Here is a 71,500-nt window from a genome sequence, read left to right on the forward strand (position 1 = left end):
ACTGGATGGTTCTATCAATTGACATCCTCCCTTCAGTCACTGACCTGTCTTGTTGCTCACACACTGACTGTCTCCTCTTGTTCCATCAGTTCAGAGTCAGGCTGCCCGACTCCCCGTGAATGGATCCCTGGGTCAGTCAGTCTCCCTGTCCGTGGGGATCCCACATGGATCGAAGGTTGACCAGATTGAATGGAAACAATCTACATCCAGAATCAAAATAGTGAGATGGGTAAATGGGATCATTAAATATTTTAATAATGAGGAGTTCAAGAATCGGACTAAACTCCATCCAGAGGATTTCAGTCTGCAAATCAGTGATTTACAGAGAGAGGACGCTGGGGTCTATGAGGTTTCTGTTACTCTAGATTCAGGAGATGTATCTTCACGGACGGTACAACTGGACGTGTACGGTGAGTGAGATTCTATCTGACACCCCTGCCTTTTACCTGGGGTCTAGACCTTGGCCTTATTTAGGGGGTTGTGACAAAGTGAAGCAGACACTGGTTTTGGTACAAGAAAATAAACGGTGTTTATTGAAGTCACAAATGAACTTATAACATTCGGATGACACTCAGATTATACAGACTGACAAAGTGCACTTAGTTAAGAATGGGGAACACACGACAAAACGAGGGAAAATCACGCTACTAATCCCCTTCCCCTTGTCCCACCCCCAAAACCTCACTAACTGGAACTAGGAGAGGTCAGGGGTCACGCTAACCAACCAGGGTTCCTTGGCAGTTTGAAATCCAGCCAGGTAAGCCGGGTGCAGTTTTGGGGAACGCTCTTTGTGTCCTCTGGGGCCGGCCGTCCCCACGCGGTCCTGGTCTGTGGAATCTGCGAAGGGTCTTCAGTTGGGTGGAGGGCTGCGGCTGTGGGTGGTTGATCTTCGTGGAGGGTGCGGGTGTGGGTGGTCGATCTTCGTGGGGGGCATCGGCTGTGGGTGGTCGATCTTCGTGGGGGGCATCGGATGTGGGTGGTCGATCTTCGTGGGGGGCTGCGGTTGTGGGTGGTCGATCTTCGTGGGGGGCTGCGGTTGTGGGTGGTTGATCTTCGTGCAGGGCTGCGGGTGTGGGTGGTCGATCTTCGTGGAGGGTGCGGGTGTGGGTGGTCGATCTTCGTGGAGGGTGCGGGTGTGGGTGGTCGATCTTCGTGGGGGGCATCGGCTGTGGGTGGTCGATCTTCGTGGGGGGCTGCGGTTGTGGGTGGTCGATCTTCGTGGGGGGCTGCGGTTGTGGGTGGTTGATCTTCGTGGAGGGTGCGGGTGTGGGTGGTCGATCTTCGTGGAGGGTGCGGCTGTGGGTGGTCGATCTTCGTGGAGGGTGCGGGTGTGGGTGGTCGATCTTCGTGCAGGGCTGCGGTTGTGGGTGGTTGATCTTCGTGGAGGGTGCGGGTGTGGGTGGTCGATCTTCGTGGAGGGCTGCGGTTGTGGGTTGTCGATCTTCGTGGAGGCTGCAGTTGCGGCCTTGTTGTCATCGGTTGAGCCTGACACTCCGTGTCCCTCACCGTGATGTTGCCTGTGGGCCTGCAAACCTCCAGATCTCCACCCTCCACTTGGCTCAGCTTCCTGCTTAAACTCTGCTTCAGCCGTTCCAAAAACTGCTCACACCTGGGTCAGCTTCCCCTTCGTAACTGTACACAAAAAGCAGGACAAATCCAACCCGGCCAATTACCGCCCCATCAGGCTACTCTCCATCATCAGTAAAGTCATGGAAGGGGTCAGCAACAGAGCTATCAAGCAGCACTTGCTTAGCAATAACCTGCTCACTGATGCCCAGTTTGGGTTCCGCCAGGGCCACTCAGCTCCTGACCTCATTACAGCCTTGGTTCAAACATGGATAAAGAGCTGAACTCCCGAGGTGAGGTGAGAGTGACTGACCCTGGAGATCAATGCTGCATTTGACCGAGTGTGGCCCTGGGACATCACTGCAGGAGTTCCTCAGGGTTAGTGTCCTCGACCCAACCATCTTCAGCTGCTTCATCAATGACCTTCCTTCCATCATAAGGTCAGAAGTTGGGATGTTAACTGATAATTGCATAATGTTCAGCACCATTCACGACTCCTCAGATACTGAAGCAGTCCATGTTCAAATGCAGCAAGACCTGGACAATATCCAGACTTGGACTGACAAGTGGCAAGTAACATTGATGCCACACAAGTGTCAGGCAATGACCATCTCCAGCGAGAGAATCTAACCATCGCCCCTTGACGTTACCATCACTGAATCCCCCACTATTAACATTGATGAGAAACCGGGCAGCACCAGCCATATAAACACTGTGGCTGTAAACTTGCTCTGCGGTTGGGAATTCAGCAGCGAATAACTCACCTCCTGACCCCTCAAAGTCTGTCCACCAGCAACAAGGCACATGTTTATTTTATTCATTCACAGGATGTGGGTTTCACTGACTGGGTCAGCATTTATTGCCCATCACTAATTGCCCCTTGAGAAGGTGGTGGTGAGCTGCCTTCTTGAGCCCCTGCAGTCCATGTGGTGTAGGTACACCCACAGTGCTGTTAGGGAGGGAGTACCAGGATTTTGACCCAGCGACAGTGAAGGAACGGCCGATATATTTCCAAGTCAGGATGGTGAGTGACTTGGAGGGGAACTTCCAGGTGGTGATGATCCCATCTATCTGCTGCCCTTGTCCTTCTAGATGGTAGTGGTCGTGGGTTTGGAAGGTGCTGTGGAAGGAGCCTTGGTGAATTCCTGCAGTGCATCTTGTAGATGGTACACACACTGCTGCTACTGTGCGTCGGTGGTGGAGGGAGTGAATGTTTGTGGATGGGGTGCCAATCAAGCGGCTGCTTTGTCCTGGACGGTGTCGAGCTTCTTGAGTGTTGTGGGAGCTGCACTCATCCAGACAAGTGGGAAGTATTCCATCACACTCCTGACTTGTGCCTTGTAGATGGTGGACAGGTTTTGGGAAGTCAGGAGGTGAGTTACTCTCCGCAGGATTCCCAGCCTCTGACCTGCTCTTGTAGCCACAGTATTTATATGGCTGGTCCAGTTCAGTATCTGGTCAATGGTAACCCCCAGGATGTTGATAGTGGGGGATTCAGTGATGGTGATGCCATTGAACACCAAGGGGTGATGTTTGGATTCTCTCTTGTTGGAGGTGGTCATTGCCTGACACCTCCGGAAATCCACTCCTGAATGTTACTTACCACTTGTCAGCCCTGAGCCTGGATATTGTCCAGGTCTTGCTGCATTTGGACATGTTCTGCTTCAGTATCTGAGGAGTCACGAATGGTGCTGAACATTGTGCAAACATCAGCGAACATCCCCACTTCTGACCTTATGATGGAAGGAAGGTCATTGATGAAATGATGTGAGGCAACCCGCCTCCACCACCCTCCCAGGCAGCGCATTCCAGACCCTCACCACCCTCTGGGTAAAAACGTTTTTCCTCACATCCCCCCTAAACCTCCTGCCCCTCACCTTGAACTTATGTCCCCTCGTAACTGACCCATCAACCAAGGGGAACAGTTGCTCCATATCCACCCTGTCCATGCCCCTCATAATCTTGTACACCTCGATCAGGTCGCCCCTCAGTCTTCTCTGCTCCAACAAAAACAACCCAAGTCTATCCAACCTCTCTTCATCACTTAAATGTTTCATCACAGGCAACATCCTGGTGAATCTCCTCTGCACCCCCTCCAGTGCAATCACATCCTTCCTATAATGTGGCGACCAAAACTGCACACAGTACTCCAGCTGTGGCCTCACCAAGGTTCTATCCAACTCCAACATGACCTCCCTACTTTTATAATCTATGCCTCGATTGATAAAGGCAAGTGTCCCATATGCCTTTTTCACCACCCCACTAATATGCCCCACCACCTTCAGAGATCTATGGACACACACGCCAAGGTCCCTTTGTTCCTCAGAACTTCCTAGTGTCATGCTGTTCATTGAATACTTCCTTGTCAAATTACTCCTTCCAAAGTGTATCACCCCACACTTTTCAGGGTTAAATTCCATCTGCCACTTATCTGTCCATTTGACCATCCTGTCTGTATCTTCCTGTATCATTGAGGATGGGGATATTTGTGGACCCTCCTCCAGTGAGTTGTTTAATTGTCCACCAACATTCACGACTGGATGTGGCAGGTCTGCAGAGCTTAGGTCCGATCCGTTGGTTGTGGGATCGCTTAACTCTGTCTATCACTTGCTGCTTATGCTGTTTGGTACACAAGTAGTCCTGTGTTATAGCTTCACCAGGTTGACACCTCATTTTTAGGTATGCCTGGTGCTGTTCCTGGTATGTCCTCCTGCACTCTTCACTGAACCAGGGTTGATCCCCTGGCTTGATGGTAATGGTAGAGTGGGGGATATGCTGGGCCATGAGGTTACAGATTGTGTTCGAGTACAATTCTGCTGCTGCTGATGGCCCACAGCACCTCATGGATGCCCAGTCTCGAGTTGCTAGATCTGTTTGAAATCTACCCCATTTAGCACCGTGGTAGTGCCACACAACACGATAGAGGGTATCCTCAATGTGAAGGGGGGACTTTGTCTCCACAATGACTGTGCGGTGGTCACTCCTACCGATACTGTCATGGACAGATGTATCTGCGAGAGGCAGGTTGGTGAGAATGAGGTCAGATATGTTTTTCCCTCTTGTTGGTTACCTCACCACCTGCCGAGTCCTTTAGGACTCGGCCAGCTCGGTCAGTAGTGGTGTTACTGAGCCACTCTTGGTGATGGACATTGAAGTCCCCACCCAGAGTACATTCTGCACCCTCACCACCCTCAGTGCTTCCTCCAAGTGATGTTCAACATGGAGGAGGCACTGACCCATCAGCTGAGGGAGGGCGGGACGTGGTCATCAGCAGGAGGTTTCCTTGCCCATGTTTGACCTGATGTCATGAGACTTCATGGGGTCCGGAGTCGATGTTGAGGATTCCCAGGACAACTCCCTCCTGACTGTATCCCACTGTGTCACCACCTCTGCTGGGTCTGTCCTGCCGGTGGGACAGGACATACCCAGGGATGGTGATGGTGGTGTCTGGGACATTATCTGTAAGGTATGATTCCGTGAGGATGACTATGTCTGGCTGTTGCTTGACTAGTCTGTGAGACGCTCTCCCAATTTCAGCACTAGCCCCCAGATGTTAGTAAGGGGGACTTTGCAGGTTTGTCAGGGCTGAGTTTGCTGTTGTTGTTTCCGGTCTCTGGGTCGATGTCGGGTGTAGAGGTTTGTTACAATTGAGTGGCTTGCTAGGCCTCTCTCCTAGATAGGGGGTCACCTGACCTGGGGGTTGAAGGTCAGATATCACATGTTGGAATCTGTCTGGATAGAATTCAGTTAGTGCAGATATGTGTTTACATGAGGAAAATGTGTTATCGATAAAGTTAGCTCAGCAACGATATCGACAGCCTGTGTACATCATTGACACAAAAAACAAGACAACCACCACCTTCTGAAGGGTAATTAGGGATGGGCAATAAATGCTGGTCTAGTCAGCATCACCCACATCCCATGATCGAACTAAACAAAAATTCCTGGACTCACCTTCAAGTGGAATCACCCTCAGCATATCTACCCTGTCAAACACTCTGTACAGTGCTCCAAGTGTGGTCTAACCGAGGGATTCAGAGACCGGAACTGTGCACAGTGCTCCAAGTGTGGTCTAACCGAGGGATACGGAGACCAGAACTGTGCACAGTGCTCCAAGTGTGGTCTAACCGAGGGATACGGAGACCAGAACTGTGCACAGGGCTACAAGTGTGGTCTAACCGAATTCTGATAAAGGTTCAGCCTAATTTCTCTGATTATTAATTCTTTCCCCTCCACAAATAATCTCCGCTGCTGTGTTTGATGTGCTCATGGTCTTACTGACCTGCAGAGGTACATTTAGAGATGTCTCTGCCCCTATGTAAAGATCCCTTTGCTTGTCTATCCCACCTCACTTATTGTTATTGAAATTAATTTCTTAATGAGGTGTCCATTCTTCCAGTCTATTTCATTTCTCTGAATGATGGGGAATTGATACACATTTCCCACAATCAGACTCTTATTCTGAAGCAGTGCAAAAGGTACCAGTTTAAATCTATTGCTAATCGTAATCCTGGACCCTCCACACAGTTGAACTGAACACAGAACAGATAGAGCGGGTACACTCCAGACCATAAGGGACACGGGGACCACTGACCAGAGTCATCGATGACAGTCAACCAGAGAAAATTCCCAGGATACAATCCCAAAACAGGGACATTCCCTGAGAGATGTTATGTTGTTTCAATGGGATTCTGTGGGGTTTGTCAATTTCCCCAAAGACCACTGAGTTCTCACCTGCCCCTGACTTGCTGCATCCTCCCACAACAGGGAGTGACTGAGTGTTTGTGATTGGAGTGAAAGTGTGGGTCACACTCTGTGTGATGTACATCCACCCGTTATATCCACACATGGGACCTGTTTGAACTCAGTGGATGAGGAAGCTGTTAAAATGCTGGATGGAGGAATGAGCTGGGATCAAAGTTGGTTTGTGAGGGTCTGAAGCGGGTGTGCGGGTTCCGGATATTGAGGGGGTCACACAAGGGCCGACAATCCTTCCTCATGTGTCTTTTGTCTTTCGATCTGAATGTCAGAGCCTGTGACGGGAACAAACATCAGGATTGATCAGTACACGAGGAACTGCAACCTGACCCTGAGCTGCTCAGTGAACACAGGCGATGACATCAGCTTCAGATGGTGGAGGGGAGGTGAAGCATTGGGAAACGACAGCACCCATCATCTTTCCAAAACCGGAGAGGAGTTACAGCTTCATTTCACTGGGGAGCCCGAGGACAGTGTGTACAGGTGTGAGGCCAGGAACCCAGTCAGTGAGGGCACTGCACAGATCACACTGAGAGACGTCTGTAATGGAATTGATCCTGGTGAGTGTCACAGAGAGAGAAATAAACAACTGCATTCAGGGATTACACAGTCCAATGTTGTACCTGTCCTGGGAGTGTTTGATGGGGACAGTGTAGAGGGAGATTTACTCTGTATCTAACCCCGTGCTGTACCTGTCCTGGGAGTGTTTGATGGGGACAGTGTAGAGGGAGCTTTACTCTGTATCTAACCCTGTGCTGTACCTGTCCTGGGAGTGTTTGATGGGGACAGTGTAGAGGGAGCTTTACTCTGTATCTAACCCCGTGCTGTACCTGTCCTGGGAGTGTTTGATGGGGACAGTGTAGAGGGAGATTTTCTCTGTATCTAACCCCGTGCTGTACCTGTCCTGGGAGTGTTTGATGGGGACAGTGTAGAGGGAGCTTTACTCTGTATCTAACCCCGTGCTGTACCTGTCCTGGGAGTGTTTGATGGGGACAGTGTAGTGGGAGCTTTACTCTGTATCTACCCCCGTGCTGTACCTGTCCTGGGAGTGTTTGATGGGGACAGTGTAGAGGGAGCTTTACTCTGTATCTACCCCCGTGCTGTACCTGTCCTGGGAGTGTTTGATGGGGACGGTCTAGAGGGAGCTTTACTCTGTGTCTAACCCCGTGCTGTACCTGCCCTGGGAGTGTTTGATGGGGACAGTGTAGAGGGAGCTTTACTCTGTATCTAACCCCGTGCTGTGCGGAGACATTGAGAATGAAGCTATTAGACACCAATTTATGAACCAGGAAGTTTGACTGAACTCTGAATTGCCTCTATTTAAACCTTATCATTTCCCTCTCCAACCAGATTCACCATCCTGCAGCTCTCCCTGTCTTGTGAAGCTGACCATCTCTGTCATCGTTCTGACCAGTCTCCTCTCCGTCATTCTCATCGTCCATGTGATCAGTCGGACCAGCAAAGGTTGAGAATTAGCAGCTCATTCCTGAATTTTACTGAGTGTCAGTGATCAATATTCATGGACAAAGCAATAGAGAGAGAGAGACTGAGACTGAGGGAGAGAGAGACTGAGGGAGAGAGAGAGGGAGCCTGGGAGAGAGAGAGGGAGCCTGGGAGAGAGAGAGGGAGGAAGATGAAGGGAGAGGGAGATAGAGAAGTGGAGAGAGACAGAGAGCAGCAGAGAGTTTGAGTGGGAAGTAGAGAAAGAGATTGAGACAGACAATTACAGATATACAGTGGCAGAAGGAGAGGCAGAGAGCAAGAAATATTGAGATGGAGAGAGAAAGATAGACAGAGAGAGAGAGGGATTGAGAGGGAAAGAGATAGAGAGAGTGAGTAATTGAGAGAGAAAAACAGAGACAGAGAGAGAGCACAAGACAGAAACAGAGACACAGTGAGACATAGTGAGATGAAGAAATAGTGCGAGAGATAACGGTTGAGAGACAGGCTTGAGAGATAGATAGCAGAAAGGGTGAGAGTGCGGAGAGAAAGAGAAATTAAGATAATGAATGTGTGAAGGGGAGAGAGGGAGAGGGGGAGATAATGATTGAGAGATGGTGTGTGAGAGGTTCCAGGAAGTTCAAGTGAGAGACAGAGAGAGAGAGGGAGAGAGAGAGAGAGGGAGACATGACAGAGAGACAGAGATAGAGAGAGAGGGAGACGTGACAGAGAGACAGAGATAGAGAGAGAGGGAGACGTGACAGAGAGACAGAGATAGAGAGAGAGGGAGACGTGACAGAGAGAGAGAGATAGAGAGAGAGGGAGACCTGACAGAGAGACAGTGATAGAGAGAGAGGGAGACGTGACAGAGAGACAGAGATAGAGAGAGAGGGAGACGTGACAGAGAGACAGAGATAGAGAGAGAGGGAGACGTGACAGAGAGAGATGGAGATCAGGGGTCCAGTTCTGTCTCAGGACTGGGTTCACTGACCTCCCTCCTTCTCTCTTCCCTCAGGCACGGGGTTGCGGGGTAAACGAACACGGGGACAAATTCCAGAAGGTATGTGATTCCTTCACGTATCCCCCTCCCCACTTCCCTCTCACATCCCCTCCTCTTCCCCATCTCATCCCACCCCCTCTCCAGTTCCCTCCTGCATCGACCCTCCAGTCCCCATCTCCCTCCCACCTACCCTTCCAGTATTCCCCGCTTCCTCCCCTACCATCTCCACCACTCCCCTCTCTTCTCCCCATTCCCTCCTCCCCCTCCCCTTCTTCTCATCACCTTCCCCTCACCTCACCCTCACCTCTGCTCTTCCTTCCCTCAACTCTCCCCTCCTCTGCCCTCCCCTTCCCTATCTCTGTTCCCTCTTCTCCCCTTTCCATTTCACTCATTCCTTCTTAATCCCTCTCCTCACCTCCCCTCTCTTTCCTCCCCTCTCCACTCCTCTCCCTCCTCCTCTCACCTCTCCCTCCTCTCTCCCCCCCTCACTTTCTCCTCGCCCTCCCTCCGGACACTCCCTCAGCGTCACACACCCAGAAGCGAGGGTCTGGATCTCCTGATCCCAATGGTTGTGTCTCCTGTCTCCCTCACAGAGTTGCGAGGAGGTCACTCCAGCCCTGCCGGAGGAGGGACACAGGGACCTGTCTATGAGTTGGATGGATGAGGATTCGAGGAATCGGGGAGAGGAGGCGAGTGAGGAGAAGAGGGAGGGAGTGGGAGATGAGGTAGAGGAGAAGAATTTTCCAACAGCCTTGGGAACAACCTCAAAGAGTCACAGCCGCCCATGGGCTATTTCCAGAGAGACGCCCACCATCATTACATCAGGAAAATCGCAGCTCACCCAACCCTGCACAGCAAGATCCCAGCAGCAGCCAACGAGGGGGGCGTTCGCTGACAGTCTGTCCCAGTGACAAGATGGAGAATGACAGGAATATGGAGCAGAAAGTGGGATCGAGTATTCCGAGTGGGAATGGCCCATGTTCAGGATGAGAGGTCCCGGAATTTCCTGCAGGGATTCTCACCGGAATCTCCTCACAGCCTGAATTTCACGGCTCGGAGTGACGTGGGGTTTAAGAGGGGTCTGTGCCCACCTGGGCCTTTCAGTCAAATACAGGGGCTTCCCCAGTTTTTGAAGTGATTCGGCTGCAGAAACTCCAACCCGTGGTCACTGTTACTTCCAGGGTTAAACATTCTCGCTCTCTCTCAGCTGGTGTCACATCTTCCACCTTCTAGAAACTTCAGCTCATCCAAAACTCTGCTGTCCCTGTGTCCCCAACTCACACTGAGTCCCATTCACACATCACCCCCTGTGCTCCCTGACCCACATTGGCTCCTGATCCTATTTTACAGGTCACTCATCCTCCTGGGCAAATCCCCACTATGACCACATCCCCATCCCTGTAACCTCCTCCAGCACCTACAACCCTCCCTATCTCTATAACCTCCTCCAGCCCCTACAACCCTCCCTATCTCTGTAACCTCCTCCAGACCCTACAACCCTCCCTATCTCTGTAACCTCCTCCAGCCCCTACTACCCTCCCTATCTCTGTAACCTCCTCCAGACCCTGCAACCCTCCCTATCTCTGTAAACTCCTCCAGCCCCTACAACCCTCCCTATCTCTGTAACTTCCTCCAGCCCCTACAACCCTCCCTATCTCTGTAACCTCCTCCATCCCCTACACCCCTCCCTATCTCTGTAACCTCCTCCAGCCCCTACACCCCTTCCTATCTCTGTAACCTCCTCCAGCCCCTACAACCCTCCCTATCTCTGTAACCTCTGTGGACATGCCCAGGGATGGTGATGGTGGTGTCTGGGACATTATCTGTAAGGTATGATTCTGTGAGGATGACTATGTCAGGCTGTTGCTTGACTAGTCTGTGAGACAGCTCTCCCAATTTCAGCACTAGCCCCCAGATGTTAGTAAGGAGGACTTTGCAGGGTTGACAGGGCTGAGTTTGCCGTTGTCCTTTCCGGTGCTTGGGTCGATACTGGGTGGTCCGTCCGGTTTCATTCCTTTATTGACGCTTCAGAGCAGTTTGATACAACTGAGTGCCCTTGCTAGACCATTTCAGAGAGCAGGTAAGAGTCAACCACATCGCTGTGGGTCTGGAGTCACATGTAGGCCAGACCGGGTAAGGACAGCAGATTTCCTTCCTTCCCTAAATGACATCCGTGGAGCAGGTGTGTTAACCTGACAACAGACAATGGTTTTATGGTCAGCGTTAGACTCACTTTAATTCCAGATTTGTATTAATTGAATTTAAATTCACCATCTGTAGGGATGGGATTTGATCCCAAGTCCCCACAGCATTAGCCTGGGCCTCTGGATCTCTGGTCCGGTGACATTAACATTCAATGTTCTGGCTTTAAGATTCTGAAGGGTCTTGATGGGTAAAAACTGAGGTTGTTTCCCCCCGGCCGGGGAGTTTGGGACATGGTAACACCATCTCAAACGACACAATCGTCTCGGACTGAGATGAGACATGTTGTCACTCAGAGGGTTGTGAATCTTTGGAATTCTCTGTCCCAGAGGGTTGTGGATACTCCACCCCTGGTTATATTTAAGGCTGAGACAAACAGATTTTTGTTCTCTCAGGGAATGAAGGGAGATGGGGAGTGTGTGGGTAATAGATTTGAGGTTGGAATTGACCACACTGAATGGCGAAGCAAGCTTGAGGGGCCATGTGGTCTCTGCCTGTTCCTCTTTCTTATCTATGTTCTTTGATACCTATTAAAACGAAATATAAAAATACATCCACGTTCTACTGTCTTTCTGTCTTAAACAAACATTTCATTACTATATACAGAGACCTGCCTGACTTATCCCTTCAGAGTTAGAGAGACGATAATGGCGAGAGAGTCAAAGGCAAATTCTAAGAGATTATCAAACAGGTACAAAAAGAGGTCACGCCGGTGAGCTGGGCTGAATGGCATCTGTTATGGCACAGCTGATGGGAAATGCTGAGTTGTTCAAATCCCAGAGAGAAACTTCAGACAAATGCCACAACTATTTTTGCAATTTGTATGTTTTGAGATGCGGGCTTTGAATTCAGGAGTAATAAAGCCACTGAGTCTCACAGCTTTTATTACAAAACTAAATTAAACAGTTATTAATAAGAAAAATGATTTGTAAGCACATACATATGTCTATAAATCACTCCTATGATAACTTCTAAATCCCCTAAATTAATCTGACTCCCAGTCACACTTTCATTCAGGAAACAGTAAGATATACATTTTAAAATACCCAGGCAAAGAAAGATGATACTTTGAATTGGATTGTTCAGGGTGACTTTTCTTAACTTCAATCCGTTGTAGATAGCAGCTTGAGGCATAGATGCTGAAGGCTTTTCACACTTGTTAGATCTTAAAATGCCTCCCTTACACACAGCCCTCCCTCCTTTATACATATTTTCCCCTGTGAATGCAAATTCCCATTGTTTCACTATATCTTTAGACTTTACCGCCCTGATCATAAAAAATTATCACAGTACCAATTTTACCAATAATCTTTGGGAAAAGTAAACACTCTGTTCCTGAACTTCACCTGGCTAGGTGACACATTTCACCCCTCCTTTGAAAACAATCTAGTCTGATTTATTTAAAAATGCAAATGCCCTTTTACACTGTACATTCTAAACTTCCATGTTTACCTACTTAACATTTACAACCTAGCTTATCTTTTGATACATCAAAGCCTTCAGACCAGCTGCCTTTAATCCACATTAAGCCTCACACACACACACACACAGACACACATATACACACACACACAGACACACATACATATAATGTAATTTGAATTATTTCTAAAATATGTAAAAATAAATCTAAAATTCCTGACAAATCTTTTATGTTCTCAGGCTGAGACCCAATCATAGCCTCCCTTCCTGTTGACCCAGGCTGTGTTCATAGCAGACGGCAGTGATCTGAGCCTCTCCTGGTTTGAACTGGGTTAGAATTTAATCACATTTTGCATCCAGTGGTTCAGGGTTTGGGACTCCAGGGTTCCTGATCACATCATAGACTGTGGATGGTAACTCAGGGCTCTCCGTCTGCTTCGGAAGCTACAGGAAGACCAGAAAAGTCTTTTAGAAAGAAATTCACAATTTTCTTTATTCATTCACGGGGTGTGGGTTTCGCTGGCTGGGCACAGCATTTATTGCCCATCCCTAATTGCCCTTGAGAAGGTGGGGGTGAGCTGCCTTCTGGAACTGCTGCAGTCCATGTGGTGTAGGTACACCCACAGTGCTGTGAGGGAGGGAGTTTCAGGATTTGGACCCAGCGACAGTGAAGGAACGGCCGATATATTTCCAAGTCAGGATGGTGAGTGACTTGGAGGGGAACTTCCAGGTGGTGGTGTTCCCATCTATCTGCTGCCCTTGTCTTTCTAGATGGTAGTGGTCATGGGTTTGGAAGGTGCTGTGGAAGGAGCCTTGGTGAATTCCTGCAGTGCATCTTGTAGATGGTACACACACTGCTGCTACTGTGCGTCGGTGGTGGAGGGAGTGAATGTTTGTGGAAGGGGTATCAATCAAGCGGCTGCTTTGTCCTGGACGGTGTCGAGCTTCTTGAGTGTTGTGGGAGCTGCACTCATCCAGGTAAGTGGGGAATATCCCATCACACTCCTGACTTGTGCCTTGTAGATGGTGGACAGGCTTTGGGGAGTCAGGAGGTGAGTTACTCTTCACAGGATTCCCAGCCTCTGACCTGCTCTTGTAGCCACAGTATTTATATGGCTAAACCAGTTCAGTTTCTGGTCAATGGTAACCCCCAGGATGTTGATAGTGGGGGATTCAGCAATGGGAATGTCATTGAACATCCCTCAGTGCAGGTAAGGTAGGGTGTTTGACCCAGTGACAGTGAAGGATCAACACCCCGATTGGAATGGTGTGTGTGTCTGAGAGAAATTTGGGAGGGGGCTGAGAGTTTCTGGTGTTCCCACGTACCCTCTGCGCTCACCACTCGAAGTGCTGGAGGTTATTTAGACAAGTGAGGCAGCTGTTGTCCTCATTGGAGCCTTGGGATCTTGCTGTGCATGTATTTGTGGGGCTCAGTACAGCAGGTGGGGTACAGATGAGGGGAATGTCAGGACATTGAGTGGGGATCAATGATCCAGTGAATATTAAGCCTATGGGGGTGAAACGTGTGGCCCATTCCCCTTTACCATCTCATTCCCTTCAGGAGAAGGGCGACTCTCTCGCACTCTCTTCACTGGGGGCTGCACTTGAGCATAAACCGTCTGTAGATCGCCCTTCGAATCCTGTGTGTTTCTCTGCTCTTTCGAAGCTTGAAAGGGAAGAATAGACACCGGTGAGTGACATGGCTGTTCGTCAATGGAACCTCACTATATGTGGGGTCTGTTCACAGTCCCCCCCTCTCCCCGTAACCCACCCTCACTCTCCCAGGGGAGAATCTCTCTGCTCCAGTTAGATACCCCTTGATGCCCTAGCACACTTTACTCACCTCCATCTTCAGACTAGCTATTCCACTGCATGAGCCTTCACTCCCTCACCTCCTGTTCTGCATGCAGGTTGTTTCTGTATGATTGTGATCAGGAGCAGGAACCCCAGGCTGACTTCAAGCCCAATCTGCACCCAGCACCTTCCCTCTAATCCAAGAGAGGCTCCAGAGACCCATTTTAACCTTGCCAGGCCCAATGAGTGGGATCACAGATATTTCAGTGATGACCCCAGAGGGAGATGGATTGGTCACCCTGGGCCCAAGTATGTGCGTGTGTGCAAGCGTGTGTTTGTGTGTGTGTGTGAGTGAACCTATGTTTGTATGTGTGTGTGAGCGAGCATGTGTGTGTGTGAGTATGTGTGTGTGTGTGTGGTGGTGGGGGGAGGGTGTTGTGGTTGTGTTGGTGTATGAGACTGAGTTAGTGTGTGAGCGTGTGAGCGATCATGTGTGTGTGAGCGATCATGTGTGTGTGAGCATGTGTGTGTGTGTGAGCATGTGTGTGTGTGAGCATGTGTGTGTGTGTGAGCATGTGTGTGTGTGTGAGCATGTGTGTGTGTGTGAGCATGTGTGTGTGTGTGAGCATGTGTGTGTGTGTGAGCATGTGTGTGTGTGTGTGTGGTGGGGGGGGAGGGTGTTGTGGTTGTGTTTGTGTATGAGACTGAGTTAGTGTGTGAGTAAGTGTGTGCTTGTGTGTGTGAGCGCGTGTGTGTGTGAGCGTGTGTGAGAGTATGTATGTGTGTGAGCATGTATGTGTGAGCATGTGTGTGTGAGCGTCTGTGAATGTGTATGTGTGTGAACATATTTGCGTGTGCGAGCATGTGTGTTTGAGCATGTGTGTGTCTGTGTGAGTGTGTGAGCGTGTCTGTGTGTGAGCGTGTCTGTGAGCGTGTGTGTGTGTGAGCGTGTGTGTGTGTGAGCGTGTGTGTGTGTGAGCGTGTGTGTGTGTGAGCGTGTGTGTGTGTGAGCGTGTGTGTGTGAGGGCGTGTGTGTGTGCGTGAGCGTGTGTGTGTGTGCATGAGCGTGTGTGTGTGGGCATGTGTGTGTGGGCATGTGTGTGTGGGCATGTGTGTGTGGGCATGTGTGTGTGGGCATGTGTGTGTGGGCATGTGTGTGTGGGCATGTGTGTGTTTGTGTGTGAGCATGTGTGTGAGTATGTGTGTGTGAGCATGTGTGTGAGTGAGTATGTGTGTGTGAGCATGTGTGAGAGAGTATGTGTGTGGGCATGTGTGAGAGCATGTGTGTGTGTGAGAATGTGTGCGCATGAGCGTGTTTGTGTGTGTGACCATGTGTGTGTGTGTGAGCGTCTGTGAATGTGTATGTGTGTGAACATATTTGTGTGTGTGAGCACGTGTGTTTGAGCATTTGCGTGTGTCTGTGTGTGTGTGAGTGTGTGTGTGTGTGAGTGTGTCTGTGTGTGAGTATGTGTGTGTGTTTGTGTGTGTGAGACAGCACATGTGTGTGTGTGTGTGAGTATGTGCGTGTGGGCAAGTGTGTGTGTGAGTTTGTGTGTGAGCATGTGTGTGTGTGTGAGTATGTGTGTGTGTGTGTTTGTGTGTGTGTTTGTGTGTGTGTGTGTGTGAGTATGTGTGTGTGAGCAGGTGTGTGTGAGCATGTGTATCAATATGCTTCAAATTCCTATTGTTCCTCCCTAACTCACCCTCACCCCTTCCCACTCACTCCCACTTCCTCAGGGTTGACACTGACGTGTTTCCCCTTCCCCAGGATCAGGAATCCCACAGACAAAAGGATTGGGTTTCAGAATCCTACCTTTACCAAAACGAAACTCTCCATTCTTACCAGCTCGTCTCATGTAGAGATAGAGGAATACACAGGCCAATAAAAAGAATAGAAGAATGGGTATTAGAACTGGCATAATGACAGGTGAGGATTTTGACGAATCTGCAACCAGAAACAACAGAAGTTTTCAAGAAATTAAAACGTCACTGGCATAGCATCAGAAGGTCAACACACAACAAGCTCCCTCACACTGTCACTCAGTAACCCCTCTCCCCCAGCGCCCTGTGTTACTGACTATCTCTACTGATGTTAATCCAGCTCCCTCACACTGTCACTCAGTAACCCCTCTCCCCCAGCGCCCTGTGTTACTGACTATCTCTACTGATGTTAATCCAGCTCCCTCACACTGTCACTCAGTAACCCCTCTCCCCCAGCGCCCTGTGTTACTGACTGTATCTCTACTGATGTTAATCCAGCTCCCTCACACTATCACTCAGTAAACCCTCTCCCCCCAGCACCCTGTGTTACTGACTGTATCTCTATTGATGTTAATCCAGCTCCCTCACACTGTCTCTCAGTAACCGCTCACCCCCCAGCGCCCTGTGTTACTGACTGTATCTCTACTGATGTTAATCCAGCTCCCTCACACTGTCACTCAGTAACCCCTCACCCCCCAGCGCCGTGTGTTACTGACTGTATCTCTACCGATGTTAATCCTGCTCCCTCACACTGTCACTCAGTAACCCCTCTACCCACAGCACCCTGTGTTACTGACTGTATCTCTACAGATGTTAATCCAGCTACCTCACACTGACACTCAGTAACCCCTCACCCCCCAGCGTCCTGTGTTACTGACTGTATCTATAGTCATGTTAATACGGCTCCCTCACATTGTCACTCAGTAACCCCTCCTCCCGCAGGGCATTTGTGTTACTGACTGTATCTCTACTGATGTTAATCCAGCTCCCTCACACTGTCACTCAGTAACCCCTCTCCCCCAGCGCCCAGTGTTACTGACTGTATCTCTACTGATGTTAATCCAGCTCCTTCACACTGTCACTCAGTAACCCCTCTACCGCCAGCGCCCTGTTTTACTGACTGTATCTCTACTGATGTTAATCCAGCTCCCTCACACTGACACTCAGTAACCCCTCTCCCCAAGCTCCCTGTGTTACTGACTGTATCTCTACTGATGTTAAGCCAGCTCCCACACACTGTCACTCAGTAACCCCTCTCCCCCAGCGCCCTTTGTTACTGACTGTATCTCTACTGATGTTAATACAGCTCCCTCACACTGTCACTCAGTAACCCCTCTGCCCCAGCACCCTGTGTTACTGACTGTATCTCTAATGATGCTAATCCAGCTCCCTCACACTGTCACTGAGTAACCCGTCACCCCCAGCGCCCTGTGTTACTGACTGTATCTCTACTGATGTGAATCCAGCTCCCTTACACTGTCACTCAGTAACCCCTCTCCCCCAGCGCTCTGTGTTACTGACTGTATCTCAACTGATGTTAAAACAGCTCCCTCACACTGTCACTCAGTAACCCCTCTCCCCCCAGCGCCCTGTGTTACTGACTGTATCTCTACTGATGCAAATCCAGCTCCCTTACACTGTCACTCAGTAACCCCTCTCCCCCAGCGCCCTGTGTTACTGACTGTAACTCTACTGATTCCAATCCAGCTCCCTCACACTGTCACTCAGTAACCCCTCTCCCCCCAGCACCCTGTGTTACTGACTGTATCTCAACCGATGTTAATCCAGCTCCATCACACTGTCACTCAGTAACTATTCTCACCCAGCGCCTGTGTTACTGACTGTATCTCTACTGATGTTAATCCAGCTTCCACACACTGACACTCAGTAATCCCTGTACCCCAGCACACTGTGTTACTGACTGTAGCTCTACTGATGTTAATCCAGCTCCCCCACACTGTCACTCAGTAACCCCTCACCCCCCAGCACCCTGTGTTACTGACTGTATCTCGTTTTATGTTAATCCAGCTCCCTCACACTATCACTCAGTAACCCCTCTCTCCCCCCAGCACCCTGTGTTACTGTCTGTATCTCTACTGATGTTAATCCAGCTCCCTCACACCGTCACTCAGTAACCCCTCTCCCCCAGCACCCTGTGTTACTGACTGTATCTCTACTGATGTTATTCCAGCTCCCTCACACAGTCACTCAGTAACCCCTCAACCCCAGCGCCCTGTGTTACTGTCTGTATCTCAACTGATGTTAAAACAGCTCCCTCACTCCTCACACTGTCACTAGGTAACCCCTCTCCCACCCAGCACCCTGTGTTACTGACTGTTTCTCTACTGATTCTAATCCAGCTCCCTCACACTTTCACTCAGTAAACCCTCTCCCCCCAGCACCCTGTGTTACCCACTGCATCTCTGTTGATGTTAATCCACCTCCCTCACACTGTCACTCAGTAACCCCTCTCCCCCAGCACCCTGTGTTACTGACTGTATCTCTACTGATGTTAATCCAGCTCCCTCACAATTTCACTCAGTAACCCCTCTCCCCCAGGACCCTGTGTTACTGACTGTATCTCTACTGTTGCTAATACAGCTCCCGCACACTGTCACTCAGTAACCTCTCTCCCCCCAGCACCCTGTGTTACTGTCTGTATCTCTACTGATGTTAATCCAGCTCCCTCACACTGTCACTCAGTAACCCATCTCCCCCCAGCACCCTGTGTTACTGACTGTATCTCTACTGATGTTAATCCAGCTTCCACACACTGACACTCAGTAACCCCTGTACCCCAGCACACTGTGTTACTGACTGTATCTCGTTTTATGTTAATCCAGCTCCCTCACACTGTCACTCACTAACCCCTCACCCCAGTGCCCTGTGTTACTGACTGTATCTCTACCGATGTTAATCCAGCTCCATCACACTGTCACTCAGTAACTAATCTCCCCCAACGCCTGTGTTACTGACTGTATCTGTACTGATGTTAATCCAGCTCCCTCACACAGTCACTGAGTAACCCCTCTCCCCCCAGCGCCCTGTGTTACTGACTGTATCTCTATTGATGTTAATCCAGCTCCCTCACAGTGTCACTCAGTAACCCCTCTCCCCCAGCGCCCTGTGTTACTGACTGTATCTCTATTGATGTTAATCCAGCTCCCTCACACTGTCTCTCACTAACCCCTCACCCCAGTGCCCTGTGTTACTGACTGTATCTCAACTGATGTTAATCCAGCTCCTTCACACTGTCACTCAGTAACCCTCTCCCCCCAGTGCCCTGTGTTACTGACTGTATCTCTACTGATGTTAATCCAGCTCCCCCACACTGTCACTCAGTAACCCCTCTCCCCCAGGACCCTGTGTTACTGACTGTATCTCTACCGATGTTAATCCAGCACCATCACACAATCACTCAGTAACACCTCTCCCCCCAGTGCCCTGTGTAACTGAATGTAGCTCGGATGATGTTAATCCAGCTCCTTCTCACTGTCTCTCAAAAACCCCTCAACCCCCAGGACCCTGTGTTACTGACTGTATCTCTACTGATGTTAATCCAGCTCCCTTACACTGTCACTCAGTAACCCCTCTCCCCCCAGCGCCCTGTGTTACTGACTGTATCACAACTGATGTTAAAACAGCTCCCTCACGTCTCACACTGTCACTCAGTAACCCCGCTTCCCCCAGCGCCCTGTGTTACTGACTGTATCTCTGTGGATGTTAATCCAGCACCATCACACAATCACTCAGTAACCCCTCTCCCCCAGCGCCCTGTGTCACTGATTGTATCTCACCAGATGTTAACCCCGTTCCCTCACACTGTCACTCAGTAACCACTCTCCCCCAGCACCCTGTGTTACTAACTGTATCTCTACTGATGTTAATCCAACTCCCTCACCCTGTCACTCAGTAACCCCTCTCCCTCAGCGCCCTGTGTTACTGACTGTATCTCTACTGATGCTAATAGAGCTCCCTCACACTGTCACTCAGTAACCCCTCTCCTCCCCAGCACCCTGTGTTACTGACTGTATCTCTACCGATGTTAATCCTGCTCCCTCACAGTGTCACTCATTAACTAATCGCCCCCAGCGCCCTGTGTTACTGACTGTATCTCTACTGATGTTAATCCAGCTCCCTCACACTGTCACTCAGTAACCCCTCAACCCCCAGCGCCCTGTGTTACTGACTGTATCACTACTGATGTTAATCCAGCTCCCCCACACTGTCACTCAGTAACCTCTCTCCCCCAGCGCCCTGTGTTACTGACTGTATCTCTACTGATGTGCATCGAGGTCCCTCTCACTTTCACTCATTAACCCCTCTCCTCCCAGCGCCCTGTGTAACTGAATGCAGCTCTGCTGATGTTAATGCAGCTCCCTCTCACTGTCTCTCAAGAACCCCTCTCCCCCCAGCGCCCTGTGTTACTGACTGTATCTCTACTGATGTTAATCCAGCTCCCTCACACTGTCACTCAGTAACCCCTCTCACCCAGCGCCCTGTGTTATTGAATGTATCTCTACTGATGTTAACCCAGCTCCCTCACACTGTCACTCAGTAACCCCTCTCCCCCCAGCACCCTGTGTTACTGACAGCATCTCTATTGAAGTTAATCCAGCTCCCTCACACTGTCACTCAGTAACCCCTCGCCCCCCAGCGCTCTGTGTTACTGACTGTACCTCTACTGATGTTAATCCAGCTCCCTCACACTGTCACTCAGTAACCCCTCTCTCCCCCCAGCACCCTGTGTTACTGACTGTACCTCTACTGATGTTAATCCAGCTCCTTCACACTGTCACTCAGCAACCCCCCTCACCCCAGCGCCCTGAGTTACTGAATGTATCTCTACTGATGTTAATCGAGCCCCCTCACACTGTCACGCAGTAACCCCTCACCCCCAGCACCCTGTGTTACTGACTGTATCTCTACTGATGTTAATCCAGCTCCCTCACACTGTCACTCAGTAACCCCTCTCCCACAGCACCCTGTGTTACTGAATGTAGCTCTGCTGATGTTAATCCAGCTCCATCTCACTGTCTCTCAAGAACCCCTCTCCCCCAGCGCCCTGTGTTACTGACTGTATCTCTATTGATGTTAAACCAGCTCCCTCAAACTGTCACTCAGTAACCCCTCTCCACCCAGCGCCCTGTGTTACTGACTGCATCTCAAATGATGATAAAACCAGCTCCCTCACACTGTCACTCAGTAACCCCTCTCCTCCCAGCACCTTGTGTTACTGACTGTATCTCTACTGATGTTAATCCAGCTCTCTCACACTGTCACTCAGTAACCCCTCTCCCCCAGCACCGTGTGTTACTGACTGTATCTCTACTGATGTTAATCGAACTCTCTCACTCTGTCACTCAGTAACCCCTCTACCCCAGCGCCCAGTGTTACTGACTGTATCTCTACTGATGTTAATCCAGCTCCTTCACACTGTCACTCAGTAACCCTCTCCCCCCAGTGCCCTGTGTTACTGACTGAATCTCTACTGATGTTAATCCAGCTCCCTCAGACTGTCACTCAGTAAACCCTCTCCCCCAGTGCTCTGTGTCACTGACTGTATCTCTACTGATGTTATTCCAGCTCCCTCACACATTCACTCAGTAACCCCTCTCCCCCAGGACCCTGTGTTACTGACTGTATCTCGACTGATGTTAATCCAGCTCCCTCACACTGTCACTCAGTAACCCCTCTCCCCCAGCGCCCTGTGTCACTGATTGTATCTCACCAGGTGTTAACCCAGTTCCCTCACACTTTCACTCAGTAACCCCTCTCCCCCCAGCACCCTGTGTTACCGACTGCATCTCTGTTGATATTAATCCACCTCCCTCACACTGTCACTCAGTAACCCCTCTCCCCCCAGTGCCCTGTGTTACTGACTGTATCTCTACTGATGTTAATCCACCTCCCTCACACTGTCACTCAGTAACCCCTCTCCCCCCAGTGCCCTGTGTTACTGACTGTATCTCTACTGATGTTAATCCAGCTCCCTCACACTGTCACTCAGTAACCCCTCTCCCCCAGCGCCCCGTGTTACTGACTGTATCTCTACTGATGCTAATACAGCTCCCTCATACTGTCACACAGTAAGCCCTCTCCTCCCCAGCACCCTGTGTTACTGACTGTTTCTCTACCGATGTTAATCCTGCTCCCTCACAGTGAAACTCAGTAAATACTCTCCCACAGCACCCTGTGTTACTGACTGTATCTCTACTGATGCTAATCCAGCTCTCTCACACTGTCACTCAGTAACCCCTCTCCCCCAGCGCCCAGTGTTACTGACTGTATCTCTACAAATTGTAATCCAGCTCCCTCACACAGTCACTCAGTAACACCTCTACCCCAGCACCCTGTGTTACAGTCTGTATCTCAACTGATGTTAAAACAGGGCCCTCACTCCGCACACTGTCACTCAGTAACGCCTCTCATACACAGCACCCTGTGTTGCTGACTGTATCTCTACTAATGCTAATCCAGCTCCCTCACACTGTCACTAAGTAACACCTCTCCCCCCAGCACCCCGTGTTACTGACTGTACCTCTACTGATACTAATCGAGCTCCCTCACACTGTCACTCTGAAACCCCTCTCCCCCAGAGCCCTGTGCTACTGACTGTATCTCTGCTGATTCTAATCCAGCTCCCTCACACTGTCACTCAGTGAACCTTCTCGCCCAGCACCCTGTGTTACTGACTGTATCTCTATTGATGTTCATCCTGCTCCCTCACACTGTCATCAGTAAACCGTGTCCCCCAGCACCCTGTGTTACTGACTGTATCTCTACTGATGTTAATCCAGCTCCCTCACACTTTCACTCAGTAACCCCTCTCCCCCCAGCACCCTGTGTTACTGACTGTATCTCTATTGATGTTCATCCTGCTCCCTCACACTGTCACTCAGTAACCCCTCTCCCCCAGCACCCTGTGTTACTGACTGTATCTCTACTGATGTTAATCCAGCTCCCACACACTGTCACTCAGTAACCCCTCTCCCCCAGCACCCTGTGTTACTGACTGTATACCTACTGATGTGCATCCAGGTCCCTCTCACTTTCACTCCGTAACCCCTCTCCTCCCAGGACCCCGTGTTACTGACTGTATCTCTACTGATTATAAGCCAAATCCCACACACTGTCACTCAGTAACCCCTCTCCCCCAGCGCCCTGTGTTACTGACTGTATCTCTACTGATGTTAATACAGCTCCCTCACACTGTCACTCAGTAACCCCTCTCCCCCAGCACCCTGTGTTACTGACTGTATCTCTACTGATGTTAATCCAGCTGCCTCACACTGTCACTGAGTAACCCATCACCCCCAGCACCCTGTGTTATTAACTGTATCTCTACTGATGTTAATCCAGCTCTCTCACACTGTCACTCAGTAACACCTCTCCCCCCACTGCCCTGTGTAACTGAATGTAGCTCGGATGATGTTAAAACAGCTCCCTCACGCCTCACACTGTCACTCAGTAACCCCTCTCCCCCAGCGCCCTGTGTTACTGACTGTATCTCTACTGATGTTAATCCAGCTCCCTTACACTGTCACTCAGTAACCCCTCTCCCCCCAGCGCCCTGTGTTACTGACTGTATCTCAACTGATGTTAAAACAGCTCCCTCACGCCTCACACTGTCACTCAGTAACCGCTCTCCACCAGCGCCCTGTGTTACTGACTATATCTCTACTGATGCTAATCCAGCTCCCTCACACTGTCACTCAGTAACCCCTCTCCCCAGTGCCCTGTGTTACTGACTGTATCTCTACCGATGTTAATCCAGCTCCATCACACTGTCACTCAGTAACTAATCTCCCCGCAGCACCCTGTGTTACTGACTGTATCTCTACTGATGTTAATCCAGCTTCCACACAGTGACACTCAGTAACCCCTGTACCCCAGCACACTGTGTTACTGACTGTAGCTCTACTGATTTTAATCCAGCTCCCTCACACTGTCACTCAGTAACCCCTCTCCCCCCAGCACCCTGTGTTACTGACTGTATCTCGTTTTATGTTAATCCAGCTCCCTCACACTATCACTCAGTAACCCCTCTCTCCCCCCAGCACCCTGTGTTACTGTCTGTATCTCTAGTGATGTTAATCCAGCTCCCTCACACTGTCACTCAGTAACCCATCTCCCCGCAGCGCCCTGTGTTACTGACTGTATCTCTACTGATGTTAATCCAGCTCCCTCACACTGTCACTCAGTAACCCCTCTCCCACCCAGCACCCTGTCTTACTGACAGTATCTCTACTGATGTTAATCCAGCTCCCTCACACTGTCACTCAGTAATCCATCTCCCCCCAGCATCCTGTGTTACTGACTGCATCTGTATTGATGTTAATCCAGCTCCCTCACCCTGTCACTCAGTAACCCCTCTCCCCCAGCGCCCTGTGTTACTGACTGTATCTCTACTGATGCTAATCCAGCTTCCACACACTGACACTCAGTAACCCATCACCCCCTAGCACCCTGTGTTACTGACTGTATCTCTACTGATGTTAATCCAGCTTCCACACACTGACACTCAGTAACCCCTGTACCCCAGCACCCTGTGTTACTGACTGTATCTCGTTTTATGTTAATCCAGCTCCCTCACACAGTCACTCAGTAACCCCTCTCTCCCCCCAGCACCCTGTGTTACTGACTGTATCTCTACCGATGATAATCCAGCTCCCTCACACTGTCACTCAGTAACCCCTCTCCCCCCAGCTCCCTGTGTTACTGACTGTATCTCGATTGATGTTAAACCAGCTCCCTCAATCTGTCACTCAGTAACCCCTCTCCACCCAGCGCCCTGTGTTACTGACTGCATCTCAAATGATGTTAATCCCGCTCCCTCACACAGTCACTCAGTAACCCCTCAAACCCAGCACCCTGTGTTACTGTCTGTATCTCAACTGATGTTAAAACAGCTCCCTCACTCCTCACACTGTCACTCAGTAACCCCTCTCCCCCAGCGCCCCGTGTTACAGACTGTATCTCTACTGATGCTAATACAGCTCCCTCATACTGTCACTCAGTAACCCCTCTCCCCCCAGCACCCTGTGTTACTGACTGTATCTCTACTGATGTTAATCCAGCTCCCTCACACTGTCACTCAGTAAACCCTCACCCCCCAGCACACTGTGTTACTGACTGTATCTCTACTGATGTTAATCCAGCTCCCACACACTGTCACTCAGTAACCCCTCTCCCCCAACACCCTGTGTTACTGACTGTATCCCTACTGATGTGCATCCAGGTCCCTCTCACTTTCACTCCGTAACCCCTCTCCTCCCAGGACCCCGTGTTACTGACTGTATCTCTACTGATTTTAAGCCAAATCCCACACACTGTCACTCAGTAACCCCTCTCCCCCAGCGCCCTGTGTTACTGACTGTATCTCTACAGATGTTAATACAGCTCCCTCACACTGTCACTCAGTAACCCCTCTCCCCCAGCACCCTGTGTTACTGACTGTATCTCTACTGATGTTAATCCAGCACCCTCACACTGTCACTGAGTAACCCATCACCCCCAGCACCCTGTGTTATTGACTGTATCTCTACTGATGTTAATCCAGCTCCCCCACACTGTCACTCAGTAACCCCTCTCCCCCCAGCACCCTGTGTTACTGACTGTATCTCTACTGATGTTAATCCAGCTCTCTCACACTGTCACTCAGTAACACCTCTCCCCCCAGTGCCCTGTGTAACTGAATGTAGCTCGGATGATGTTAATCCAGCTCCTTCTCACTGTCTCTCAAAAACCCCTCAACCCCCAGGACCCTGTGTTACTGACTGTATCTCTACTGATGTTAATCGAGCTCCCTCACACTGTCACTCAGTAACCCCTCTCCACCCACCGCCCTGTGTTACTGACTGTATCTCAACTGATGTTAAAACAGCTCCCTCACGCCTCACACTGTCAGTCAGTAACCCCTCTCCCCAGTGCCCTGTGTTACTGACTGTATCTCTACTGATGTTAATCCAGCTCCCTCACACTGTCACTCAGTAACCCCTCTCCATGCAGCACCGTGTTACTGACTGTATCTCTACTGATGTTAATCCAACTCCCTCACACTGTCACTCAGTAACCCCTCTCCCCCAGCACCCTGTTTTACTGACTGAATCTCAACAGATGTTAATCCAGCTTCCTCACAATGTCACTTAGTAACCCCTCTCCCCCTAGCGCCCTGTGTTACTGACTGTATCTCTACTGATGCTAATCCAGCTCTCTCACACTGTCACTCAGTAACCCCTCTCCCCCAGCGCCCAGTGTTACTGACTGTATCTCTACAAATTGTAATCCAGCTCCCTCACACAGTCACTCAGTAACCCCTCTACCCCAGCACCCTGTGTTACAGTCTGTATCTCAACTGATGTTAAAACAGGGCCCTCACTCCACACACTGTCACTCAGTAACTCCTCTCATACACAGCACCCTGTGTTGCTGACTGTATCTCTACTAATGCTAATCCAGCTCCCTCACACTGTCACTAAGTAACACCTCTCCCCCCAGCACCCTGTTACTGACTGCATATCTACTGATGTTAGTCCAGTTTCCCCAAACGGTCACCTAGTAACTTCCCTGCCCCAGCACCATGTGTTACTGACTGTATCTCTACTGAAGCTAATCCAGCTCCCTCACACTGTCACTCAGTAACCCCTCTCCCCCCAGTGCCCTGTGTAAAGGAATATAGCTCTGCTGATGTTAATCCAGCTCCCTCTCACTGTCTCTCAAGAACTCCTCAAGCCCCAGGACCCTGTGTTACTGACTGTATCTCTACTGATGTTAATCCTGCTCCCTCACAGTGTAACTCAGTAACCCCTCTACACCAGCACCCTGTGCTACAGTCTGTATCTCAACTGATGTTAAAACAGCGCCCTCACTCCTCACACTGTCACTCAGTAACCCCTCTCATACCCAGCACCCTGTGTTACTGACTGTATCTCTACTGATGTTAATCCAGCTCCCTCACACTGTCATCAGTAAACCCTGTCCCCCAGCACACTGTGTTACTGACTGTATCTCTACTGAGGTTAATCCAGCTCCCTCACACTTTCACTCATTAACCCCTCTACCCCCAGCACCCTGTGTTACTGACTGTAACTCTACTGATGATGATCGAGCTCCCTCACAGTGTCACACAGAAACCCCTCTCTCCCCCAGCACCCTGTGTTACTGACTGGATCTCTACTGATGTTAATCCAGCTCCCTCACACTGTCACTCAGTAACCCCTCTCCCCCCAGCGCCCGGTGTTACTGAATGTATCGCTACTGAAGCTAATCCAGCTCCCTCACACTGTCACTAAGTAAACCCTCTCCCCCAGCAGCCTGTGTTACTGACAGTATCTCTACTGATGTGCATGCAGGTCCCTCTCACTTTCACTCAGTAACCCCTCGCCCCCCGAGCGCCCTGTGTTACTGACTGTATCTCTACTGATGTTAATCCAGCTCCCTTACACTGTCACTCAGTAATCCCTCTCCCCCCAGCACCCTGTGTTACTGACTGTATCTCTACTGATGTTAATCCAGCTCCCTCACACTGTCACTCAGTAACCCCTCTCCCCCCAGCACCCTGTGTTACTGACTGCATCTCTATTGATGTTAATCCAGCTCCCTCACACTTTGACTCAGTAACCGCTCTCCCCCCAGCGCCCTGTGTTACTGACTGTATCTCTACCGATGTTAATCCAGCTCCCTCACACTTTCACTCAGTAACCGCTCTCCTCCCAGCACCCTGTGTTACTGACTGCATCTCCATTGATGTTAATCGTGCTCCCTCACACTGTCACTCAGTAACCCCTCTCACCCCAGCACACAGTGTTACTGACTGTATCTCTACTGATGTTAATCCAGTTCCCTCACACTTTCACTCAGTAACCCCTCTCACCCCAGCACACAGTGTTACTGACTGTATCTCTACTGATGTTAATCCAGTTCCCTCACACTTTCACTCAGTAACCGCTCTCCCCCCAGCGCCCTGTGTTACTGACTGTATCTCTACTGAAGCTAATCCAGCTCCCTCACACTGTCACTGAGTAACCCCTCTCCCCCAGCAGCTTGTGTTACTGAATGTAGCTCTGCTGATGTTAATCCAGCTCCCTCTCATTGTCTCTCAAGAAACCCTCAACCCCCAGCGCCCTGTGTTACTGACTGTATCTCTACTGATGTTAATCCAGCTCCCTCACACTATCACTCAGTAACCCCTCTCCCCCCAGCGCCCTGTGTTACTGACTGTATCTCTACTGATGTTAATCCAGCTCCCAAACACTGTCATTCAGTAACCCCTCTCCCCCAGCATCCTGTGTTACAGACTGTATCTCTACTGATGTTAATCCAGCTCCCTCACACTGTCACTCAGTAACACCTTTTCCCCCCAGCGCCCTGTGTTACTGACTTTATCTGATCTGATGTTAATCTCGCTCCCTCACACGGTCACTCAGTAACCCCTCTCCCCCAGCACCCATTGTTACTGACTGTATCTCTACTGATGTTAATCCCGCTCCCTCACACTGTCACTCAGTAACCCCTCTCCCCCACCACCCTGTGTTACTGACTGTATCTCTAATGATGTTAGTCCAGCTCCCTCACACTGTCAGTCAGTAACCCCTCTCTCCCCAGCGCCCTGTGTTACTGACTGTATCTCTACTGATGTTAATCCAGACCCCTCACACTGTCACTCAGTAACCCCTCTCGCCCCAGCACCCTGTGTTACTGACTGTATCCCTACTGATATTAATCCAGCTCCCTCACACTGTCACTCAGTAACCGCTCTCCCCCAGCCACCTGCGCTACTGACTGCATCACTACTGATGTTAATGCAGCTCCCTCACACTGTCACTCAGGAACCCCTCTCCCCCCAGCGCCCTGTGTTACTGACTGTATTTCTACTGATGTTAATCCAGCTCCCTCACACTGTCACTCAGTAACCCCTCTCTCCCCAGCGCCATGTGATACTGACTGTATCTCAACCGATGTTAATCCAGCTCCCTCACACTGTCACTCGGTAACGCCTCACCCCCCAGTGCCCTGTGTTACTGACTGTATCTCTATTGATGTTAATCCAACATCCTGATACTGTCACTCAGTAACCCCTCTCCCCCAGCACCCTGTGTTACTGACTGTATCTCTACTGATGTTAATCCAGCTCCCTCACACTGTCACTCAGTAACCACTCACCCCAGCGCCCTGTGTTACTGACTGTATCTCTACTGATGTTAATGTAGCTCCCTCACACTGTCACTCAGTAACCCCTCTCCCCCAGCGCCCTGTGTTACTGACTGAATCTCTACTGATGTTAATCCATCACCCTCAGACTATCACTCAGTATCCCCTCTCCCCCCAGCACCCTGTGTTACTGACTGTATCTCTAATGATGTTAGTCCAGCTCTCTCACACTGTCACTCAGTAACACCTCTCACCCAGCGCCCTGTGTTACTGACTGTATCTCTACTGATGTTAGTCCAGCTACCTCACACAGTCATTCAGTAACCCCTCTCCACCAGCATCCTGTGTTACTGACTGTATCTCTACTGATGTTAATCTAGCTCCCGCACACTGTCACTCAGGAACCCGTCTCCACCAGCGCCCTGTGTTACTGACATTATCTAACCTGATGTTAATCCCGCTCCCTCACACTGTCACTCAGTAACCTCTCTCCCCAAGCATCCTGTGTTACTGACTGTATCTCTATTGATGTTAATCCAGCTCCCTCACACTGTCATTCAGTAACACCTCTCCCCCAGCGCCCTGTGTTACTGACTGTATCTCTATTGATGTTAATCCAGCTACCTCACATTGTCACTCAGTAACCCCTCTCCCCGAGCGCCATGCGTTACTGACTGTATTTCAACATAAATTAATCCAGCTCCCTCACACTGTCACTCCGTAACCCATCTCCCCCATCACCCTGAGTTACTGACTGTATCTCTACCGATGTTAATCCAGCTCCCTCACAGTGTCACTCAGTAACTAATCTCCCCCAACACCCTGTTTTACTGACTGTATCTCTACTGATGTTAATCCAGCTCCCTCACCCTGTGACTCAGTAACCCCTCTCCGCCCAGCACCCTGTGTTACTGACTGTATCTCTACTGATTCAAAACCAGCTCCCTCACACTGTCACTCAGTAACCCCTCTCGCCCCAGCACACAGTGTTACTGACGGTATCTCAATTGATGTTAATCCAGCTCCCTCACACTGTCATCAGCAAACCCTGTCCCCCAGCACACTGTGTTACTGACTGTATCTCTACTGATCTTAATCCAGCTCCCTCACACTTTCACTCAGTAACCCCTCTCCCCCCAGCACCCTGTGTTACTGACTGGGTCTCTACTGAAGCTAATCCAGCACCCTCACACTGTCACTCAGTAACCCCTCTCCCCCCCAGCGCCCTGTGTTACTGACTGGGTCTCTACTGATGTTAATCCAGCTCCCTCACACTGTCACTCAGTAACCCCTCTCCCCCCCAGCGCCCTGTGTTACTGACTGTATCTCTACTGATGTTAATCCAGCTCCCTCACACTGTCACTCAGTAACCCCTCTCCCCCCAGCGCCCTGTGTTACTGACAGTATCTCTACTGATCTTAATCCAGCTCCCTCACACTGTCACTCAGTAACCCCTCTCCCCCCCAGCGCCCTGTGTTACTGACTGTATCTCTACTGATGTTAATCCAGCTCCCTCACACTGTCACTCAGTAACCCCTCTCCCCCCAGCGCCCTGTGTTACTGACTGTATCTCTACTGATGCTAAACCAGCTCTCTCACACTGTCACTCAGTAACCCCTCTACCCCAGCGCCCAGTGTTACTGACTGTATCTCTACTGATTCAAATCCAGCTCCCTCACACAGTCACTCAGTAACCACTCTACCCCAGCGCCCTGTGTTACAGTCTGTACCTAAACAGATGTTAAAACAGCGCCCTCACTCCTCACACTGTCACTCAGTAACCCATCTCATACCCAGCACCCTGTGTTACTGACGGTATCTCTACTGATGTTAATCCTGCTCCCTCACACTGTCACTCAGTAACCCCTCTCCCCCAGCGCCCAGTGTAACTGAATGTAGCTCTGCTGATGTTAATCCAGCTCCCTCAACCTGTCACTCAGTAACCCCTCTACCCCAGCAGCCTGTGTTACTGACTGTATCTCTACTGATGTTAATCCAGCTCCCTCACACAGTCACTCAGAAACCCCGCTCCCTCAGCGCCCTGTGTTACTGACTGTATCTCTACTGATGTTAATGCAGCTCCCTCACACTGTCACTCAGTAACCCCTCTCCCCCAGCGCCCTGTGTTACTGACTGTATTTCTACTGATGTTAATCCAGCTCCCTCACACTGTCACTCAGTAAACCCTCTCCCCCCAGCACCCTGTGTTACTGACTGTATCTCTACTGATGTTAATCCAGCTCCCTCACACTGTCACTCAGTAACCCCTCTCCCCCCAGCACCCTGTGTTACTGACTGTATCTCTACTGATGTTAATCCAGCTCCCTCACACTGTCACTCAGTAACACCTTTTCCCCCAGCGCCCTGTGTTACTGACTTTATCTGATCTGATGTTAATCCCACTCCCTCACACTGTCACTCAGTAACCACTCTCCCCCCAGCACCCTGTGTTAATGACTGTATCTCTACTGATGTTAATCCCGCTCCTTCACACTGTCATTCAGTAACGTCTCTCCCCCACCACCCTGTGTTACTGACTGTATCTCTACTGATGTTAATCCCGCTCCTTCACACTGTCACTCAGTAACCCCTCTCCCCCACCACCCTGTGTTACTGACTGTATCTCTACTGATGTTAATGTAGCTCCCTCACACTGTCACTCAGTAACCCCTCTCCCCCAGCGCCCTGTGTTACTGACTGAATCTCTACTGATGTTAATCCATCACCCTCAGACTATCACTCAGTATCCCCTCTCCCCCCAGCACCCTGTGTTACTGACTGTATCTCTAATGATGTTAGTCCAGCTCTCTCACACTGTCACTCAGTAACACCTCTCACCCAGCGCCCTGTGTTACTGACTGTATCTCTACTGATGTTAGTCCAGCTACCTCACACAGTCATTCAGTAACTCCTCTCCCCCAACACCCCGTGTTACTGACTGTATTTCTACTGATGTTAATCCAGCTCCCTCACACAGTCACTCAGTAACCCCTCTCCACCAGCATCCTGTGTTACTGACTGTATCTCTACTGATGTTAATCTAGCTCCCGCACACTGTCACTCAGGAACCCGTCTCCACCAGCACCCTCTGTTACTGACTGAATATCTACTGATGTTAATCCAGCTCTCTCACACTGTCACTCAGTAACCCCTCTCCCCCAGCGCCCTGTGTTACTGACATTATCTGACCTGATGTTAATCCCGCTCCCTCACACTGTCACTCAGTAACCTCTCTCCCCAAGCATCCTGTGTTACTGACTGTATCTCTATTGATGTTAATCCAGCTCCCTCACACTGTCACTCAGTAACCCCTCTCCCCCAGCGCCCTGTGCTACTGACTGCATCATTACTGATGCTAATGCAGGTCCCTCACACTGTCTCTCAATAACCCTCAACCCCCAGCGCCCTTTGTTACTGACTGTATCTCTACTGATGTTAATCCAGCTCCTTCACACTTTCACTCAGTAACCCCTCTCCCCCAGCGCCCTATGTTATTGACTGTATCTGTATTGATGTTAATCCAGCTCCCTCACACTGTCACTCAGTAACCCCTCTCCCCCCAGCGCCCTGTGTTACTGACTGTATCTCTACTGATGTTAATCCAGCTGCCTCACACTATCACTCAGTAACCCCTCTCCCCGAGCACCCTGTGTTACTGAATGAATCTCTACTGATGTTAATCCAGCTCCCTCACACTGTCACTCAGTAACCCCTCTCCCCTAGCGCCCTGTGCTACTGACTGTATCTCTACTGATGTTAATCCAGCTCCCTCACACTGTCACTCAGTAACCCCTCTCCCCTAGCGCCCTGTGTTACTGACTGTATTTCTACTGATGTTAATCCAGCTCCCTCACACTTTCACTCAGTAACCCCTCTCCCCCAGCGCCCTGTGTTACTGACTTTATCTGATCTGATGTTAATCCCGCTCCCTCACACTGTCACTCAGTAACTAAACTCCCCCAGCACCCTGTGTTACTGACTGTATCTCTACTGATGTTAATCCAGCTCTCTCACACTGTCCCTCAGTAACCCCTCTCCCCCCAGCACCCTGTGTTACTGACTGTAACTCTACTGATGTTAATCCAGTTCCCTCACACTGTCATTCAGTAACCCCACTCCCCCAGATCCCTGTGTTACTGACTGTATCTCTACTGATGTTAATCCAGCTCACTCACACTGTCACTCAGTAACCCCTCTCCCCCCAGCGCCCTGGGTTACTGACTGTATCTCTACTGATGCTAATCCAGCTCCCTCACACTGTCACTCAGTAACCCCTCTCCCCCCAGCGCCCTGTGTTACTGACTGTATCTCTACTGATGTTAATCCAGCTCCCTTACACTGTCACTCAGTAACCCCTCACCCCCCAGCGCCCTGTGTTACTGACTGTATCTCTACTGATGTTAATCCAGCTCCCTCACACTGTCACTCAGTAACCCCTCACCCCCCAGCGCCCTGTGTTACTGACTGTATCTCTACTGATGTTAATCCAGCTCCAACACCCGGTCACTCATTAACCCCTCTCCCACAGCACCCCGTGTTACTGACTGTATCTCTACTGATGTTAATCCAGCTCCCTCACCCTGTCACTCAGTAACCCCTCACCCCCCAGCGCCCTGTGTTACTGACTGTATCTCTACTGATGTTAGTCCAGCTCCAAAACACTGTCATTCAGTAACCCCTCTCCCCCAGCATCCTGTGTTACTGACTGTATCTCTACTGATGTTAATCCAGCTCCCTCACACTGTCACTCAGTAACACCTTTCCCCCCAGCGCCCTGTGTTACTGACTGTATCTCTACTGATGTGAATCTAGCTCCCTCACACTGTCACTCAGTAACACCTTTCCCCCCAGCACCCTGTGTTACTGACTGTATCTCAATTGATGTTAATCCAGCTCCCTCACACTGTCATCAGCAAACCCTGTCCCCCAGCGCCCTGTGTTACTGACTGTATCTCAACTGATGTTAATCCAGCTTCCTCACACTGTCACTCAGTAACCCATCTCATACCCAGCACCCTGTGTTACTGACTGCATCTCTATTGATGTTAATCCTGCTCCCTCACCCTGTCACTCAGTAACCCCTCTCCCCCAGCGCCTTGTGTTACTGAATGTATCTCTACCGATGTTAATCCTGCTCCCTCACAGTGTAACTCAGTAACTAATCTCCCCCAACGCCCAGTGTTACTGACTGTATCTCTACTGATGTTAATCCAGCTCCCTCACACTGTCACTCAGTAACCCCTCTCCCCCAGCGCCCTGTGTTACTGACTGTATCACTACTGATGTTAATCCACCTGCCTCACACTGTCACTCAGTAACCCCTCTCCCCCAGGACCCTGTGTTACTGACTGTATCTCTACTGATGTTAATCCAGCACCCTCACATTGTCACTCAGTAAACCCTCTGCCCCCAGTGTCCTGCGTTACTGACTGTATCTCTACTGATGTGGATCCAGGTCCTTCTCAGTTTCACTCAGTAACCCCACACCCCCAGCGCCCTGTGTAACTGAATGTAGCTCTGCTGATGTTAATCCAGCTCCCTCTCACTGACTCTCAAAAACACCTCAACCCCCAAAAACCTGTGTTAGTGACTGTATCTCTACTGATGTTAATCCAGCTCCCTCACACTGTCACTCAGTAACCCCTCTCCCCCAGCGCCCTGTGTTACTGACTATATCTCCACTGATGTTAATCCAGCTCCCTCACACTCACTCAGTAACCCCACACCCCCAGCACCCTGTGTTACTGACTGTATCTCTACTGATGCTAATCCAGCTCCCTCACACTTTCACTCCGTAACCCCTCTCCCCCAGCGCCCAGTGTTACTGACTGTATCTCTACTGATTCTAATCCAGCTCCCTCACACAGTCACTCAGTAACCCCTCTCCCCCAGCGCCCTGTGTTACAGTCTGTATCTCAACTGATGTGAAAACAGCGCCATCAAACCTCACACTGTCACTCAGTAACCCCTCTCATACCCAGCACCCTGTGTTACTGACTGTATCTCTACTGATGTTAATCCAGCTCCCTCACACTGTCACTAAGTAACCCCTCGCCCCCCAGCACCCTGCGTTACTGACGGTACCTCTACTGATGCTAATCGAGCTCCCTCACAGTCACTCAGAAACCCCGCTCCGCCAGCGCACTGTGCTACTGACTGTATCTCTACTGATTCTAATCCAGCTCCCTCACACTGTCACTCAGTAACCCCTCTCGCCCCAGCACCCTGTGTTACTGACTGTATCCCTACTGATATTAATCCAGCTCCCTCACAGTGTCACTCAGTAACCGCTCTCCCTCAGCCACCTGTGCTACTGACTGCATCACTACTGATGTTAATGCAGCTCCCTCACACTGTCTCTCAATAACCCCTCAACACCCAGCGCCCTGTGTTACTGACTGTATCTCTACTGATGTTAATCCAGCTCCCTCACACTGTCACTCAGTAACCCCTCTCCCCCAGCGCCATGTGTTACTGACTGTATCTCTACTGATGTTAATCCAGCTCCCTCACCCTGTCATTCAGTAACCCCTCACCCCCCAGCGCCCTGTGTTACTGACTTTATCTGATCTGATGTTAATCCAGCTCCCTCACACTGTCACTCAGTAAACTCTCTCCCCCAGCGCCCTGTGTTACTGACTGTATCTCTACTGATGTTAATCCAGCTCTCTCACACTGTCACTCAGTAACCCCTCTCCCCCCAGCGCCCTGTGTTACTGACTGTATCTCTACTGATGTTAATCCAGCTCCCTCACCCGGTCACTCATTAACCCCTCTCCCACAGCACCCCGTGTTACTGACTGTATCTCTACTGATGTTAATCCAGCTCCCTCACACTGTCACTCAGTAACCCCTCTCCCCCAGCGCCCAATGTTACTGACTGTATATGTACTGATGTTAATTCAGCTCCCTCACACTGTCACTCAGTAACCCCTCACCCCCCAGCGCCCTGTGTTACTGACTGTATCTCTACTGAGGTTAATCCAGCTCCCTCACCCTGTCATTCAGTAACCCCTCACCCCCCAGCACCCTGTGTTACTGACTGTATCTCTATTGATGTTAATCCAGCTCCCTCACCCGGTCACTCATTAAGCCCTCTCCCCCAGCGCCCTGTGTTACTGACTGTATCTCTACTGATGTTAATCCAGCTCCCTCACACTGTCACTCAGTAACCCCTCTCCCCCCAGCACCCCGTGTCAATGACTGTATCTCTACTGATGCTAATCCAGCTCCCTCACACTGTCACTCAGTAACCCACTCTCCCCGCAGCGCCCTGTGTTACTGACAGTATCTCTACTGATGTTAGTCCAGCTACCTCACACTTTGACTCAGTAACCCCTCTCCCCCCAGCGCCCTGTGTTACTGACTGTATCTCTACTGATGTTAATCCAGCTCCCTCACACTGTCACTCAGTAACCCCTCTCCCCCCAGCGCCCTGTGTTACTGACTGTATCTCTACTGATGTTAATCCAGCCCCCTCACACTGTCACTCAGTAACCCCTCTCCCCCCAGCGCCCTGTGTTACTGACTGTATCTCTACTGATGTTAATCCAGCTCCCGCACACTGTCACTCAGTAACCCCTTTCCCCCAGCTCCCTGTGTTACTGACATTATCTGATCTGATGTTAATCCCGCTCCCTCACACTGTCACTCAGTAACCCCTCTCCCCCCAGTGCCCTGCGTTACTGACTGTATCTCTACTCATGTTAATCCAGCTCCCTCACACTGTCACTCAGTAACCCCTCTCCCCCCCAGCACCCTGTGTTACTGACTGTATCTCTACTGATGTTAATCCAGCTCCCTCACACTGCCACTCAGTAACCCCTCTCCCCCCAGCGCTCTGTGTTACTGACTGTATCTCTACTGATGTTAATCCAGCTCCCTCACACTTTCACTCAGTAACCCCTCTCCCCCCAGCACCCTGTGTTACTGACTGTATCTCTACTGATGTTAATCCAGCACCCTCACACTGTCACTCAGTAAACCCTCTCCCCCCAGCGCCCTGTGTTACTGACTGTATCTCTATTGATGTTAATCCAGCTCCCTCACACTGTCACTCAGCAAGCCCACTCTCCCCAGCACCCTGTATTACTGACTGTAGTTCTACTGATGTTAATCCAGCTCCCTCACACTGTCACTCAGTAACCCCTCTCCTCCCAGCGCCCTTTGTTACTGACTGTATCTCTACTGATGTTAATCCAGCTCCTTCACACTGTTACCCAGTCACCCCTCTCCCCCCAGCGCTCTCTGTTACTGACTAACCCTACCGTTGTTAATTCAACATGGACGCCCTGTCACCCATAACCCCTGTCCCTGCCCTAATGTACTCTCCCAGGAAACGTGCAGCACATGAGTAGATACAGAGTAAAGCTCCCTCTACACTGTCCCCAACAAACACTCCCAGGACATGTACAGCACGGGGTTAGATACAGAGTAAATCTCCCTCTACACTGTCCCCATCAAACACTCCCAGGACAGGTACAGCACGGGGTTAGATACAGAGTAAATCTCCCTCTACACTGACCCATCAAACACTCCCAGGACAGGTACAACATTGGACTGTGTAATAACTGAATGCAGTTGTTTATTTCTCTCTCTGTGACACTCACCAGGATCAATTGCATTACAGACGTCTCTCAGTGTGATCTGTGCAGTGCCCTCACTGACTGGGTTCCTGGCCTCACACCTGTACACACTGTCCTCGGGCTCCCCAGTGAAATGAAGCTGTAACTCCTCTCCGGTTTTGGAAAGATGATGGGTGCTGTCGTTTCCCAATGCTTCACCTCCCCTCCACCATCTGAAGCTGATGTCATCGCCTGTGTTCACTGAGCAGCTCAGGGTCAGGTTGCAAGTCGTCCTGTTCTGATCAATCCTGATGTTTGTTCCTGTCACAGGCTCTGACATTCAGATCGAAAGACAAAAGACACATGAGGAAGGATTGTCGGCCCTTGTGTGACCCCCTCAATATCCGGTACCCTCACGCCCGCTTCAGACCCTCACAAACCAACTTTGATCCCAGCTCATTCCTCCATCCAGCATTTTAACAGCTTCCTCATCCACTGAGTTCAAACAGGTCCCATGTGTGGATATAACGGGTGGATGTACATCACACAGAGTGTGACCCACACTTTCACTCCAATCACAAACACTCAGTCTCTCCCTGTTGTGGGAGGATGCAGCAAGTCAGGGGCAGGTGATGATAGTACAGTGGTCTTGTCGCTGGATTAATCCAGAGCCCCAGGGTAATGGACCTGGGCTAAAATCCCACCACGGCAGATGGTGAAATTTGAATTCAATAATTAAAAGTCTAATGATGACCATGAAACCATTGTCAATCGTTATAAAAACCCCTCTGGTTCCTTACCTGGTCTGGCCTACATGTGACTCCACTCCAGATCCAGGCCCACAGCAAAGTGGTTGACCTTCAGCTAGGGATATGATACCCGCATCCCATTGACGAATAAAAAAATTCAGGAAAAGACTTGGGGAGATGTGAAGATCTGCAGCACTTGCTGCTGATGAAATGATGTAACACCACATGATGGAGGGACAGAGATCTGGAGGGAGGTGAAGTTCCAACCTTGTGCAGATGTGCCAGTGTGTACATAGTAATGAGTAAATAACGAGTTAGGGTGGATGTACATCACATACTCTTTCACTACAACCACTCATTCACTCCTTGTGAGAGGACGCCTCTAATGGTCTTTGGGTAAATAGACAAGCCACAAAGAATCCCATTGCAACCCCAAACACACAACAGAACATCTCTCAGGGAATGTCCCTGTTTTGGGATTGTATCCTGGGAATTTTCTCTGGTTCACTGTCATCGATGACTCTGGTCAGTGGTCCCTGTGTCCCTTATGGTCTGGAGTGTACCCGCTCTATCTGTTCTGTGTTCAGTTCAACTGTGTGGAGGGTCCAGGATTACGATTAGCAATAGGTTTAAACTGGGACCTTTTGCACTGCTTCAGAATAAGAGTCTGATTGTGGGAAACGTGTATCAATTCCCCATCATTCAGAGAAATGAAATAGACTGGAAGAATGGACACCTCATTAAGAAATTAATTTCAATAACAATAAGTGAGGTGGGCATTAAATAGCAAACGGATCTTTACTTAGAGACAGAGACATCTCTAAATGTACCTCTGCAGGTCAGTAAGACCATGAGCACATCAAACACAGCAGTGGAGATTATTTGTGGAGGGGATTGAATTGAAAATCAGATAAGATATGCTCAACCTTTATCAGACTTCGGTTAGACCACACTTGGAGCACTGTGCACAGTTCTGGTCTCTGTATCCCTCGGTTAGACCACACTTGGAGCACTGTGCACAGTTCTGGTCTCCGTATCCCTCGGTTAGACCACACTTGGAGCACTGTGCCCAGTTCTGGTCTCCATATCCCTCGGTTAGACCACACTTGGAGCACTGTGCACAGTTCTGGTCTCCGTATCCCTAGGTTAGACCACACTTGGAGCGCTGTGCACAGTCCTGGTCTCCGTATCTCTCGGTTAGACCACATTTGGAGCGCTGTGCACAGTTCTGGTCTCCGCATCCCTCGGTTAGACCACAATTGGAGCACTGTGCACAGTTCTGGTCTCCATATCCATCGGTTAGACCACAATTAGAGCACTGCGCCCAGTTCTGGTCTCCATGTCCCCCCTATTCTTTCTCACTCTGTTTTGATCAGTCTATTTTGCATTTTACTCATCTCTGCATCTTTCTAGTTTTTTGGACAATTCTCTCTCTGGATGTTCTGAATGGTAACACAGGTGATTTTGAAGGACAAGGGGCCTTCTCCAGCTCTGTGTCACTATCACCCCTTGGATAGTTTTCAGGTCTCTCAGGCTTTGTCTGGTTATCTGTTGCTTCACTGGTACATTCTGGATTTTGATCTTCAGCTATACTTTCTGGTTCAGAGCAGGATGTGTTTCATTTACTTTCCATAAGATTTCGCGGTTTCTCCTGCACTGCTGTCTGTTTGGAGGCTGCACTATGTAAGACCTTGGTTCTCCTGTGATTCCTGTGTCTACAGCAGGATTCCAGATCCCTTCATGTTAAATCCTCACTGTCTCTCCCATGTTCAGGTCAGGCAGAGGTCGGGCCCCTCGATCAAGGTCCTGTTTGTGCTTCTGCTGTCTCAGTTTGAGTAGGTCCTGCACACTCTCGGTCACTGGCTGTGGAAATAACAGTTGGGGCCCAGTCAGAAACTTAGTTCTTAGTCTTCTCTCCATCAGGAGCTGTGCTGGAGATGATCCAATGCTCTCTAATGGATTATCCCTGAACTCCAGCAGAGCCAGTTTGGGGTCTCTTCCGTCCACCTTTACCTTCTTCAACAGGTGATTTAAGGTCTGCATGTTACGCTCCACCATTCTGTTGGGTTGTGGATATTTGGGATTTGACATAGTGTGGCAAAACTCCCAGTCCTGTCCAAATTTGCAAAACTGAGTGCCTGAGAATTGTGGACAGTTATCTGAGGTGAACACTTCAGGTATGCTGTGGTGAGAAGAAACAGATTTTAAATGATTTATTACAGTGATGGTCTTACAGCAGCACAGACTGAAAAAAACGTTGAGTAATAATCGACTGCTAGTAGGTGCTCACTGCTGTCAAATGTGAACAAGTCCAGTCCAATTTCCTGCCAGGGCCTCTCTGGAACACTGTGTGGTTGAAGTGGTTTTTTCTGTTGTGACTTACTGTACTTTTGGCACATGGCACACACATTCCCCATTTCCCCGATTTCTGCTCCCATTCCAGGCCCATACGTTACATCTCGAGCTCTCCTCCTGCATGTTTCTGTGCTGAGGTAACTTTCATGTCTGTGCTGTCGCAATTCTTTCCTCAGTGTTGCACGAATTATGAGCTTTCCTCCCTTGAAAAGTATTCCTTCTGCTCCAGGAACTTCCTGACGAAGGTTCCAGTTCTCTTGTACAGCAGAAGGGGCTCCGCTCCTGTGTGTGGACCAGGCAGTTTACACAATCTGCTGCTGTAATCCCAGGATGGCGTCGTTCTTGGTCACTTCCCTGATCTCATCCAGTTTGGTTACAGCCACAGGTAAGTTCTTTGTCAGCATGTGAACCTGTGCTTCCCTTTCTTTATCCTCTTCCTCTGTGATGGGTAGGTCTGCACGTGACTGAGTGTCTGCGATGTACATCTCCTTGCCTGGATTGTATTTAACTCTGACCTGGTACCTCTGCAGACACATTAGTAATCTTTGGATTCTTGGTGGTGCACAGTTCAGGGGCTTTTTCAGTCAGCTTCCAAAGGCTTATGATCAGACTCTACCCCCATGTCTCTGCCACAGACAAACTGATGGAAGGATTCTAGGCCAAACATAATTGCTAGCATGTCTTTCTCTATTTGGTACTTACTGCTGCTGAGTTTCAATCATTGCCTTTGAAACATTTGCCACTGGTGCCTCATTTTGCAAGAGGACAGCTCCCAGGCCAGACTTTGACGTGTCCACTGAGACCTTGACCAGCTGAGTGAGGTTGTAAAACTTTAACACTGGTGCCTGGGTCAGTGTTCACTTCAGACTGCTCAAAGCTTCCTGGGGACTTTGCTCCCAGTGCCATCCCACAGCATTTTGTACAAGTTCTGTGAGAGGTTCTGTCAAGTCTGACATGTTGAGAATGAATTTCCCAGGGTAGGTCACCATTCCCAAAAGCCTCTCCAAGTCTTTCTTACATTCTGCGGGGGGGTGGGGGCATGTCCACAATTGTTCGATTATACTCGGGTCCGGCTTCAGTCCCTCACTTGTTAGCACTTGCCCCAAGTACTGGATTTCATGGGGACCTATTTTGCTCTGTTCCTTCTTCAACTAGAGGTTCCTTTCTCTCACTCTGGCCAGCACCTGCCTCAGTCTGGGCTCGTGTTCTTATTGTGAGACTCCCCAGACCAGCACATTGTCGATATAGGTTTCCATGCCCTCTAACCCTCCAAACAGCTGCTTCACTGTTCTGTGGAACACCTCCGGAGCTGAATTAATACCAGAAGGTAAGCATAATAACCTGTATCGTCTGAAAGTACAGAGACAGAAGCTGTGTCCATCCAGTGTGACCTGCCAGAAGCCTGAACTCACATCCAAGACTGAATAGTATTTAGCATCAGCGAGTTTACACATCATCTCTTCCTCTGTGGACAGCTGGTAACGCTCTCTTTGTACTGCCTGGTTTAGGTCTCTGGGATCCAGACAGACTCGCGGGTTCCCATCGGATTTTCCTACAATTACAATGGGATTAACCCACTTTGTCCGTTCTTCAATTTTCTTGCTGATGTGAAGTTTCTCCATTCTGTCCAACTCTGCTTTCAGTCCCCCTCTCAGAGTTACCGCCATTCTCCCAGGCGGGTGTATTTTGGGGGGTCACAGTTTCGTCAATCTTGATGGTGTGTTCTCCTTTTAGGCAGCTGATCCCCGGGAACACATCTTTATACTCGCTCAGGATGTGACCAGTGGTGACAATCACTATTCCCCTGATTAGCTTCAGATTTTCACAAGCTTTGACTCCGAGAATGGGTTTGACATGAGTTTTCAGCACGATGGATGGGAGTGCTTGAGACTGTTTTATTTACTATATATTATGTGTGCACTTGTCTTCTGCTGCAATGTTTTCACCTGTATAAGGAGACAGCTTCACCGTTGTTTTAGTTCGCTGTTTTTCTGTGCTTATCTTACGGTACAGGTTTATGGGATTGACATTTGCTGGTGCACCTGGGTCAGGCTTGGAATTCCCCATCATGTTGGCAATTTTTAAATCAAACTTTCATCGTCTTCTTTAGAATTTGTTGTTACTGTAACAACGAAAAGTTCACTTCAGTGTCTGAGTCAATCGTGTACATTTTCTTCCATTTACACATCTTAGAGAAGTGATTTGGTTTATCACAGTTCATACACTGCTTCCCATAGGCTGGAAAACTGTGTGATAAATGCTTTGTTCCACATCAGTTCCATTTAAATGTTTTATTGGCAATTTTGATCATTTTATGTTCAGACTGTCTATTCTTACACTCCTGACACAGGGGAAGGGAATGGGGTAGTGATCCAGAGACCCAGATGGTGGTATTTGAATTCAATAAAAATCGAGAATTAAAAGTCTGATGGTGACCATGGAACCATTGTCGACTGTTGTAAATACCCATCTGGGTCATTAATCTCCTTTAGGGAAGGAAATCTGCCCTCCTTACCTGGTCTGGACTACATATGACTCCAGACAACGTGGATGACTCTGAAATACCTAGCAAGCTGCTCAGTTATAACAAACCGCTTCACCCGGCATCGACCCAGGCACCGGAAACAACAACAGCAAACTCAGCCCTGACAACCCTGCAAAGTCCTCCTTACTAACATCTGGGGGCTAGTGCTGAAATTGGGAGAGCGTCTCACAGACTAGTCAAGCAACAGCCTGACATAGTCATCCTCACGGAATCATACCTTACAGATAATGTCCCAGACACCACCATCACCATCCCTGGGTATGTCCTGTCCCACCGGCAGGACAGGCCCAGCAGAGGTGGTGACACAGTGGGATACAGTCAGGAGGGAGTTGTCCTGGGAATCCTCAACATCGACTCCGGACCCCATGTAGTCTCATGGCATCAGGTCAAACATGGGCAAGGAAACCTCCTGCTGATGACCACATCCCGCCCTCCCTCAGCTGATGGGTCAGTGCCTCCTCCATGTTGAACATCACTTGGAGGAAGCACTGAGGGTGGTGAGTGTGCAGAATGTACTCTGGGTGGGGACTTCAATGTCCATCACCAAGAGTGGCTCGGTAGCACCACTACTGACCGAGCTGGCCGAATCCTAAAGGACATAGCTGCTAGACTGGGTCTGTGGCTGGTGGTGAGGGAACCAACAAGAGGGGAAAAACATACTTGACCTCATCCTCACCAACCTGCCTGTCGCAGATACATCTGTCCATGACAGTATCGGTAGGAGTGACCACCGCACAGTCATTGTGGAGACAAAGTCCCACCTTCACATTAAGGATACCCTCCATCGTGTTGTGTAGCACTACCACGGTGCTAAATGGGGTAGATTTCAAACAGATCTAGCAACTCGAGACTGGGCATCCATGAGGCGCTGTGGGCCATCAGCAGCAGCAGAATTGTACTCGAACACAATCTGTAAGCTCATGGCCCAGCATATCCCCCACTCTACCATTATCATCAAGCCAGGGGATCAACCCTGGTTCAGTGAAGGGTGCAGGAGGACATGCCAGGAGCAGCACCAGGCAAACCTAAAAATGAGATGCCAACCTGGTGAAGCTATAACTCAGGACTACTTGTGTACCAAACAGCATAAGCAGCAAGTGACAGACAGAGCTAAGCGATCCCACAACCAATGGATCAGATCTAAGCTCTGCAGTCCTGCCACATCCAGTCGTGAATGGTGGTGGACAATTAAACAACTCACTGGAGGAGGAGGCTCCACAAATATCCCCATCCTCAATGATGGGGGAGCCCAGCACATCAGTGCAAAAGATAAGGCTGAAGCATTTGCTACAATCTTCAGCCAGAAGTGCCGAGTGGATGATCCATCTCAGCCTCCTCCGGAGGTCCCCAGCATCACAGATGCCAGTCTTCAGCCAATTCGATTCACTCCACGTGATATCAAGAAATGGCTGAAGGCACTGGATACTGCAAAGGCTCTGGGCCCTGACAATATTCCAGCAATAGTACTGAAGACTTGTGCTCCAGAACTTGCCGTGCCCCTAGCCAAGCTGTTCCAGTACAGCTACAACACTGGCATCTACCCGGCTATGTGGAAAATTGCCCAGGTATGTCCTGTACACAAAAAGCAGGACAAATCCAACCCAGCCAACTACCGCCCCATCAGTTTACTCTCGACCATCAGAGAGGAGTCATCGACAGTGCTATCATGCGGCACTTGCTTAGCAATTGCCTGCTCACTGATGCCCAGTTTGGGTACCACCAGGGTGAGGGGAGAGTGTCTGCCCTTGACATCAAGACAGCATTTGACCGAGTGTGGCATCAAGGAGCCCTAGCACAACTGGAGTCAATGGGAATCAGGGGGAAACTCTCCGCTCGTTGGAGTCATACCGAGCACAAAGGAAGATGGTTGTGGTTGTTGGAGGTCAGTCATCTCAGCTCCAGGACATCACTGCAGGAGTTCCTCAGGGTAGTGTCCTCGGCCCAACCATCTTCAGCTGCTTCATCAATGACCTTCCTTCCATCATAAGGTCAGAAGTGGGGATGTTCGCTGATAATTGCACAATGTTCAGCACCATTCGCGACTCTTCAGATACTGAAGCAGAACATGTCCAAATGCAGCAAGACCTGGGCAATATCCAGGCTTGGGTTGCCAAGTGGCATGTAACATTCGTGCCACACAAGTGCCAGGCAATGACCATCTTCAAGAGAGAATCCAGCTAGCGCCCGTTAGTGTTCAATGGCATTACCATCATGGAATCCCCCACTATTAACATCCTGGGGGTTACCATTGACCAGAAACTGAAGTGGACCAGCCATATAAATACTGCGGCTACAAGAGCAGGTCAGAGGCTGGGAATCCTGCGGAGAGTAACTCACCTCCTGACTCCCCAAAGCCTGTCCACCATCTACAAGGCACAAGTCAGGAGTGTGATGGGATACTCCCCACTTGCCTGGATGAGTGCAGCTCCCACAATACTCAAGAAGCTCCACACCGTCTAGGACAAAGCAGCCGCTTGATTGGCACCCCATCCACAAACATTCACTCCCTCCACCACCGACGCACAGTAGCAGCAGTGTGTATACCATCTACAAGATGCACTGCAGGAATTCACCAAGGCTCCTTAGACAGCACCTTCCAAACCCACGACCACTACCATCTGGAAGGACAAGGGCAACAGATAGATGGGAAAACCACCAGCTGGAAGTTCCCCTCCAAGTCACTCACCATCCTGACTTGGAAATATATCGGCCGTTCCTTCACTATCACTGGGTCAAAATCCTGGAACTCCCTCCCTAACAGCACTGTGGATGTACCTGCACCTGTTAGACTGCAGCAGTTCAAGAAGGCAGCTCACCACCACCTTCTCAAGGGCAACACGGGATGGGCAATAAATGCTGATCCAGCCAGCGAAACCCACATCCTGTGAATGAATAAAATAAACATGTGCCTTGTAGCTGGTGGACAGAGTTTGGGGGCTCAGGAGGTGAGTTACTCGCTGCTGAATTCCCAACCTCAGAGCAAGTTTACAGCCACAGTGTTTATATGGCTGGTGCTGCCCAGTTTCTCATCAATGTTAATAGTGGGGGATTCAGTGATGGTAACGTCAAGGGGCGATGGTTAGATTCTCTCTTGTTGGAGATGGTCATTGCCTGGCACTTGTGCGGCATGAATCTTACTTACCACTTGTCAGCCCAAGCCTGGATATTATCCAGGTCTTGCTGCATTTGGACATGTTCAGCTTCAGTATCTGAGGAGTTGCGAATGGTGCTGAACATTGTGTAATTATCAGCGAACATCCCCACTTCTGACCTTATGTTGGAAGAAAGGTCATTGATGAAGCAGCTGAAGATGGTTGGGTCGAGGACACTACCCTGAGGAACTCCTGCAGTGATGTCCCAGGGCCACACTCGGTCAAATGCAGCATTGATTTCCAGGGTCAGTAACTCTCAACTCATCTCGGTAGTTCAGCTCTTCTGTCCATGTTTGAACAAGGCTGTAATGAGGTCAGGAGCTGAGTGGCCCTGGCAGAACCCAAACTGGGCATCAGTGAGCAAGTTATTGCTAAGCAAGTGCTGCTTGATAGCTCTGTTGATGACCCTTTCCATTACTTTACTGATGATGGAGAGTAGACTGATGGGGCGGTAATTGGCCAGGTTGGATTTGTCCTGCTTTTTGTGTACAGGACATACCTGGGCAATTTTCCACATACCCGGGTAGATGCCAGTGTTGTAGCTGTACTGGAACAGCTTGGCTAGGGGCACGGCAAGTTCTGGAGCACAAGTCTTCAGTACTATTGTCGGAATATTGTCAGGGCCCATAACCTTTGCAGTATCCAGTGCCTTCAGCTGTTTCTGGGTATCACGTGGAGTGAATTGAATTGGCTGAAGACTGGCATCTGTGATGCTGGGAACCTCCGGAGGAGGCTGAGATGGATCATCCACTCGGCACTTCTGGCTGAAGATTGTAGCAAATGCTTCAGCCTTATCTTTTGCACTGATGTGCTGGGCTCCTCCATCATTGAGGATGGGGATATTTGTGGAGCCTCCTCCTCCAGTGAGTTGTTTAATTGTCCATTACCATTCACGACTGGATGTGGCAGGACTGCAGAGCTTAGAAATGATCCGTTGGTTATGGGATCGCTTAGCTCTGTCTATCACTTGCTGCTTGTGCTGTTTGGCACGCATGTAGTCCTGAGTTATAGCTTCACCAGGTTGGCACCTCATTTGTTGGTATGCCTGGTGCTGCTCCTGGCATGTCCCCCTGCACCCTCCAGTTAGGGAGAGATAGTAATGACCACAATGTTATTGTGTGCGTGTGTCTGTGTGTGCATGCACGTGTGTGCATGTGTGTGTGTGCGTCTGTGTGCGTGTGTGTGTATGTGCGTGTCTGTGTGTGTGTGTCTGTGTGTGTGTGCGCGCGCCAGTGTGTTTGTGTGTGTGCACCTGTGTGTGCACTTATGTGTGTGTGTGCATGTGCACCTGTGTGCGCGCGCGCATGTGTGCATGCATGTGTGCATGTGCGTGTGTGCGCGCGCGTATGTGTGTGCGCGTGTGTCTCTGTGTGTGCGTGTGTGTGCATTTGTGTGCGTGCGTCTGTGTACGCGCGTGTGTGTGTCTGTGCGTGTCTGTGTGTGTGCATGTGTGTACACATGCGTGTGTGCGTGTGCGCACGGGTGTGTGTGAGCGTGTGTTTGCACGCGTGTGCATGCGTGTGTGCATGCGCGCGTGTCTGTGTGTGTCTGTGCGTGTATGTCCGTGTGTGTGTTTGTGTGTGTCTGTTTGTGTTTGTGTGTACATGTCTGTGTGTACGTGTGCGTGTGTCTGTCTGTCTGTCTGTGTGTGTGTGTGTGTGTGTGTGTGTGTGTGTGTGTGTGTGTGTGTATTAATTGAATTAAAAGCAGCTGGTCTGGGTGCTTTGACGTATTAGATGATAAGCTCGGTTTGAAATGTGAAGTAGTTAAATATGGGGGAAGTTTAGAATGTAAGGTGTAAAAGGACCTTTGCATTTTTAAATAAACTAGACTGGCTTGAATGCAAAAGAGAGATTCAACCAGCAGAAGTTTAGAAACAGTGTGTTTACAGTTTCCCAAAGATTACTGGTAAAATTGGTTCTATAAATTTTTATAAGTAGAGAGGTAAAGTCCGAAGACAAAGCGAAACAATGGGAATTTGCATTCAAAGGCAAAAATATGTACAAAGGAGAGAAGGCTGTGTGTAAAGGAAGGCAGTCTAAGATCTAACTAGTGTGAAAAGCCTTCAGCCTCTAAGCCTCTCCGTGCTGTCTATAAGGACCCGAAGCTGGGGGAGATGCCGGGCCATGAGGTTACAGACTGTGGTTGTCTCGAATTCTGCTGCTGAGATGCTGTTCCCCTCTGGATGGAGAGCCTAGAACACAGGGCCCGAGTCTCAGGATAGGGAGGGGTCGGCCATTTTGGACTGAGATGAGGGGAAATGTCTTCACTCCGAGGGCTGTGAATCTTTGGAGTTGTGTACCCCAGAGAGCAGTGGATGCTCAGTCTTTGAGTAGATTCAAGACGGAGCTGGATAGATTTACAGACCCTGAGTGAATCTAGAGAGAGTGGGATCCAGGGGGAGTGTGGAGACAAGGGCAAAGAGCAGCCATGAGGTTTTTGAATGATGGAAGAGGTTTGTGGGGGTGAATGAACTCGTCGCTAATATTTCGGACATTCCAACATTGGGGAATTTTCCCCAGCCTGAGAGAGCCACACCCCCTCTACCTGAACAGTAAATCCAGGACAGAGCAATTGAAGAAATCGGGAAATATCTCTCCCCAAACAGGAATGTGATAAGTTTCAGCAACGGGTAAAAGGCAGGGGTGTCAGATAGAATCTCACTCACCGTACACGTCCAGTTTTACCGTCCGTGAAGATTCATCTCCTGAATATAGAGTAACAGAAACCTCACAGACCCCAGCGTCCTCTCTCTGTAAATCACTGATTTGCAGACTGAAATCCTCTGGATGGAGTTTAATCCGTTTCTTGAACTCCTCATTACCAAAATATTTAATGATCCCATTTACCCATCTCGCTATTTTGATTCTGGGTGAAGTTCTTTTCCATTCAATCTGGTCAATCTTCGATCCATGTGAGATCTCCATGGACAGGGAGACTGACTGACCCAGGGATCCATTCACGGGGAGTCGGGCAGCCTGACTCTGAACTGAGGGAACAAGAGGAGACAGTCAGCGTGTGAGCAACAACACAGCTCAGTGATACAGAAAACAGGATCATATCTACAGCATGACTCACAGTGACTGAAAAACAAGGAATTACTTGTGTCCCATTACATATTTGCATGGCAGGTACAGCACGGGGTTAGATACAGAGTAAAGCTCCCTCTACACTGTCCCCATCAAACACTCCCAGGGCAGGTACAACACGGGGTTAGATACAGAGTAAAGCTCCATCTACACTGTCCCCATCAAACACTCTCAGGACAGGTACAGCACGGGGTTAGATACAGAGTAAAGCTCCCTCCACACTGTCCCCATCAAACACTCCCAGGACAGGTACAGCACGGGGTTAGATACAGAGTAAAGCTCCCTCTACACTGTCCCCATCAAACACTCCCAGGACAGGTACAGCACAGGGTTAGACAGAGTAAAGCTCCCTCTTCACTGTCCCTATCAAACACTCCCAGGACAGGTGCAGCACGGGGTTAGATACAGAGTAAAGCTCCCTCTACACTGTCCTCATCAAACACTCCCAGGACAGGTACAGCACAGGGTTAGATACAGAGTAAATCTCCCTCTACACTGTCCCCATCAAACTCTCCCAGGACAGGTACAGCACGGGGTTAGATACAGAGTAAATCTCCCCCTACACTGTCCCCATCAAACACTCCCAGGACAGGCACAGCACTGGGATAAACACAGAGTATGTATTTTCTGTCTGTCAGAAAGTTGTTTCATTTTCACCGCTGAGCACAATCGAATGGTCAGATATTGTTTGATAATGTTAATTGTTGCTTGGAATTGACCAAATCGATCTGAAGCAAATCACGGTGCAGTGGTGGATTAAAAACTTAAAACAAGAAATGATTAAAACTATCTGTAACGGAGGCTGTTTTTTTAAACGTTCAGCTGCAAATGTTGGAAGGATGTGGTTGAGCCCTGGACATTTCTCGTAAAGGTGAAGTAGAGAATGATGCGTTGTGTAAAGGGAGAGAGAGAGAGAGAGAGAGAACGAGAGAAATAGGGTGAGAGAAATGTAATGAGGGTGTCGGGACAGAGCGAGTAAGAAAGAGATATAAGGACCAGAGTGTCATAGTTCAGGGTGCGGCCTAGTAAGGTCAGGTCCTGGGGAAGCCGGGCTGAAGGGTCTTTGCGCCCAATACAAACATTCATGAGGGGCTCACACTGCTCACTGCTGTTAAATTCACACTGCATTAGGAAAAGGATCACTTACCAAAACGGAAAGCAGAGACGGAGAGACAGAGCAGGGTGACAATTTTCCTCACGGTGAAATTAGACATTGCGCTGTTCGGCTGAAATGTTAAGGCCAATGTCAGGAAGCAGCAAGGGCGGAAGTGAAAACGTCAGCAACATGGTGGGTGCGGAGCGTGAAAACATTTGTGGTTATCGGAAAATTTACAACAGCTTTTACAGGATGTGTCACTCAGATAGAGGGGTACAGGGGGATGGGGCTGAGGGGGGTAACTCAGATAGTGAGGTACAGGGGGATGGGGCTGAGGGGGTCACTCAGAGAGAGGGGTACAGGGGGATGGGGCTGAGGGGGTCACTCAGAGAGAGGGGTACAGGGGGATGGGGCTGAGGGGGTCACTCAGAGAGAGGGGTACAGGGGGATGGGGCTGAGGGGATCACTCGGAGAGAGGGGTACAGGGGGATGGGGCTGAGGGGGTCACTCAGATAGTGAGGTACAGGGGGATGGGGCTGAGGGGATTACTCAGATGGAGCGTTACAGAGGGTTGGGACTGAGGGGGTCACTCAGAGAGAGTGGGGGAGGGGGGATGGGGCTGCGGGGGTCACTCAGACGAAGTGGAGACAAAGTCCCACCTTCACATTGAGGATACCCTCCATCGTGTTGTGTGGCACTGTCACGGTGCTAAATGGGAATAGATTTCAAACAGATCTAGCAACTCGAGACTGGGCATCCATGAGGCGCTGTGGGCCATCAGCAGCAGCAGAATTGTACTCGAACACAATCTGTAACCTTATGGCCCGGCATATCCCCCACTCTACCATTACCATCAAGCCAGGGGATCAACCCTGGTTCAGTGAAGAGTGCAGGAGGACATGCCAGGATCAGCACCAGGCAAACCTAAAAATGAGGTGTCAACCTGGTGAAGCTATAACACAGGACTACTTGTGTGCCAAACAGCATAAGCAGCAAGTGATACAAGAGCAGGTCAGAGGCTAGGAATAGTGTGACGAGGAACCCACCTCCTGACTCCCCAAGGCCTGTCCACCATCGACAAGGCACAAGTCAGGAGTGTGATGGAATACTCCCCACTTGCCTGGATGAGTGCAGCTCCCACAACACTCGAGAAGCTCGACACCATCCAGGACAAAGCAGCCGCTTGATTGGCACCCCATCCACAAACATTCACTCCCTCCACCACCGACGCACAGTAGCAGCAGTGTGTGTACCATCTACAAGATGTACTGCAGGAATTCACCAAGGCTCCTTCGACAGCACCTTCCAAACCCACGACCACTACCATCTAGAAGGACAAGGGCAGCAGATAGATGGGAACACCACCACCTGGAAGTTCCCCTCCAAGTCAGTCACCAGCCTGGCTTGGAAATATATCGGCCGTTCCTTCACTGTCACTGGGTCCAAATCCTGGAACTCCCTCCCTAACAGCACTGTGGGTGTACCTACACCACGTGGACTGCAGCGGCTCAAGAAGGCAGCTCACCACCACCTTCTCAAGGGGCAGCTAGAGATGGGTAATAAATGCTGGTCCAGCCAGCGAAGCCCACATCCCGTGAGTGAATCAATAAAAAAAAAGATGAGGGGAACAGAGCGATGGGACTGAGGAGGTCACTCAGATAGAGGGGTACAGGGAGATGGGACTGAGGGGGGGTCACTCAGATAGAGGGGTACAGGGGGGTGGGACAGAGGGGGTCACTCAGATAGAGGGGTACAGGGGGGTGGGACAGAGGGGCTCACTCAGGTAGAGGGATAAATGGGTAAGGGACTGAGGTGCTCATCCAGATAGAGGGATACAGGGTGGATGAGACTGAGGGGGTGACTCAGATAGAGGGGTACACTGATGTAGGACTGAGGGGGGGTGACTCAGATAGAGGGGTACACTGATGTAGGACTGAGGGGGGGTGACTCAGATAGAGGGGTACACTGATGTAGGACTGAGGGGGGGTGACTCAGAGAGAGGGGTACAGGGGGATGGGACTGAGGGGGTCACTCAGTTAGAGGGGCACAGGGAGATGGGACTGAGGGGTTCACTCAGATAGAGGGGTACAGGGAGATGGGACTGAGGGGGTGACTCAGATAGAGGGATACAGGGGAATGGGACTAAGTGGGTCACTCAGATAGAGGGATACAGGGGGATGGTTGTGCCGAGGACATTACCCTGCAGTGATGTCCCGGAGCTGAGATGACTGACCTCCAACAACCACAACCATCTCCCTTTGTGCTCGGTATGACTCCAACCAGTGGAAAGATTTTGGACAAATGTTGAGACAGAAGTGCAAGACTTTTCAGGTGGAGTCTATTATTTCAACCATTTAATCTACAGATTATACATGTTGCTGGGGGAGAAACTCTGTTTGCAGATTCGTTATCAGGAGTTTGAAGCTTAAAGTCAAATTGGACATTTAAAGAAAAACATATAGTTATGTTAATGCATGCATCTGGTTATGTGATAGTGTAATAAGTATAGGACATGGTGTGAGATGGGTTATTAAAAAGCAAAGCCGTCTTTTAAAATTATAATGGTTCATTTTTTGATAGGGAGGGGATGTCATGAAGATATTGATGTTACTATGTTGTTGGAAATTATTTTTAAATTGGACTTGTCGCAGGGTCTGTGGATGTGTGTGTGTGTGTGTGTGCATGTGTGTGGCTTTATTGGATTAAAGCCAGCTAGTCTGGGTGCTTTGCTGTATAGCAGTTTTGAGATGTTAATTGGGTGAACAGTAAAGAGAACATTAAGGTAATGAGTACATTTGCATTTGTTGAATAAACCATTCAAATGAGGGGAGTAAAATCTTGCACCTAATTAGGAGACACCAAACAATATATTACTAATAAAGTTGGTGCTATGAAAGGGATTTTAGTGTTAGAAGAGGTGGAGTTCAATGACCGACTGATACAATGAGAATTAACATTCAAAGGGAAAGCGAGGTATAACCCGAGAGGAGTTTGTTTGTGCAGGTCAGAGGCATTTAATGTCTAACCAGCCTGTAAGCCTACAACTGTCTGAAAAGGAAACAAATTGCAAGGGACCTAATTCTGAATTTGTAAGATAAAATGTGCTTTGCCTGGTGTTGATTTAAAGTTTATGGGTTATTGTTGCCTTGGGGAAGATTTACCTGGGAGTGATTGATTCAGGGATTTGTTTAAAAGTTATTCTGGTAGTAATTTGTAGACACGTGTATGTACTTAATTTCATGATAAGTTAATAAATGTTTAGTTTAATTTCTATTAAAATACCTCTAGAGGCTGAGTGGTTTCATTTCTGAATTCAGATTTGCATCTCAAACATACCGATTGAAATATAGGTTGTGACAGTTGTTGAAGTTTCCCTCTGGGATTGAAACAATTCAGCCTTTACCAACTGCTGTCTCATAACAGTGACCCCCTCAGTCCCATCCCTCTGCGCCCCTTATCTGAATGACCCCCTCAGTCCCTCCCCCAGTACCCCTCTATCGATTTGCCCCCTCAGTCCTATCCCCCTGCTCCCCTCTATCTGGGTGACCCACTTAGTCCCATTCCCCTGTTTCCCTCAATCTGACAGTTAAAAAGACCATGTTGGCCTTCATGGTGAGAGGATTTAAGTACAGGAGCAGGGATGTCTTACTGCAGCTGTACAGGGTCTTGGTGAGACCACACCTGGAGTATTGTGCGCAGTATTCACTGGAGTTGAGAAGAATGAGAGGGGATCTCATTGAAAGGTATAGAGTTGTGACAGGGCTGGACAGACTGGATGTCAGGATGATGTTTCCTCTGGCTGGGGGTGGTGGGTGGGGGCGTCTAGAACACAGGGCCATCCAGGATCTCCAGATAGGGTGCAGTCTGAGGTTTAGGACTGAGATGAGGAGAGACTTCTTCACTCAGAGGATGGTGAACCTGTGGAATTCTTTACCACAGAGGCTGTGGAGGCCGGGCCACTGAATATATTTAAGGAAACAGATAGATTTCTTGACTCTAAAGGTATGGGGGGAGTGCGGGAGTGTGGCATTGAGATAGAGGATCAGCCATGATCATATTGAATGACACAGCAGCCTCAAAAGGGCCAAATGGCCTGTTCCTCCTGCTATTTTCTATGTTTCTACATACATCCCCCACCAGGATGGTCTGAGGGCTCTCCGCTTCTTCCTTGAACAGAGGCCTGAACAATCCCCACCCACCACCACTCTCCTCTGCCTGGCTGAACTTCTCTCACTGAACAATTTCTCCTTTAAATTGTCTCACTTCCTCCAAATGAAAGGTGTGGCTATGGGTACCCACATGGGCCCAGTTATGCCTCTCTTATTGTGGGGTACGTGCAACATTCCTTGTTCTAGTCCTACTCAGACCCCTGCCCACAACTCTTTTCTCGGTACATCAATGACAGTATCCATGTCCGACCCATCTCCCACACCTCCGCCCTCTACCCTTCCCCTGCCTCCCAGAACCATGATAGGTCCCCCTTGTCCTCACTTTTCACCCCACCAGCCTCCACATTCAAAGAATCATGCTCCACCATTCCCAATAACTCCAGCATGATGTCACCACCAAACACATCTTCCCTTCACCCACTCTGTCGGCATTCCGTAGGGATCATTCCCTCCGGGACACCATGGTCCACTCCTCCATCACCCCCTACACCTCAACCCCCTCCCACGGCACCTTCCCATGCAATCGCGGAAGGTGCAACACCTGCCGCTTTACCTCCTCATTGTCCAAGGGCCCAAACACCCCTTCCCAGTGAAGCACTTGCACTTCCCTCAATTTGGCTGCTCCCAATGCGGTTTCCTCTACATTGGAGTCACCAAACGCAGACTGGTTGACCGCTTTGCGGAACACCTCTGGTCTGTCCGCAAGCATGACCCAGACCTCCCTGTCGCTCGCCATTTCAACACTCCACCCTGCTCTCATGCCCACATGTCCGTCCTTGGCCTGCTGCATTGTTCCAGTGAAGCTCAACGCAAACTGGAGGAACAGCACCTCATCTTCCGACTAGGCACTTTAGAGCCTTCCGGACTGAATATTGAGTTCAACAACTTTAGATCATGAACTCTCTCCTCCATCCCCACCCCCTTTCTGATCCCCCTTTTTTTCCCAATAATTTATATAGATTTTTCTTTTCCCACCTATTTCCATTATTTTTAAATGTATTTCCATCCATTGTTTTATCTCTACCTTTTAGCCTATTTTTACCCCTTCCCCCCACCCCACCCCCACTAGGACTATCTGTCCCTTGCTTGTCCTGCTTTCTACCCTTAATTAGCACATTCCTTAGATAATATCACCACCTTCAACACCTCTTTGTCCTTTTGTCTATGACATCTTTTGGTTATCTCCACCTATCACTGACCCTCTATCCAGCTCTACCTGTCCCACCCCCCCCTCAAACAGCTTATATTTCACCTCTTTTCTATTTTTCCTTAGTTCTGTTGAAGAGTCATACGGACTCGAAACATTAACTGTGCTCCTCTCCGCAGATGCTGTCAGACCTGCTGAGTTTTTCTAGGTATTTTTATTTTTGTTTTGGATTTCCAGCATCTGCAGTTTTTGGCTTTTATCACATAAGAAAGAAATAGTTTTAATCTTGAAAGCGTAAAATACATTTCTTACAAAGTTTATAATTTGAGGTTTGGTTCCTGATAATTTCTCAAAAGGGAATTTTCATTTTAAAAGGTTTGACAACAATTGGCATTAATTCAAATGCTGCAAGCTTCTGTATTTGTAAGTCTGTTCCCAAAATATGAAGCTAAGCTCAAGACCTTGACAAAGTTTGGCAGAAATCCAATTTTTGGCCGAGTTAATGAATCTGGGATAATTCTAAAAGAAACGGGTCAGACACAATTTAGTGGGTTACCTTTGAGACAATAAAATGTTGTTTGAGAAGAAGATAAGGAGCATGTCAATGCCTGATTTCTGCTTTTAAAACTGTTATGAGAATATTTTATTTATTTTCAAGTCTCTCCAGGAAACCTGAACAAGATAAGATGGTAGCTGTTGCATGTGTAAAATGGTATGAGGCAAGTTGTAGAAAGAGTTAGAGAAAGAGGACACAATATACAAACTGTTTTAAGGGAAGTGAATTTTGTAACCTGGCCATCAGCTGACACATTGGAAACGCACAGGGGGAGATAAGCAAGGATCTAGAGACAGAGATCCTCATTGACATGGAATAGTTAATATGGCCTAAAGAGTAAGGAAACATTATAAACGATCAAGGTAATACAGAAACTGACACCAAGAGAACCTTAGGATGATCATGGTCAGGGGAAAAAATACTTAGAGGTAAAACGATGTGGAATCTGTAGTTCAGGAATTGAAATGTAAGGAGAAGTAATACTTAACAACAATTTACCACAAGATGGAGATACAGGTAAAGGGAAAGCTGGAAAAAGGCTAAATAGATGTATTACCGATTGTATTAATGTGCCTGTGAGCTACAAAAAGTAAGGCCACAGGTTTAACACTATGGTGACAGACAGAGTTAAGCGGCTCCCAGAGAGAACCATCACTGGAAGTGAAGATACTGAGCCATTGAAAGATAGGATAAGAATGTGAATTGTAGAGTTGTGGAGGCAGTTTGAGGAATTGAGGTCCAACGTGGGGCAGCAGCAGGAGACAGTAGATTGGAAGGAGTGGAGGGGGCCTATCCAGATGGATTCAGATCAGGGAACTCATTTCACAGGAAGAGTCATTAGAGAAATGTATAAATTTAAATTTAAGTAGTAATTCCACATTCCCTACCAGCCACAGAGCTCGGGGATGGTGGAAAGGATGAACTGAACTTAAAAAAAAGCATCAATCACAAAAGCAATTTAAGGGACAGGGGACAGCCCAATATTCTAATGCGCCTTAGGGCTACCCCAAGCAGGGCCACCAGGTTCACCCCATTTGGAATAATGACAAGGAGAACAATGCAGTTACCCAAGGGAATCATAGTAGGAGTGGGAGATGGAGGATCACTAAAAGGAAGGATGTGAGACTATGTGAGGGAAATAAGTCAGCAATTGCAGGAGTTAAGGAAGGAAGTCAGAGACCAACAGGTGATAATCAAGGTGAGCCCGGAGCAAACAGACACGGACCATACGAGGAAATTATGACAGGTGATACATGCGCACTTGTAGATATGAGAACGGGAAGTAAATGGAGGCATTACACACAGTTAAAGATACATGACAATTGACCAAGCGGTAACCTGGAGAACGGGAGCGGATGTTAATGTCTCCACAGATCTACAATCCTGGTCGTGGGCCTATCAGTACTGGCAACAAGGTCGGGGATCATCACTGCTCATCCTGCACCGCAGGAGGAACTTTGGTACAGCATGGACAGTGCCGAATATGACACGCAATGGGGAATGATAAATGTAACAGTAGGAGAACAAGTGCTTTCGAATTATAGTAAGGGTTTGCTTCAGATCGGGCGTGGGAGGTCCGCCCAAAATAGAAAATTAGCACCACTACCCAGCCACCTTCCGCATCTAATTCCACAGTCCGAGTAGAGATAATTAAAACTTCTCACACCACACTGACTGATCCACCTTGTCCAACTATGCATCCAGGACCGACGAATGGTTCGGTACTGGTTAATCAGAAGTTTTGTATGGATAATGTACACCTCGAGCTGGTACCCGTGGTCTTGAACATATCCGGAATTTCCCCGCCCCAGTGGTGCTCAACTCATATTCGGGCACTATATACGGCCTGAATGGGCCAGCTGATGACTGAAGCATCTCAGTTCAACAGCGGGATGCGATCAGGCTTGGGAGGGAACCGCGTTAAGCGCAGCCTGATAAATGTTGCCGCTACGATATTCAATACAGGGACATCAGTGGTTAATTCAGAAACTGGCAACTGTTGACCAGAAGGTCCGGACCCTGAGCTTTAAGCTTAAGGAAATTTTAGAGCAGGGACAGAGAATTCATAACACCCAATTAAACACAGACCAGGACATGACACGGTTAATCCAAAGCCTGGCAACTGTGTTCGAAAGTCATGCGGGGACTATCAATACACTGATTAACATAGGGGGGAATATTTCAGACAAAGGTGAGCAGAAATGATGTTTGCAACACCTATGGATCTTGGGCACTGGAACAAACCCTAGAGAATTTAAGACAGATTAATGAAGGGGTAGTCCCTTTATGGGTAACTAATGAGCATTTATTTAATCTTTCACAACACAAGGATCATGACTTGACCAGTTGCCAGCTCAGGGGTTTAACACGCGTATATAGAATGAATGTTGAGTGTATAGTTAGTAATATGCTAATAGGCGTTGTATTAGTAATACCTGTCATACCTAGGTCAACACCCGGCAGGGCATTATATAGAGTAGAAAATATTGGGGTTATACGGGGGGATTACTATATTAGGTATCATGACATTCCACCATATGCAGTAGACATAGAAGGGAATATAGTGAGCACCACATTAGAAGAGTGTAGTATAGAGACCACCGCAGTAGTATGTGCACATCCGATATATGAGACGGAGGAAGCGAAGTGTGGATTTAAAACAGCAGCAAACTGTACAATGTAAAGTATATGGGCTGTAAAAGAGCCGACCCATGTTGCATATACAGGGAATGGGAAATATTGTATCACCACGTGGCAGGAAAGAATACAATATGGGGCTAACCAGATATGCCCCATCTACAATCATTCGGTGTGTCTACACCCACAGGCACCGGCAAGGGTGGGGAAAGTGGAACTGGTCGAAATAGACAAGAGAGGAGCGGCTACTATTCAGGACAAGGAAAGCCTTAAGGATAACCTGACACAGTATTTGAACCAGTTGTTGTATGAAATTCCTCTATTACCTGAGCACCTAACCACGAATTGGAGACAGGCTCAGCAGATATACTGAACTTACTGTAAACTGCAGCAACAGTTTAGAGCCTAGAAAGAGGATATGGAGCAAATAGGTTCCTCCACATGGTGGTGGTGGAACTGGGGCTGAAACGTACAGATAAAGCCCTGGATTTGGATTATCTCCCATGCCCTAGTCATACTTCAGCTGATATTGATTATCTATCGAACATGCTTGATTCATCGCACCCGGGGATCACAAAAAAGGTGGCGCTGGGGGAGATTTAACAGGCGGAGGAGGAATTTAGTCAGCCTGAGGCCTGAATTGAAGGGCCAGATGATACAGGGGGTCTGACGGTACCTTTTACAACCCAAAGCTGGATGACTGACCAGCATCAATGGGCAGTGGTGCGTAAAGGGACGGACAGGATCGCTGTCGTTGGCTACCTTGGGCTAGGCAAAGGGCCAAAAGGGGGGACCGTTAGAGGGAAGAGAGTAAATGAGAATTTATGGTAAGGGAGAATTTATTAAAAAGGAATGAATTAATTAAAATCTTCAGGCAACCAGGGCTACCCAGCACATTGGCAGTTAAAGGTTACCAGATGAACCTTGCACAGCTTTAGGGCCTGCAAACAACAGAAAGGCCTTGGAGCCAGACTGCAGTCAGAGCATTGGCAATAACAACTAAGATTAAGTGTGCTCTTCAACAGATAGGGGAAGAACAGATGGTCCTAGTTTAGGTAGGAGGGAAGGTCTCTGCCTGGGTGAAACATAGGGACATACGATTCATGGACCTGTTCCCAGAGATGTCTGTTTAATGTAAACTTATATGTTGATGTGATCAGAATCTGGAAACTGTTCTTGTACGTGGCCAATAATGTATATGTTGAACACTTGTAATTTAGCAGAGTGCTATCTCAAGCTGCATTGAGATGGTTCTCTCGTTGCAATTGCTCGAATAAACGATGGTGACCTGTACCGGAGACTCCTCTGGTCCGTTTGTCAAAGTGACCACAACAGTTTGGCGTAGTCGGCAGGATACTTGGATTGGCTCCTCGGGACAGCTCTGCAAAGTGGGTGAGTATATTTATTTACCACCCGTAATTAGTGCAGGAAGCCTACCCGAGAATGGTCCGGTCAAGTATCAAAGAATCAGGAGGAGGACTTAGGACAGGAGATAGGAGGCACCAGGGATAGAAGAGGGAGCTGTGCAGGCAGGTTACGGGGCCAAAGCCTCACAGGGAGGGCCGGACCATTACCAGAGATCGGAGACAGGGCCGTGCAGGCAGGTTACGGGGCCAAAGCCTCACACGGAGGGCCGGACCATTACCAGAGATCGGAGACAGGGCCCTGCTGGTGGGTTACGGTTTGAGATTGAACCTTAGCCAAAGCCTCACACGGAGGCCAGGACCCAGTGAATCCACACATCCCTCAGATAATTAAGTTGTTTGGACCGTGCGAATGTACCGCGCAGAGATAGATGCACCCCCTCGATACCCACATACTGGTGAAGGTGAAATACCCAGGGGATATCTGGGGAAGATGACCCCTGCAGTTTAGAAGTGGAGACTGGGTGAAACCTGGGGATGTCCCAGATCGGGAGAAGGTGAGAGTCCTGCACAGGGAGTTTAAGGAGGCAGTTAAGGCAGCCTTGGGGGAGGGGGAGACGAATTGGGGGGGTATATCGTCCGTAGTATAGAAGAAGGGTGAGTCTGTAATGGGCTATGCAGAGTGGAAGTGGGAGACGTATGTACAGTTTCCAGGACAACCGCATCCCGTGTGGGATGAGGAGATTTTCCTGAAAATGTGGAAGGATGATTGGGACCTGAAAGTTCCCCTTCTGAATTTTCTGTAACTTAAAGCAATGAATTGATCTAAGTTACAGGAGCTGCCTGTGCTGAAGAGAGAGAGAGGGAAAAGGGGGTTACCCCTCGGGAGTTAATAAGCACTGACAGGCAGGAGCTGGGGAAATGTGAGCTTTCTTCAGTTTGATGGTCCCTATAGGTGGAGCCTTCAAGATCCCTTTATTTCCCCCACTGCTATTTGAAGTTTTGTTTCGAATATGAGAGTTTTCAGTGGTTAAACAGGGTTAGATGAACCAACATTTGTACCAGCCCCTTGCAGATTAGTATCACCAGCTTCCAAACTGATTGGGATTGATTCATACGAGTTACATTAACTCAGGCGAGTTAGTTTTCTAAAATTCTGAGGGGAAAAATTACCTGAAGTTCAAGGGATTCCAGGAAAACCAAAAGGCATAAACACACGGTCTAGGTGGTTCCAATGGATAAAAAGGGGTTTCTTTTGATGAGATGAATTAAATATGAAAGGAAATCTGCATCCCAACAGCACTGTTATTTGAATTTGGTACAATCTTGAGATGTAAAGTGTAGTGTAATTTAACAGGTTACTGTTGAATCACTAGGATGCGATCTAAGATAATGAATGTGTTGATAAACATACAAGAATAACAACTTGGATACAAATTGGGAGGTCACCGCGTTGCTCACTATGGATGATGGTCGAGGGGCTGGAAGAGGAAGGTATAGGATCAGCTGGGAGAGGAAGATGTGTCAGGGGAGAGTGTGCTGCTGGGTGGAATGGAGGTGTCGGGGGAGGGGGAGGAGGGGAGGGGGGAATGAAGGTGTCGGGGGAGGGGGAGAGGTGGGAATGAAGGTGTCGGGGGAGGGGGAGGATGGGAGGGGGGAATGAAGGTGTCGGGGGAGGGGGAGGTTGGGAGGGGGGAATGAAGGTGTCGGGGGAGGGGGAGGTTGGGAGGGGGGAATGAAGGTGTCGGGGGAGGGGGAGGTTGGAATGAAGGTGTCGGGGGAGGGGGAGGTTGGGAGGGGGAATGAAGGTGTCGGGGGAGGTTGGGAGGGGGGAACGAAGGTGTCGGGGGAGGGGGATGTTGGGAGGGGGGAACGAAGGTGTCGGGGGAGGGGGATGTTGGGAGGGGGAACGAAGGTGTCGGGGGAGGGGGATGTTGGGAGGGGGAACGAAGGTGTCGGGGGAGGGGGAGGTTGGGAGGGGGAACGAAGGTGTCGGGGGAGGGGGAGGTTGGGAGGGGGGAACGAAGGTGTCGGGGGAGGGGGAGGTTGGGAGGGGGAATGAAGGTGTCGGGGGAGGGGGAGGTTGGGAGGGGTATGAAGGTGTCGGGGGAGGGGGAGGTTGGGAGGGGAATGAAGGTGTCGGGGGAGGTTGGGAGGGGGGAATGAAGGTGTCGGGGGAGGGGGAGGTTGGGAGGGGGGAATGAAGGTGTCGGGGGAGGGGGATGTTGGGAGGGGGAATGAAGGTGTCGGGGGAGGGGGAAGTTGGGAGGGGGGAATGAAGGTGTCGGTGGAGGGGGAGGGGGAGGTTGGGAGGGGGGAATGATGGTTTCGGGAGTGGATTCCCACCAGCCTCCGCATTCAAAGGATCATCCTCCGCCATTCCCGCCAACTCCAGCATGATGCCACCACCAAACACATCTTCCCTTCACCCCCCCGGCGGCATTCCGTAGGGATCGTTCCCTCCGGGACACCCCGGTCCACTCCTCCATCACCCCCTACACCTCAACCCTCTCCCACGGCACCTTCCCATGCAACCGCAGAATGTGTAACACCTGCCCCTTTACTTCCTCTCTCCTCATCGTCCAAGGGCCCAAACACTCCTTTCAAGTGAAGCAACATTTCACTTGCACTTCCCTCAATTTAGTCTCCTGCATTCGCTGCTCCCAATGCGGTCTCCTCTACATTGGAGAGACCAAACGCAGACTGGGCGACCGCTTTGCAGAACACCTTCGGTCTGTCCGCAAGCATGTCCCAGACCTCCCTGTCGCTTGCCATTTTAACACCCCACCCTGCTCTCATGTCCACATGTCTGTCCTTGGCCTGCTGCATTGTTCCAGTGAAGCTCAACGCAAAATGGAGGAACAGCACCTCATCTTCCGACTAGGCACTTTACAGCCTTCCGGGCTGAATATTGAGTTCAACAACTTTAGATCATGAACTCTCTCCTCCATCCCCACCCCCTTTTTTAATCTCTTTTTTAACATTTATTTTTATTTATTCTCATTTATTTATTCATTATTTTATCCTTTTCCCCAACCACTCCAATCCCCAGCCACTCACCCCCACCCTCCCAAGGCCATCTGTCACTTGTTCGATGTTGTTCTTTCACAGAGATCTGACCCTTATTCTGCCCTTAACACATTCTGCTTTCTTATCTTTATGGCACTTTAAAAACCTTCTTTAGTCTTTAACGCTGCCATGAACACTCACTTTGTCTTGTGTCTATGACATATTTGTCAATCTCTCCTTCGCCCCCACCTTCCCCTGACGTTGTATCTGGCTTCACCTGCTCCACTCCCCCTTAAACACTATCAGTTCCATCACATTTCTACTTCCCTTTAGCCCTGAAGAGGAGTCATACAGATTCAAAAAGTTGACTCTGTTTCTCTCTCCACAGCTGCTGCCAGACCTTCTGAGTTTTACCTGCATTTTCTGCCTTTATTTCACATTTCCAGCATCCGCAGTATTTTATTTTGATGCTATTCTCCTGTGTTTCTGGTATGAGCACACCCAGTTTCTTTCAGCATTAACATTGCTTCACACCTTTAAAAAAAAATACTCTGCTCCTCTATTCTTTTGACCAAAATGAATGACTTCACACTTCTCCTCTGCTCCCTCTAGCATTTTCTGGCTTCTCACTTCACTTCTCTATATCTATTTCCGGCCTGTCTGTGTCCTCACCACAGCTTAACTTTCCATCCATCTTGTATTGTCAGCAAACTTAGATGAAGGGACAGAGAGTAATGGAGCTAAGTCATTACTATAGATTGCAAATAGCTGAGGCCCCATCACTGATCCTTGGAACATCCCATTCGTCCCAGACTGCAAACTTAAAAATGGCCCGTTTATGCCCACTCTCTGATGTGCAGAAACCAGCAGCAACCTGTCAGGGTCTTGCTCACATCGTGGACATCCGAGGAGCAGAAGATGCGGAGGCCGACAGCAAGGACACACTGGCGGGGGGGGGGCGTCCATGACATATGCTGGGTGGATCCTCATGGACATGGCTCCACAGTGAAGCAGATCACGGAGGATGGGAGGTCACCGCGTTGCTCACTATGGATGATGGTCGAGGGGCTGGAAGAGGAAGGTATAGGATCAGCTGGGAGAGGAAGATGTGTCAGGGGAGAGTGTGCTGCTGGGTGGAATGGAGGTGTCGGGGGAGGGGGAGGTTGGGAGGGGGGGTGAAGGTGTCAGGGGAGGGGGAGGTTGGGAGGGGGAATGAAGGTGTTGGGGGAGGGGGAGGTTGGGAGGGGGGAATGAAGGTGTCGGGGGAGGGGGAGGTTGGGAGGGGGGAATGAAGGTGTCGGGGGAGGGGGAGGTTGGGAGGGGGAATGAAGGTGTCGGGGGAGGGGGAGGTTGGGAGGGGGAATGAAGGTGTCGGGGGAGGGGGAATGAAGGTGTCGGGGGAGGGGGAGGTTGGGAGGGGGAATGAAGGTGTCGGGGGAGGGGGAGGTTGGGAGGGGGGAATGAAGGTGTCGGGGGAGGGGGAGGTTGGGAGGGGGGAATGAAGGTGTCGGGGGAGGGGGAGGTTGGGAGGGGGGAATGAAGGTGTCGGGGGAGGGGGAGGTTGGGAGGGGGAATGAAGGTGTCGGGGGAGGGGGAGGTTGGGAGGGGGGAATGAAGGTGTCGGGGGAGGGGGAGGTTGGGAGGGGGGAATGAAGGTGTCGGGGGAGGGGGAGGTTGGGAGGGGGAATGAAGGTGTCGGGGGAGGGGGAGGTTGGGAGGGGGAATGAAGGTGTCGGGGGAGGGGGAGGTTGGGAGGAGAATGAAGGTGTCGGGGGAGGGGGAGGTTGGGAGGGGGGAATGAAGGTGTCGGGGGAGGGGGAGGTTGGGGGGGGCGGTGAAGGTGTCAGGGGAGGGGGAGGTTGGGAGGGGGGAATGAAGGTGTCGGGGGAGGGGGAGGTTGGAATGAAGGTGTCGGGGGAGGGGAGGTTGGGAGGGGGGAATGAAGGTGTCGGGGGAGGGGGAGGTTGGGAGGGGGAATGAAGGTGTCGGGGGAGGGGGAGGTTGGGGGGGCGGTGAAGGTGTCGGGGGAGGGGAGGTTGGGAGGGGGAATGAAGGTGTCGGGGGAGGGGGAGGTTGGGAGGAGGAATGAAGGTGTCGGGGGAGGGGGAGGGAGGAATGAAGGTGTCGGGGGAGGGGGAGGTTGGGAGGGGGAATGAAGGTGTCGGGGGAGGGGGAGGTTGGGGGGGGCGGTGAAGGTGTCGGGGGAGGTTGGGAGGGGGAATGAAGGTGTCGAGGGAGGGGGAGGTTGGGAGGGGGGAATGAAGGTGTCGGGGGAGGGGGAGGTTGGGAGGGGGGAATGAAGGTGTCGGGGGAGGGGAGGTTGGGAGGGGGAATGAAGGTGTCGGGGGAGGGGGAGGTGGGGAGGGGGAGGTTGGGAGGGGGAATGAAGGTGTCGGGGGAGGGGAGGTTGGGAGGAGAATGAAGGTGTCGGGGGAGGGGGAGGTTGGGAGGGGGGAATGAAGGTGTCGGGGGAGGGGGAGGTTGGAATGAAGGTGTCGGGGGAGGGGGAGGTTGGGAGGGGGGAATGAAGGTGTCGGGGGAGGGGGAGGTTGGGAGGGGGAATGAAGGTGTCGGGGGAGGGGGAGGTTGGGGGGGCGGTGAAGGTGTCGGGGGAGGGGGAGGTTGGGAGGAGGAATGAAGGTGTCGGGGGAGGGGGAGGTTGGGGGGGGCGGTGAAGGTGTCGGGGGAGGTTGGGAGGGGGAATGAAGGTGTCGGGGGAGGGGGAGGTTGGGGGGGCGGTGAAGGTGTCGGGGGAGGTTGGGAGGGGGAATGAAGGTGTCGGGGGAGGGGGAGGTTGGGAGGGGGGAATGAAGGTGTCGGGGGAGGGGGAGGTTGGGAGGGGGAGGTTGGGTGAAGGTGTCGGGGGAGGGGGAGGTTGGGAGGGGGAATGAGGTGTCGGGGGAGGGGGAGTTTGGGAGGGGGGAATGAAGGTGTCGGGGGATGGGGAGGTTGGGAGGGGGGAATGAAGGTGTCGGGGGAGGGGGAGGTTGGGAGGGGGAATGAAGGTGTCGGGGGAGGTTGGGAGGGGGAATGAAGGTGTCGGGGGAGGTTGGGAGGGGGGAATGAAGGTGTCGGGGGAGGGGAGGTTGGGAGGGGGAATGAAGGTGTCGGGGGAGGGGGAGGTTGGGAGGGGGAATGAAGGTGTCGGGGGAGGGGGAGGTTGGGAGGGGGATTGAAGGTGTCGGGGGAGGGGGAGGTTGGGAGGGGGATTGAAGGTGTCGGGGGAGGGGGAGGTTGGGAGGGGGATTGAAGGTGTCGGGGAGGGGGAGGTTGGGGGGGGGAATGAAGGTGTCGGGGGAGGGGGAGGTTGGGAGGGGGAATGAAGGTGTCGGGGAGGGGGAGGTTGGGAGGGGGGAATGAAGGTGTCGGGGGAGGGGGAGGTTGGGAAGGGAATGAAGGTGTCGGGGGAGGGGGAGGTTGGGAAGGGAATGAAGGTGTCGGGGGAGGGGGAGGTTGGGAGGGGGGAATGAAGGTGTCAGGGGAGGGGGAGGTTGGGAGGGGTATGAAGGTGTCGGGGGAGGGGAGGTTGGGAGGGGTATGAAGGTGTCGGGGGAGGGGGGAATGAAGGTGTCGGGGGAGGGGAGGTTGGGAGGGGGGAATGAAGGTGTCGGGGGAGGGGAGGTTGGGCGGGGGGAATGAAGGTGTCGGGGGAGGGGGAGGTTGGGAGGGGGAATGAAGGTGTCGGGGGAGGGGGAGGTTGGGAGGGGGAATGAAGGTGTCGGGGGAGGGGGAGGTTGGGAGGGGGAATGAAGGTGTCGGGGGAGGGGGAGGTTGGGAGGTGGGAATGAAGGTGTCGGGGGAGGTTGGGAGGGGGGAATGAAGGTGTCCGGGGGAGGGGGAGGTTGGGAGGGGGAATGAAGGTGTCGGGGGAGGGGGAGGTTGGGAGGGGGGAATGAAGGTGTCGGGGGAGGGGGATGTTGGGAGGGGGGAATGAAGGTGTCGGGGGAGGGGGAGGTTGGGAGGGGGGAATGAAGGTGTCGGGGGAGGGGGAGGTTGGGAGGGGGAATGAAGGTGTCGGGGGAGGGGGAGGTTGGGAGGGGGGAATGAAGGTGTCGGGGGAGGGGGAGGTTGGGAGGGGGAATGAAGGTGTGGGGGGAGGGGGAGGTTGGGAGGGGGATTGAAGGTGTGGGGGGAGGGGGAGGTTGGGAGGGGGGAATGAAGGTGTCGGGGGAGGGGGAGGTTGGGAGGGGGGAATGAAGGTGTCGGGGGAGGGGGAGGTTGGGAGGGGGAATGAAGGTGTCGGGGGAGGGGGAGGTTGGGAGGGGAATGAAGGTGTCGGGGGAGGGGGAGGTTGAGAGGGGGGAATGAAGGTGTCGGGGGAGGGGGAGGTTGGGAGGGGGAATGAAGGTGTCGGGGGAGGGGGAGGTTGGGAGGGGGGAATGAAGGTGTCCGGGGGAGGGGGAGGTTGGGAGGGGGAATGAAGGTGTCGGGGGAGGGGGAGGTTGGGAGGGGGGAATGAAGGTGTCGGGGGAGGGGGAGGTTGGGAGGGGGGAATGAAGGTGTCGGGGGAGGGGGAGGTTGGGAGGGGGAATGAAGGTGTCGGGGGAGGGGGAGGGGGAGGTTGGGAGGGGGAATGAAGGTGTCGGGGGAGGGGGAGGTTGGGAGGGGGAATGAATGTGTCGGGGAGGGGGAGGTTGGGAGGGGGAATGAAGGTGTCGGGGGAGGGGGAGGTTGGGAGGGGGAATGAATGTGTCGGGGGAGGGGGATGTTGGGAGGGGATTGAAGGTGTGGGGGGAGGGGAGGTTGGGAGGGGGGAATGAAGGTGTCGGGGGGGAGGGGGAATGAAGGTGTCGGGGGAGGGGGAGGTTGGGAGGGGGGAATGAAGGTGTCGGGGGAGGGGGAGGTTGGGAGGGGGGAATGAAGGTGTCGGGGGAGGGGGAGGTTGGGAGGGGGGAATGAAGGTGTCGGGGGAGGGGGAGGTTGGGAGGGGGGAATGAAGGTGTCGGGGGAGGGGGAGGTTGGGAGGGGGGAATGAAGGTGTCGGGGGAGGGGGAGGGGGAGGTTGGGAGGGGGAATGAAGGTGTCGGGGGAGGGGGAGGTTGGGAGGGGGAATGAAGGTGTCGGGGGAGGGGGAGGTTGGGAGGGGGGAATGAAGGTGTCGGGGGAGGGGGAGGTTGGGAGGGGGAATGAAGGTGTCGGGGGAGGGGGAGGGGGATGTTGGGAGGGGGAATGAAGGTGTCGGGGGGAGGGGGAATGAAGGTGTCGGGGGAGGGGGAGGTTGGGAGGGGGGAATGAAGGTGTCGGGGGAGGGGGAGGGGGATGTTGGGAGGGGGAATGAAGGTGTCGGGGGGGAGGGGGAATGAAGGTGTCGGGGGAGGGGGAGGTTGGGAGGGGGGAATGAAGGTGTCGGGGGAGGGGGAGGTTGGGAGGGGGGAATGAAGGTGTCGGGGGAGGGGGAGGTTGGGAGGGGGGAATGAAGGTGTCGGGGGAGGGGGAGGTTGGGAGGGGGGAATGAAGGTGTCGGGGAGGGGGAGGGGGAGGTTGGGAGGGGGAATGAAGGTGTCGGGGGAGGGGGAGGTTGGGAGGGGGAATGAAGGTGTCGGGGGAGGGGGAGGTTGGGAGGGGGGAATGAAGGTGTCGGGGGAGGGGGAGGGGGATGTTGGGAGGGGGAATGAAGGTGTCGGAAGAGGGGGAGGGGGAGGTTGGGAGGGGGGGAATGAAGGTGTCGGGGAGGGGGAGGTTGGGAGGGGGAATGAAGGTGTCGGGGGAGGGGGAGGGGGATGTTGGGAGGGGTATGAAGGTGTCGGGGGAGGTTGGGAATGAAGGTGTCGGGGGAGGGGGAGGTTGGGAGGGGGAATGAAGGTGTCGGGAGAGGGGAGGTTGGGAGGGGGAATGAAGGTGTCGGGGGAGGGGGGAATGAAGGTGTCGGGGGAGGGGGAGGTTGGGAGGGGGGAAGGGGGAGGTTGGGAGGGGGGGAAGGGGAGGTTGGGAGGGGGGAAGGGGGAGGTTGGGAGGGGGGGAAGGGGGAGGTTGGGTGGGTGGGGGAAGGGGGAGGTTGGGAGGGGGGGAAGGGGGAGGTTGGGAGGGGGGGAAGGGGGAGGTTGGGAGGGGGGGGAGGGGGAGGTTGGGAGGGGGGGGAGGGGAGGTTGGGAGGGGGGGGAGGGGGAGGTTGGGAGGGGGGGAGGGGGAGGTTGGGAGGGGGGGAGGGGGAGGTTGGGAGGGGGGGGAGGGGGAGGTTGGGAGGGGGGGGAGGGGAGGTTGGGAGGGGGGAATGAAGGTGGAGGGGGAGGGGGAGGTTGGGAGGGGGGAATGAAGGTGGAGGGGGAGGGGGAGGTTGGGAGGGGGGAATGAAGGTGGAGGGGGAGGTTGGGAGGGGGGAATGAAGGTGTCGGGGGAGGGGGAGGTTGGGAGGGGGGAATGAAGGTGTCGGGGGAGGGGGAGGGGGAGGTTGGAGGGAGGGGGAATGAAGGTGTCGGGGGAGGGGGAGGTTGGGAGGGGGAATGAAGGTGTCGGGGGGAGGGGGAGGTTGGGAGGGGGAATGATGGTGTCGGGGGGAGGGGGATTGAAGGTGTGGGGGGAGGGGGAGGTTGAATGAAGGTGTCGGGGGAGGGGGAGGGGGATGTTGGGAGGGGTATGAAGGTGTCGGGGAGGTTGGGAATGAAGGTGGAGGGGGAGGGGGAGGTTGGGAGGGGGGAATGAAGGTGGAGGGGGAGGGGGAGGTTGGGAGGGGGGAATGAAGGTGGAGGGGGAGGTTGGGAGGGGGGAATGAAGGTGTCGGGGGAGGGGAGGTTGGGAGGGGGGAATGAAGGTGTCGGGGGAGGGGGAGGGGGAGGTTGGGAGGGGGGAATGAAGGTGTCGGGGGAGGGGAGGTTGGGAGGGGGAATGAAGGTGTCGGGGAGGGGAGGTTGGGAGGGGGGAATGATGGTGTCGGGGGGAGGGGATTGAAGGTGTGGGGGAGGGGGAGGTTGGAATGAAGGTGTCGGGGGAGGGGGAGGGGGATGTTGGGAGGGGTATGAAGGTGTCGGGGGAGGTTGGGAATGAAGGTGTCGGGGGAGGGGAGGTTGGGAGGGGAATGAAGGTGTCGGGGGAGGGGGAGGTTGGGAGGGGAATGAAGGTGTCGGGGGAGGGGGAGGTTGGGAGGGGGGAATGAAGGTGTCGGGGGAGGGGGAGGTTGGGAGGGGGAATGAAGGTGTCGGGGAGGGGGAGGTTGGGAGGGGGAATGAAGGTGTCGGGGGAGGGGGAGGTTGGGAGGGGGGAATGAAGGTGTCGGGGGAGGGGGAGGTTGGGAGGGGGGAATGAAGGTGTCGGGGGAGGGGGAGGTTGGGAGGGGGAATGAAGGTGTCGGGGGAGGGGGAGGTTGGGAGGGGGGAATGAAGGTGTCGGGGGAGGGGGAGGTTGGGAGGGGGGAATGAAGGTGTCGGGGGAGGGGAGGTTGGGAGGGGGAATGAAGGTGTCGGGGGAGGGGGAGGTTGGGAGGGGGGAATGAAGGTGTTGGGGGAGGGGGAGGTTGGGAGGGGGGAATGAAGGTGTCGGGGGAGGGGGAGGTTGGGAGGGGGGATTGAAGGTGTCGGGGGAGGGGGAGGTTGGGAGGGGGAGTGAAGGTGTCGGGGAGGGGGAGGTTGGGAGGGGGAATGAAGGTGTCGGGGGAGGGGGAGGTTGGGAGGGGGAATGAAGGTGTCGGGGGAGGGGGAGGTTGGGAGTGGGAATGAAGGTGTCGGGGGAGGGGGAGGGGGAGGGGGGAATGAAGGTGTCGGGGGAGGGGGAGGGGGGAATGAAGGTGTCGGGGGAGGGGGTTGGGGGAATGAAGGTGTCGGGGGAGGGGGTTGGGGAATGAAGGTGTCGGGGGAGGGGGTTGGGGGAATGAAGGTGTCGGGGGAGGGGAGGGGGAGGTTGGGAGGGGGAATGAAGGTGTGGGGGGAGGGGAGGGGGAGGTTGGGAGGGTGGAATGAAGGTGTGGGGGGAGGGGAGGGGGAGGTTGGGAGGGGGGAATGAAGGTGTCGGGGCAGGGGGAGGTTGGGAGGGGGGAATGAAGG

General features: G+C 51.2%; 2 protein-coding genes across 3 annotated transcripts in view; one reads left to right on the top strand and one right to left on the bottom strand.

Annotated features, from left to right (window-relative positions):
• LOC144673342 (SLAM family member 5-like) overlaps positions 1 to 8,310 on the top strand; it is a 19,187-nt gene extending 10,877 nt beyond the window's left edge. The window contains exons 3-5 of the mRNA XM_078535235.1: positions 101 to 410; positions 6,597 to 6,884; positions 7,675 to 8,310. Of these exons, the coding sequence (XP_078391361.1) occupies positions 101 to 410; positions 6,597 to 6,884; positions 7,675 to 7,793 (717 nt within the window). The 3' untranslated portion in view covers positions 7,794 to 8,310. The remainder of the gene's footprint in view (positions 1 to 100; positions 411 to 6,596; positions 6,885 to 7,674) is intronic.
• Positions 8,311 to 11,833: 3,523 nt separating this feature from the next.
• Positions 11,834 to 50,840, bottom strand: LOC144673335 (SLAM family member 5-like). 2 transcript variants are annotated; one of them, XM_078535228.1, is made up of 6 exons: positions 50,697 to 50,840; positions 49,129 to 49,449; positions 37,705 to 37,992; positions 16,026 to 16,127; positions 13,933 to 14,054; positions 11,834 to 12,832 (listed from the first exon to the last, which is right to left on the bottom strand). In XM_078535228.1, the coding sequence occupies exons 1-6, from the start codon at positions 50,761 to 50,763 to the stop codon at positions 12,728 to 12,730; spliced, it is 1,005 nt and encodes a 334-aa protein (XP_078391354.1). In that variant the 5' UTR covers positions 50,764 to 50,840; the 3' UTR covers positions 11,834 to 12,727. The 2 variants fall into 2 exon arrangements, with proteins under 2 accessions (XP_078391354.1, XP_078391353.1); XM_078535227.1 differs by having other exon boundaries at positions 15,996 to 16,127.
• Between the last annotated feature and the right edge of the window lie 20,660 nt (positions 50,841 to 71,500).

This window comes from Cetorhinus maximus, unplaced genomic scaffold (genome assembly GCF_964194155.1).
Source record: "Cetorhinus maximus unplaced genomic scaffold, sCetMax3.hap1.1 HAP1_SCAFFOLD_344, whole genome shotgun sequence".
NCBI lineage: Eukaryota > Metazoa > Chordata > Chondrichthyes > Lamniformes > Cetorhinidae > Cetorhinus > Cetorhinus maximus.

What these genes read in the sequence shown, in the direction of transcription:
- LOC144673335 (XM_078535227.1), bottom strand. Translation starts at nt 50,763, where the DNA reads ATGTCTAATTTCACCGTGAGGAAAATTGTCACCCTGCTCTGTCTCTCC. An exon ending in GGTAAAACTGGACGTGTACG is followed by an intron (nt 37,993 to 49,128) that starts GTGAGTGAGATT and finishes TCTGAATGTCAG; the next exon opens with AGCCTGTGACAGGAACAAAC. An exon ending in AGAGTTTCGTTTTGGTAAAG is followed by an intron (nt 14,055 to 15,995) that starts GTAGGATTCTGA and finishes TTCCCTTTCAAG; the next exon opens with CTTCGAAAGAGCAGAGAAAC.